Source organism: Amaranthus tricolor, chromosome 3 (genome assembly GCF_026212465.1).
Source record: "Amaranthus tricolor cultivar Red isolate AtriRed21 chromosome 3, ASM2621246v1, whole genome shotgun sequence".
Lineage (NCBI taxonomy): Eukaryota > Viridiplantae > Streptophyta > Magnoliopsida > Caryophyllales > Amaranthaceae > Amaranthus > Amaranthus tricolor.
The window spans coordinates 23,422,287-23,494,375 of NC_080049.1; the positions used below are offsets into that span (position 1 = coordinate 23,422,287).

Genomic DNA, 72,089 nt, shown 5'->3' on the forward strand with positions numbered 1-72,089 from the left:
CGTCATATCGTCTAGTTAGATACGAGTATCCAACAAGGATACAGCTATAACCTACCAAAATTCTGGACCTAAACCATCCAAATGTCTAGACTTTTCATGATATTCGTTAATGATTATCTGGAAACTCAAAATAAATAACGATTATTTATAAAGTTGATAAATCACCATTATGTATTTAAATGTGATAGGGTGAGAGATTTTGTTGTTTTAATTTATTTTTTTTATTTTTTAATTTTAATATTATTCTTTTTGTCTTTTTGTGGTGATTTACAAATCACGATTGTTGATTAGAAATGTTTGAATGAGTATTTAAGCCTTGCTATTAAATTTAATTTATAATTTAGCAGTGTTCGTTAATGATTATTAGTTGGAGTTATTATTTGTGACTACTTACTATATTAGTTTAATCTATGGTTATCAGAATTTCGATTTTAATTTACGATTCTACAACTCTGCAATTTAAAAGGTGAGTGACCTAAATCCTAGGTAGGATCTTAATACGATTCTACAAGGTTAATAATATGGGTGATAGGATCATAAAAAGATTCTACGATCCTACGATCTAACTCTTTAATCCTACAAGCATAGTCTCAATCGTAATTTTTTTCATATTCTAGCTTTTAGTACATGTAAATATAAATTAAAAATATATTGTCATTACAATTATAAAATTCATGTACTTACTAATTCACCTTTTATAAATAATCACTTAAAGGATGTAGAGTCATATAAACCTTTGTTTACAGCTCAAAACTTTTATAATAAACTAAAATGAACAAAAATAACTGATAATCAACTATCCTATGACATATCAAAACATATTTGTATGATCATACAATTATATGATTCGATTTTTGTGATTTTGATCTTATCCTCTTGTCTATGATAGGTAGGATTCCAATTCTAACAATTTTGGTTTGACCGGCCAATTGAAAATATTTACTAGTATGAATTTTTTAGGCTATTAAACGAACTATTAACATTAACATATAAACATTGAGGACCTGATCAGAAATAGGGGTAGATGGAAACGTCTTATTCATATCTTAGACTATTGATACTTTGTTGTTCTTGTTCTTTGCTTTTCATATATCAATTTTTTTTGTTCTTCTTTACCTAGTTTGTTAGTTTTATTTATATGTTTTTTAGATTTATTATTTAATTATTGTTTAGGGTCAAATTTATGATGTAAAATGCAGGTTTACGGTTACTTGCAAGAAGCTCATTTTCTGATACAAATTGATAAGCTAGGTTTACAATGGGTATAGATTTATGCTGTGACATTTTCAAATACTCCACTACAAAAAAAATACAACTTACCGACTAAAACCCACCGAATAACCTAAAAAAGTCGAAAATTTTCGACTGTTTTTCCAACTGAGAGGCGTTAGTCGGTTTTCCGACTAAATACTATTGAATTAGTTTTTGGTCAGAATTTTGAATTAGAAAAAAAAATCTACTATTAATTATTTTCCGACTAACTTCTGACTAAAAGTCGGTCGATAATTTAGTCAATGATAAATTTTTTTTTTCATTTATTTAGTTGCCTAAATGTAAATACAAAACTTTAGACGTAGAATACAAATGGTGTAGCGGTTACCACTTTAGTCTTGCACACCAAAAGTTCTTAGTTCAATCCAAGCCAACGACATATTTTGTTATTTTATTAAAATTTTGTTATGCTCATTAGTTTGGGGAAGCGCACGTGACTTACTAATAGTCTTGCATTATTAATTTATTTTGTCTTACTAGTTTAATTTGTCGGTACTCGAAAAGTTTAATTTGCATTGTCCGAGTACTAATACTGTATGACAACTAATAATACATTAATACGATGAATAATGCACCAATACGATACAACTAAAAATATACCAACATTACAATAATACGACTAATTACACAAATACGACTAATATTATGCTAATACGACTAATAATATATTTGTACTATACTAATACGACTAATAATATACAAAAACTACACTGATGCAACTAATAATATACTAATAATGCACTAAAATACAAGTAATTATATATTAATACAACTAATAATATAATATTAATACACTAATACAATAATTAATAATAAACTAATGCGACTAATTATAATACTAATACAACTAATAATACACTAATAAGAGTAACACTACACGACGACTAATAATACATTAATACGACTAATAAATACTAATACGAGTAATAATATATTAATAGGACTAATTATAATACTAATACAACTAATAATACACTAATAAGAGTAATACTATACGACGACTAATAATACATTAATACGACTAATGATGCACCAATACGATACGATCAATAATAATATAATAATACAACTATAATATACTAATATTACTCTAATACAACTAATACGAGTAATAATATACTAATACAACTTATACAAGTATAATATACTAATACTAATAAAACTAATAATATATTAATACGATTAATTGCATACTAATAATATATTAGTACCACACTAATAATAATAATAATAATAATAATAATAATAATAATAATAATAATAATAATAATACATGAAGTGGTAAGAGTATTATATTATAAGTATACTAACATTGTTAAGATTATCACTAAGTAACTTTTGGCCTAGTGGTTGGAGTCTTGGCATTTTAACTTGGAGGTCTTAAGTTCAAATTCTACCTAAATATTAGTACCACACTAAAAATAATAATAAAAAAGAAGGAATGTTACTGTTGCTGACTTGGCAGGTGTGTGAGGTGGTGATCCATGTGGGCGTTGTGGACATGATATTTCTATGATGTGGCAATGCATCCAAAAAAAAAAATTCCTTTTAAAAATCTTTTTCTTATGATTTTGGGTTGAATTCTAAAATAGTGCTTACCGACTAACACAGTAGTCAGAAATTGCGACTGTTATCCTACTAAAATGAATTTCCGACCATTCTGATCCGACTACCCCAAAATAGTTGGAATTCAGTTGGTATAGAGCTATACCGACTAATTTCCTACAGTTTTGGGTAGTCGAAAATTTGTCTTTTTTTGTAGTGCTCTCTCATTTAATATTATTGATCACTTTTAATTTGTATTTTATATTTAATCTATAAGTTAAATAATAATTAAGTAGACACTTGTTTGTTTCATCTTAATGTAAAATTTATTTATATGAATTTTGATAATTTTTATTAAATACAATTTAAAATATTCAGAATTGAAAACGTCCAAAAATTAAATTAGACAAAAATAATAAATAAGAGTATTAAAAGTTTATGATTTTTTCCATTTTTGGTCGTTATACTTATAGCTTGTGTCATCCACATCTTATAATCCTTTTTTTTATTTCCATAAATAAGATGTTGGCCTCGATTTCTAGGCTGCAATCCCTTTCCTCGGCTAACTCTCTAGTCAAACACAAATTTATAAATGAGACAGTTCTATGCTGAGATTATTTTTATTGTACTGAACCATATACACATTTACAAATTTTTATATGAGACGGTCTCAACATGACTCCGTGAGATATGTCCAATATTTAGATTATATAACTTAATAATAGAAATTTTTAACTTAGAAATTATGAAGTGATTAATTAAAAAATATAACCTCTATTTTCAGGACTTTGTTTAATTTTAAGATGAGACGGTCCCGCAATTTCATACTCAACATAACAAAAATAATGAAACACACTTAATTGGAATAAATAGCAAGTTAGTGGGATGAAGGAGTATATAAGTAGTTTTGATTCTCTTTAACGTTCTGCTCTTCTTCCATTACCCATTTGCATCTCCTCCACAAATTTGAACCCCCAACCAATCATATCTCCTTCATTCATTTCTCTAACGAACAACACACAAAACCCACATTTCCATTAAATAAATTCAACTACAAGTGGAAAACCAAAAAAAAAAAAAAAAAAAAAAAAGAATCAAGGAGAGAGACCAATCCTTTCATTGCTCACCTTCAATTGGTTTCTAAATCGAATAATTTTGCAGAAATGGCTGTAATTATTGATCAGCACATTGTAGGTATTTTTGTAGTCTCTCTCCTAGGATTTGTTCTTTTATTTTCTCTTTTCCGTGATGTTAAATCTAAAAGCAAGAATAAGGACCGTCAGAACTTCGCCGGAATTCAATCGGAAATTGTACAGAATTCAGATGATGGTGCAGGAATTTCAGATAAACCTGAAGTTATAATTGTTGGTGCTGGCGTTGCTGGTGCTGCTCTTGCGTATACCCTTGGCAAGGTGATGCTTATACTACAACCTTGCATTTAATTTTTTTGTTTCGTTGTTACGTTTTGTGATTACGGAATTGTTGTGGTTTCTTTAATTTTATCCTGAAAAGTGCTGATTGAACTACCTTCTTTAATTTTGATGAATTTAATTTACATTTGTTACGTATACGAATCATCATTTTGCTGGTATTACATAGCATTGATAATAACGTTGGCTAAATCTACAGAGACTCAAAACCTTAATGCATCGTCATTTTTGTTATATGTATAGATATTGATTCTGTGCAAGATAGTGTTGGACAACGACGTTTTGAATTCTTATATGATTTGTTTGTGTAGTTCTTGGTTTCGATTGATTAGTTTATTTATACTCCATGTCCTTTTACCTTTGTTAATAGGGCATATCCAAATGAGAGATTTTTGTAGGTTCTGTAGCAATTGTGTAATTATAGTTTGTGATAGAAGTTTGATTTTGCACCATAAGTTCTCTCCTCTTTGTGTGTAGGGAATTTACTAGTCTTTTTCCTAAATCAAAGCCATGTAATTGCAGTTTGGGTTTGGATTGATTATGGGTCAATTATCAAGTCAAATTCTTTTTTCAGCAGTTTTGGTTGTTAAACATGAGTTTTTTTCATGTTGAAATATTGTGTTAAAGCTATATTCAACAACATTACTGAGATCATGTGGCTCTGATTTTGTTCATATGGGATTAGTGGGAGTGATGTGATATCTTCATCAAAGTACAGCTGCGTTTATAATTAACTCCTCTGTACTTCTTGAATTGCTATGTGGTCCTAGCTTTATTGATTGTATTAGGTGAATATTCAGAGAGATTTATGGACACTGAACAATTGTTTTGGTATATTGGGTTTGAAGATAGTATACAAATTTAGGGGAAAACAAGGTTTGGATGACATTTTCTTACTTTTCTTGTCAATTGTGTACTTGATTATGTCTTGTGAGTTGATAACATCAAATCATTATATCTTTTCTTTGCTATCTTTATTTTTGCTTTGGATTTTTAAACAAAAAAAGATACATAATAGAGGTATTAATAGAGTTGAGGTAATCTTAAATAAGATTTGAATATTCATATGTATGCAAATATTTATATATTTTATAAATTCGAAAACTCAATTATGTTCTTAGTTCTTACTGACATTTTCCGGTCTATCACTTACCATCACAAAATATCGTCATTGTGACCTTGTAACATTGAGAAACGATGTAGTTCTTGCACTTCAACTTTCAGAGATATATAATGGAGGTAAACTACTATCATTCAGAAATTGACTTTACCATGTACCAATATATAAGCACCCTCGTCATCAGCCTCATGCCAGTGACAAATGACAGGTTCCTCGTTTCTCAACTTTAGTATGTTTGAGGTTATTAGACTTATTCAGAATTCAAGGTAAATTGGTTTTTAAAAGCATCAAGATTATAGAAGTTAGCTATTATCATGGAAGAAAATTGTTTTGAGTAGGTTTCAAACTAGCTTTCACTTCATTGACAAACTTTCATTTCTCCGAAGGTATGATATTATATCGACTAATTGGATGTAAACTAAAGTTGGTGTAGATTGAAGTTATTTAAGCTATATTAGCATACTTCAAATGTTCCTTTAAATACTCGTTTTACCAATTGGGCTTTTATTCCATGGTCACCAGTGCTTTTTATAAGTGAATTTGGAAGACCTTGCTTTGTTTCTTTTTGTCATTGTCAAAGTTTGCTAATAGTTTGTGTAATAATGACATTTTAAGGTTTAAAACCGCAGAATTTCTTGATTCACGTCTGTGGGCTTGTAAGTCCAATTGAAGTCAGGGATCATCAATTATATCTTTCTTCTCTTAGATTAGCTCTCATTTTACTATTGAAGTCAAAGTTTGCTATAGTTGATAAATAGTTTGTCAAATAAAACTTATATTAAGTTACACTATGATTTTTTTGATAAAATCATCGGTAAAAATATAGCAAACTTTGTTGTAACATACCTTTTCTTCTCTATCTTGATCTGGGCTTTTGCAGTGACTGCAGGAAGGTCGACGTGTTCATGTGATTGAAAGAGACTTGAGCGAACCGGACAGAATTGTTGGTGAACTTCTACAGCCAGGAGGATACTTGAAATTGATTGAATTGGGCCTTGAGGGTATGGATAAATTAAAATGATATTCTTAAGAGCTTTGCACTAAAGTTAATCTATTAGAGTATTATCATCAATCATTTTATGTTAAAACTTGAAACTCTTCGTAATGATTATTTATCTCTATTGGAGTTTCAGACTGTGTTGGAAACATTGATGCTCAGAGGGTGATTGGCTATGGTCTTTTTAAAGATGGGAAGAACATAAGACTGTCTTATCCCTTGGAACAGTTCCATTCAGATGTGGCTGGGAGGAGCTTTCACAATGGACGTTTTATTCAGAGGATGAGAGAAAAGGCTTCTTCTCTTCCCAAGTATGTTTAGTTTCTCGTCTCTGCTAGTTTGAAAATTTGCATTGTGGAAAATTTTATGTAGCATTAGTCCATGTATTATTAATTTACTGAACCCTCTTAATTTTGATTTTCTTGTAGTGTACGGATGGAGCAGGGTACAGTCACATCCTTGCTTGAGGAAAATGGAATAGTTAAGGGTGTTCACTATAAGACTAAGAATGGCGAGGAGTTGAAGGCTTATGCACCTCTTACAATTGTCTGTGATGGTTGCTTTTCAAACTTGAGACGTTCTCTTTGTTCACCAAAGGTGGCAGTTCTTTCTTAGCTATAGGCAATGTTTTGTTTTTTCTGTCGTTCATTCAATTTCATCAACTAAATGTCTTGTTATTTTCGCTTTTCCCTGTTTGAGGAGGTTTGTTCTCTTGCTTACCATGTTGTCTCAATTCTTAGGTTGATGTGCCATCGCATTTTGTGGGTTTGGTGCTTGAAAACTGTCAATTGCCGTACGCGAATCATGGACATGTAATCTTAGCAGATCCCTCACCTGTTTTGTTTTATCCGATTAGTAGTACAGAAGTCCGTTGTTTGGTTGACGTACCAGCTGGAGATAAGTTGCCTTCTATTGCTAATGGCGAAATGGCAAAGTATTTGAAAACTGTGGTGGCTCCTCAGGTGTGATAGACCTTTGAAAATCTATATTTACATTTTTTCTGTCTTATTACCTAGATTTTTGTTTGTATATAATGTGAATTCTTCTGGCATTATGAGTCCAACAAGTCTATATTGCTTCAGGTTCCTGCTGAAATCAGAGAAGCCTTTATAGCAGCAGTTGACAAGGGCAATATAAGAACAATGCCTAATAGAAGCATGCCAGCTACTCCTCAGCCTACTCCTGGTGCGTTGCTTATGGGTGATGCTTTCAACATGCGTCATCCTTTAACCGGAGGTGGGATGACAGTAGCATTGTCAGACATTGTTGTGCTTCGAGATCTTCTGAAGCCTTTGAAGAATTTAAATGATGCTGCCTCATTATGCAGTTATTTGGAGTCTTTTTATACCCTGCGCAAGGTAATCAGCATCTTGTGAAATCATTCAATCCTGTCTCTCTACTTTGGAGTTACAATTATAGTGATGTGTATTATATACACTACCTTAATTGAATTTATGTTCATATTTGTTACTCTTTTCATACAACCATCTCTATTAGTTCATATAATACTCTGTCTCCCTGGGATTGCACCTTAGGGGTATGGCACAAAGTTAAGAAAAATGGGAAGGTGGGTGTTTAAGTGGAGTACTATAGGTCAAGCCATGTCCTTTATTGGGGTCATTTTAGGTTTTAATGTTGGAAAGAGATATTAATTCCAGGTTTTAGTGGGTAAATTATAGGTAGGATCATGTCCAAATATAGTTATGAGGCCAACTAATCGGGATGGACTAAAATATTATATGGGGCGGGGGGAGTACTCTCCTAGACTTATTCGTCAGCTGATTTTTTGCTGCTTGACATTCAGATTTATGGTTAAACAAGGCTAATCTAGTTTGTCGGTATTACTATGCCTACTTGGTTAATTTCTTACAATTATCATTCTTGCAGCCTGTGGCATCCACAATCAACACTTTGGCAGGTGCTCTCTACAAGGTGTTTTGTGCCTCACCTGATGAAGCCCATAAAGAAATGCGTGAGGCCTGCTTTGACTATTTAAGTCTTGGAGGAGTATTCTCAAATGGCCCAATATCTTTACTCTCGGGTCTAAATCCGAGGCCTCTGAGCTTAGTCGCTCACTTCTTTGCTGTGGCTGTATACGGTGTTGGTCGCCTAATGATTCCTTTTCCTTCAATAAAGCGTCTTTGGCTTGGCATAAGATTGATATCGGTATTGCATTTCTTGTCCCTAATAGTTGCAAAGATTTAGTTTCTTTCTTATTATTTGCATTTTCCTTCAAATTGAATATCAAGTTAACGACAAACACCATGAAACTTGTTTGCAGGGTGCAGCAGGGATTATCTTCCCAATAATGAAAGCGGAGGGACTAAGGCAAATGTTTTTCCCTGCAACTGTTCCTGCATATTATAGGGTACTTCATTGAAGCTCATTATTTGGTTAATAATAATAAAGATAGATCACAAGTTTGAGATTGCCAAAACGAGTATACCACGGATATCAAGCTAGTATCTTTTTTTTGGGTCTGCATTTATTTAGCTTAAATATCATTGCAATGTATGTACTCTCATTGAACAAGCTTCATTTGAGACCTGTATTTGTGTGCTTATAAATAACTTCGAAGAAACGCTAATTTATGTGATTTCTTCCTGTTTAGATGCTTGATATGGTCTTTAGTTAGAAAGCTGATTTTACCAAGACGAGAAGTACTATTTTTCTTAGGCATATAACTTGAATGTTGCCAGTTATACGTTATGTTTACCACTGCCCAATTGTACTGACGCTCGTCTGTGTTCCTCACATATATAAGATGTTTCCAGTAATGGAGAACAGCAGCAAAACAAAGCGGTTCCTGTTAAGTAGTGCAAAGAACGACTAGCTCAATGCGTTGTCGCTCAATCAATCATTTAGTGTTTTCATGGCTTGATCCAACTGCATCCAGGTTGCTTTATAACCCTAACTGTCTTCATCATTTCCCTGATTCGAGCTGCATCTTCCCATTGTCCAGCAGTTGCATGAATATTCGACAGCAAAACATAAACTGCTGGGTCATGTTTCTCGATTCGAAGAAGCATTGCAGCAGCAATTCTTGCCAGTCTTACATTACCACAGCATGCACATGCACTAAGTAAATTCCACCAAACCTTGGGATCAGCCCAATAGTTTTTACTCTCGATCAGTTTCTCCATCTCATCAGTGTACCCAGCTCGCCCTATAAGATCCACAAAGCAAGAAAACTGATCTATACCAGGCTCCGTGCCATAATCATTGATCATGGAGTTAAATATGTGAATGCCATCACAAACTAGACCAGTACGGCAGCAAGCAGACAGAACAGCAGTGAATGTCGCAAGATCAGGTTCAAGTCCGACCTCACGCTGCATCGATGTAAAGTACGTTACAGCTCGTTTCCCGTCTCCATATTGAGCAAATGCAGAGATTATGGCATTCCAACTTATAATGTCCTTTTTGTTCATGCTTTCAAATACCTTGATGGACCAATTTATAAGCCCGCATTTTGCATACATGGTGATCAAGCCATTTCCTAAGGATGACTCGTTTAGAAACAAATGTCTCAGAATGTAGCAATGGATCTGTTTTCCATGTCTTAAGGCTGAAATGTTAGAACAAATAGTCAATATAATAGCCAGAGTATATACATTCGGTCTGAGTTTTGACGTTTGCATCTGAAGAAACAGTTCTAGAGCGTGCAACGGGTATCCATTTGACAAGAACCCAGACATAATTGCATTCCATGTGATTATATTTTTGGTTTGGATGTCGCAGAAAATTTCATGGGCAAGATTAAGGTCGCCTAGCTTAGAGAATGCAGAAACCAAAGCATTCACAACTTCGCTTGATAGACTAAGTCCACTTTTTAGCACAAGAGCATAGAGCATCTGAACATTTTCTAAGCTTTCGGAGCCAGCTAAGAGGGCTCCGATTGTATATGCGTCGGGAAGAAACCCTGTCCTCCGCATATCTATGAAAGCCGATCCTGCTAATTGCATTTCATTGTTATGAACACATCCGGCTATCATAGTATTCCAAGAAACAACATCCTTCAGTTCCAATTCCTCGAATATTTTTCTGACTAAGTCTATTAGACCATGCTCAGCATACATGGCCATGGCAGCATTGCTCACAGCTGTACTAGGCCAATAACCTGCCTTTATAGCCTGCGCATGCAACTGAAAGCACATGCTTAGAACCAAACCCGAGCTCATTAGGCTAAGGAAAGTTAACTCAGTTGGCCTTCGACAAGCCTCTAACATATTCCTGAACATTACCAATGCATTTTCCTTCCTGTCAACACTTACTAACCCATTAATCATGGCATTATAGGTAATCTCGTCGTGCACCATGTCACCTGCTTGTTCAAAAACTTTACAAGCATCAATCACATTCCTGCAATCAAAATACATCGATATAAGAGAATTTACAACTGGGCTCCAACCCAGAAACCCACTTTTACAAATCAAAGAGTACACCTGCATCCCAAATCCATAAAACTCATCAACAGAACACAAGTTAAGAACACAAGCAAAAGTGTAGTTGTCATGCCTAACACCCAACAAATGCATTTTCTTAAACAAATAAAATGCAATATCCTCAGAACAACCCGTGATTACAGCATTCCAAGGCTCAACATCTGTAAGAGACATTTCATCAAGCAGTTGGCAGGCATGATAAAGTTTACCCAACTTAGTGTATGCTGATAACAAATTAGTCCAAGAATAAGAATCAGGACTACCCAATTCAGAAAATACCATTTCAACAGAACCCAAGTCGTTTGATTTGGCATAAAGAGAAAGGAGAGTGTTTGATACATGTGTGAAGGTTTTACGTCCAGTATAAATAGCAAGGGCATGAAGCTGGTTTCCAAATCTGATGTTGAATGAATTTGCAGAGGAAGTAATAGCAGTCGAGATAGAATAATGGTCTGGTTTCGGTTTACCATATGAATGGATTTGCAGGAAGAGAGAAAGACAGTCATAGTGACGATTTGAGCGGGCAAGTTTTGTGAGTTGTGTGTTGAGTTTAAAGAGTTGATTTGCTGCGTCCTTAACAACAAGCTTGGTTCTTTGCGTGTAGCATCGCAAATTCATCAACATTTATTACATCATTATTTGAACAACACATTAATCCCAGATTCCCAAGCTTATGTTTTAAGTCTTCATGAGGAAATGCAATAGGCTTACAAATTATGAACTAGGGAGGCAAATTGGTGTACGAAACGATATCAAACTAATGCCAAAAAGGAGGGATGGCCCAAAATATAATTCATCCGTTCTGAAATACTCGTTATACTCGTTACATAACGAATTTTGACATTATTTATCGTTCAAGTTTATTTTATATTTTACGGCTAATGTGTTAGAAAAAATATAGACAAGTGGGATTTTTTTTGAATCATCTAATCACATGTTTTCATAATTTTACGTTATTATAATTTTTAAACGTATATAGTTCAATATATAAATGATCAAAATAACACATTAAATTGCGTAAAAAGTCAAATCTAGCAAGTATAGTGGAATGAAGGAAGTATTTCATTGTTGTAAAGGGAGACATTGAAATTAGAAAGGAAAAGAGGATGCATCCCTTGTGTTTTTTTTTGACTTTATCTTATAATTTTATCTTATCTTCTGAAATTTTATTTTACAATCTTATCTTATCTTGTAAAACTTTATCTTAGAATCTTATCTTATCTTGTGAAATTTTATTTACAAACTTATCTCAAAATATCTATAATATGAAACTTACTAAGAGCCAATTTTGTATAACATCATTCATTTTACATCAAGCACCACATCTCTTAACCCTTGCTATACAAAAAATCTAATGAATTCCAATTACACTTCTACAAGTTCTTCTATTTCTTCAGGTGACGATAATTACTTTAATAAAGCATTGACCAATATAATACTTATGAACTAGAGTATTTAAACAAGAGGGTCACATAATTCAACATTTTTATCCATACGTGTGTTGAACCCATGTCTAGATCACCACCTACTCAAAGAAAAATGGCTATTCATTTATCGTAAACGTGGTGAAGCTGAGGAGAGACTCATGAGCGACTACTTTATTGAGCGTCCACTACATTTGGAAGCTATGTTTCGACATTGATTTGGCATGAGTCGACCCTTGTTCCTTTAAATTATAGAAGGCGTTGTAAATATGGATTCATTCTTTCAAAAACGTCCAAATTCACTAAGAGAATTAGATGCTTCTCCAATTTAAAAATGTGTTGCCGCATTAAGAATGCTAGCATATTGAACATATGTAGATGCAGTGGAAGAGCACATAAAAATTGAAGAAAGCATGACAAGAAGTTGCCTTCTTCTTGTCCAAACAATTAGACAAACGTACCTAAAAGTCTACTTAAGGAGGCCAATTGTCATTGATTTACAAGAATAACATGTAAATATGACAAACAATTAAAGTTAGTGCATAATTGATATTTACTTGTAAAGATTGGTAAAGCTCAATTGTCAAGTATGCCAGTATCAACCAATTTTGCTCCTCTATTTAACAAACTTTGTGAATATGACGTTTGAAATTTTCTAATATTTTTATTAAACTATATGATTTTAGACTTATTCTATATTGATTTGAATTTATTAGATGAAAATACAATCAATAGGTCATTGGGGGTACTTATTCTGCAAAGACAAATTATTTTTAGAGCAATTTGACCCTATACTCATTAAATTCGAGAGATTTGAGTACAAGTGCTTTAAATAAATCCAATAACTCCGATCTTATAACCGAACTTAATTTAACTTAATTTAAAATATGACATATGATCCAATTTTAAACCAGCTCGAATTCGTAATCCACATGATAACAACTCTAGGCTCTAGATAAGAGGTTAGGTTTAAAATAATAAAATCTTATGATGCGTGCAGAATGAGAACTTTCATTAAATGGTAATCAAGTACTGCTACATGTTTGAGTTAAAGGAAGCAATATTTGGCGACTAGAGGAAGAAGAAGCTGGATTTTGCTTGTAAGTTGTAGTTGTAAGTGCCATCAAACTTCATCAATCAAAATCCAGAAGACAAGAAATCATACAAAAAATGAGACGATAACAATGATAAACAACAATCAATTAGCAGTAAGAGGGATTTCCCTCTTACGATCACACCTCAAACAACTACAAGCTTCACTCCTTCAATCCCATTACTGCATATCGCTCAAAATCCAATGCTCACCCTTCACTCACACCCCATCTTTGTGTAGAAACTCCATTGAGGAAGACTTGAATCGGGGTCCGCCCAAACTTTTGGTGGTTCAACCACGTGTTCGACCAAATGCCCATTACAAAGCCAAGCTTAAGGAGGCTATTAACTTGGCTAATTCTCTGGATGGACAAAGAGATGGGTATTTTTCTACTGATTTGAGTCATAAAGATGCACCACCTCATCTTGTTGTTCAAAATCCACTTTCTAGCCCTGGAAAAAGCCGCTCGGGTACTGTTTCTTATTTCTCTTGATTCAATTTTGTTTCTCATTCAAATTACCCTATTCGGGTGGTCGGTAGGATTTTTCTTACACGGAAACTGCTTAGCTACCATGTCGATTTCATTTTGTGTTCAATTTTGCCCAATCTTTGTAGCTGTGTATTGCTATGTAATTTTTGTTTTTTTTTCGCAAACTTAAATAAATAAAATAAGATAAGCAGTCATGAACGAGCAGCAATATATTCTTACCTGATGTATGGTACCTATGGGTGGACTTAGGATTTGAAAATTGGGGTTGCATAATTTTATGAATTGAGTGGTGGACTTTGGATATGAAAATTAGGGTTGCATAATTTTATGAATTGAGCGGATAAGCAAAGCTAGGTAAATAAGAAGTGTTTTTGTTGTCAAATAAGGATTTCATAAGCAGAGGTTGGCGAAGCCCAATACAATCATCGGGTAACTGAGCTACCTAGATGAACTAATGGCCGGTGCCAACATGCCAAAACGAACAACAGCAAGAGAGAACAAAGATTACACAGTGAGGATAGCCTTTAAGCTATCTTAGCAACCGAAGGAGAGGTGCTAGAACGGCCATCAAAGTGAGATTGGTTGCACCGTCTCCAGATGCTATAAATGAGCTCAGTCCAACACGCACAGAGCAACTTGGCCATTGGAGTAGTCTTTCTGTTCATCTTTGCCATGTAGATGGTTTCCTCTTAGAAGCTTACAGAGAGTACAGAGGAAGGAGAAAACCCTTGATCGGATGTTTGAGGCATTTTCACATGTGGAAAAGATGAGTTCAACTGCTTCCATCCACTTATGATTTGCAGAATTTATCACTAGCTACCCAGTGCTTAAATCTCTCCATAGTTTCCATGACAGAGAGTTTTTGACCATAGACCCCCAAGGTTTAGTATCTCATGGACCAAGGATCAAATCCTGATCTTTGCTGATTGAAAACTGCCCTTGATAATCAAGCACACAATGCCAGCCTCTCCAATTAATCACAAGGTGGCTCAACTTCAAGATCTTCTTGATTGACCATGAGGCATAAATAGGAGGGGGGGAGTGAGAGGATGACCTTACCTTTTATGTGGTAGCAGTTAACCCATTTGACCCATAAAGTATCCTATTTTGTAGTGAAGTTCCACATATGCTTTAGAATTTGCTGCTTGATTCCAGTTGAGTATATTTCTCAAGCTTAAGCCTCCATTATATGCGATACAGGAAGACATAATTCTTTTGAAACATGGTCTTTACCGGTCCAAATGAAGGATCTAATATTGCCTAAACAATTAATTTAAGTATAGAATAATGCAATAAACAAAGAACACAAAATTTACAAGTTCAACCAATTTGGCTATGTCTTCCCTCAAGGTAATGTGCTATATTTAACATGTGTTTAAAGGATATAAAGCTACTCAATCAACAACGATGAAGGATTTATGTAAGGGGCCCTTAAACATTAAAGTCTGGAAGAAAGTAGAGAGAGAATACATGACCGAGGGTATTGTCACACTTGCAAATCACACGAAGCATACAATTGTGTATCACAAGCACAAGAAGTGAGCTGGCATTTTCATAACAGAAATCAGTTGAGGATATAGGGAATATTCTAGAATGAGAATCTTTTTGTAACTTAGCTAGCAACAAGTTTATTTAGGCTTGTTTAGCTATAAATAAGGTTTTTCGTCCTTAACTTGGTAACAAGGTTTTGAAAATTTGCATGTGGCATTTCAGTCGATGCTCCTTACGAGATTATTTCTATTCTAAATTGTCACGACAGTCTTTTATATGGATTTCAATAAACGTATGAACATCATGAAAACTATTTTTGGATGGGGGAAGTGCATACATAGACTTTGTAATAATAGGCCTCCTGTATTTGAGTTTGACATTGATACTTAAGTTAGTGGAATATGGTTTTAAGATGTTTAACGATGTAAAATTTTGTCAATGCACTCCATATAGTTCTGTGGATTCCTTCTTTGACTAGATAAAATGCGCAGATACATACTTTGGACCAGGGACAGTGGAAAACATAAAGTGCCATATACACGCCATCGAATTGAAGGCAAGAAACGTTTATGATGCCTGCACAAGTTCCATCTTTACTGCTTCATATGTTAGATTGATAACTTTTGATGTATTCTTGTTATGGTGGTGTAGGATGGTGAATTGGATGCTGTATTTGTCAATGCTATACTCTCCGCTATTCAGCAGAGAAATCTAGAAGTAAGTAACTGAAATTTTAAGAGTATGCTTTTTTGAATAAAAAATTGCACCTAGTGTTCCACTATGGATAACTTAGAGTTTATTATGTATGAGTGATGGGTGAGAATCTACTGTGTGTTGCAGAGGGCTTGGGACAAACCTGTTTTAGATCGTGTGGGGCTTATTATAGAGATATTCAATGCTCATGCTTATACTAAGGAAGCAAAACTGCAGGTAGAATTATTACAGATTAAGGGACCTTTGATTTGCAATACTCTCTTTCATGTATAAACTGTTTTGTCAATAGTGGATTATTTATGATCAATCTAAGACTTTCAGGCTGAGTTGGCAGCTATAATGTATAAGAAGAGCAGGCTTGTTCGTGTACGGAGTTCTGATGGGCGTTACACTTTTGGAACAAGAGGTGAAGCTGAAGTTGTGAGTGGTCGAGGGTGAGTTTCGACTCATTATATGACATAAGAAAATGAATTTATGAATTTAAGCCTGCATGAAATTTGAGAAATACAGTGTACACTGTAGGGCAAGTGGGCAACTATTTACTTTGTGTTATGACTATATAAGTGAGACTTTGGATATTTTGTTTGGGCTTCAAATTTTCATGACTATGTGAATCTGAATTAGCATGTAGTAGAGGGTGATTTTCCATTCTTATGCAATAAGAAGATGACTACCATTTTAAACCTGCAAGAAATTTGAGAAATATAATTTACACTGTTATACCACTCTTTATCCTGTCGTCTGTACATCATTGACTAGATTACTGACCTTTACATAATTTGGTTTGGGCTCTGATGTTTTTATGACTTTATAAAGCCAGATGTTTATAGGAAACTAAGTTGATATATGGTTTTCAAAATGCTGTGTGATGCTATAGTGAGAGAGAGTAAAACTCATGAGACTCCACAATAACAATTTGCTCAATTTGATTAGGACAGTGAGACTTTTTTTCTTCATAAGTAGACTCATTTGAGTTGAATTTGGATTATTAATCTTACTATCTTAATCTGCATAGGATCATTGATAATCAGATTAAAAGACAATCTTCATGAGGTAGTCTGATGATTAGAGCTCTCTTGAACATTTTTATGTCTTATTGATGAACATTTCCCCCCGCATATTCCATTTTCTTAGGCATTGTGAGCATATTTGAAGGCTGCCCCTTCAATAGCTATTTTGTTACAGATGTTATTGAGCACTAAGCTTCAGTTGATCATCTTAGTGAAATACATCTGAGTTCACTTGTTACACTACTTTCAACATAATTTAAGTGTAATTGGTGGTCTGTTCTTGAATACATTTTCTGATCTGCATGACTACCCATTACAGACGAGGAAGTGGTGGACGAGGTTTTATTAGTGGTGCTGGAGAAACTGAGCTGGAGCTTCAACGCCGAAGGTTTCCTTCTGAATTCACTGTTTCATGACTTTTCAACTGTTACTTTTTTGTTGCACAGCTGTTGTATACTTGCATTTGTCAATGAAGAATGCAGTAGGCATCTTGCCTTTATTTAATATTGACAAATCATACATGTTGAATTGTTTTAAACAAAATCATTTTGCTTCAACACAATAGTTTACAGAAAATGGTTTAAAAGGCTATTTCTTGTTGGATTGTCGGTTTTGTTTTAGTTCCTATGGTCCATGTTAATTGTCGAAAGCAGCGTTGTAGCTGAAAATGGAAACTTCGTTAATTTAGATTCTTAATTAGTAAGGACTAATGGTCCGTTTTGTAGGTATAATAAACGGTGGTAATGGGAATGAAAAACTAGTGTAATTTTAGTTGAAAAATCTCTTGGATACCTTGATGGCTATGCTTGTTTAACTCCAATCATCTCATTTTCTTCATAAAATTTATTCCAATGCATTTCCATTGGGAGACGTGGTATTAGGTGGTAATGGAAATTTGTAAACAAAAAAACTTTTTTGTGATCAAAGTTTCATTACCATGGGAATGATATGGAACTTTTGATGAAATTTTACACTATAAATCTTTCTCATTACCACCATTTAGTACCATTAACCAAACGGGCCGTAAGGGTACTATTGGCTTCTTAGTGAACTAGTCTGTCAAAACTTGGATTTACTTTAGTATAGTACTTGTTTCTACCATACTGGTGTGATCAAGGTATGTTGCTAGAGTGACTTGGCCATCCATGGACTCTTGTAGATTATCATGAAGTTGTATTATTGCTCCTGGGTAGAAGGGCTTCATGCTTCCCTCAGCTGTAGATAATCATTAATATGTATTATTGCTCCTGAGTCCTAGGGTTGTTGTGTGGTTTTTTTCACATGCTTGTGCTTGAGTAGTACTCTACAAATGGTTGTGTAGATAAAATGGTCAATTTTGGTCAGATAAAATTCTGACCATGTTGTTGATTTTATGCAATAAATGTAATTAGACTTCTAATGGCAGAATCTCAGAAAGAAGGAAGCGCCTTCTGGCTGAAATTGAAGATGTCCGTAGAACACGTGCAGTACAACGTGCTGGTAGGAGAAAGCAGGGAATTTTAGATGCGCCAGGGCTTGCTACTGTTGCTGTTGTTGGGTACACTAATGCTGTCAGTGCTCTACGTCTCTTGCAAATAAATTTCGCTTTCTTTCTTTTTCATCTCCAAAATAAATTTTCACGGTTCTAACTGGATAGGTCTTCAACTTCAGGGAAAGTCTACACTAGTTAGCACTCTCTCGAACAGTGATCTGTATCGAGATGACAGGTATACTTAAATTGAAAGATCTTTCCGTTATTATATTTGATGGTGCAATTTTCTATATCCATGATATTCCAATGTGTGCAGATTGTTTGCGACAGTCGACCCAAGAGTAAGAGGCGTGACACTGCCATCAGGGTAATATATGCTGCATATGGTGTTCCAAAATTATGTACATTAATTGCTTGTGGAGTATATGATGAATTAATATTACTTGAGTGCTAACCTATTGAAGTATTCAGGATGAAGGTTCTACTTAGCGATACAGTGGGATTTATATCAGATTTGCCTGTTCAAGTGAGTTGACAAGGCAGACAACATATACTTTTTTGAATGCCTGCTACTACCATTTTTACTCAAATTATAATGTTCATACTTCTGCAGCTAGTTGAAGCCTTCCATGCTACCTTGGAAGAAGTTGTTGAAGCAGATTTACTTGTGGTGTGTATTTTTCTCAGAACCATGTTCTGCAGTGTCATCTGTATTGTTATTCTAATATTCCCTCCTTCCCATTTTCAATATCTTACTTTCCTTTCCCACATGTTCCATAAAAAAAAAATCACTTTTTAGGTTCACTTTCTCTCAGCAAGATCACTTTTTTTTTCTCATTTAAAATAGGAAAAAATGGTATTAATAGTCCAACCTTTCACCCATCTTTAGTAAATAATCTCACTTTTGGATTATTTTGTAATAATCAAACCTTTGCTCTTATTTTGCTGTTAGCATACCCTTTTATTTTTAATAATTCAATCGTTGCCCTTAGTTTTCCTATCAACATACCCAATTAGTATGCTGACAGCAAACTAAACGCAATGGTTGATTTATTAAAAGATAATCTAAAGATGGAATTATTCATAGCAGATGTGTGAAAGGTTGGATTATTAATGTCAATTTTTCCATTAAAATATTCCATGCTCTTCTTTCCAATTCCCTTCCCTCCATTTACCTCTGCTTCACTTAGAAGTGGGAAGTGAAACATGGGACAGATTGCAAACTGAAATTGTTTGTTTCACTTAAAACAATTATGAAATTGTATGATGATATGCAAACTATACAGCATGTGCTAGATTCAAGTGCACCAAACCTGGAGGAGCAACGGCAAGCTGTATTAGACGTGCTGCAACAAATTGGTGTTTCAGACAAAAAAATTCAAGACATGATTGAGGTTTGGAACAAGGTATTTCCATCCCTTAATATGCCCACTATTATTCTTCGTTTTTTTTTTCTTCTTTTTGAAATTTGAATGATTAAGATCATCATATCTTGTACTTCCTAACTTAATTTTCAACTCAGATTGATCTTCAAGAAGACACAGACGCTGGATTGGAAAATTTCAATGATGAAAATGATTTCAAGTTAGAAGAGGATGAAGATGAAATCGCGGGTGAACAAGTGCAAGAAGATACAATACAGAAACAAAATGACCACTCGATTAACTGGCTTATACCAGAAGTTAGCAAGAAAGAAGAGGGTGAGCAGCTTTCTGCCTCTATGGTTCCAATGGAATTGGATAATCAGAAAAGCAAACCAATCTCAGATTCTCATCCCGAAAGTAAAAACATTCCCGATGTGAAAACATCAGCAGTAACAGGGGTAGGATTGCAGGAGCTGCTTCAGCTCATTGATGAGAAGCTGATGCAGAACGACAAGGTACAGCAGTCGCAGAGAGTGATGGAGAGAAGTGAATTTGATCGTAAATGGCGGCCTACTAGTCCTGAGAAGATGGGAATTGCCATGGAATAGTGAAGCGCGTAGTTTTTACCTCATTTTAGGACACGATTAGCGTGCATAGGAATAATGTTGTGTGATGTTGAGCTGCTTTGTTGTAGTGAAAAATTTGAATCGAATACGTCAATGTAGTCTGCTATGAATTGTTCCGGCACACCTGCGACATGGAGGAGATCCTAGCCATCTCTTCCTGGAGATGGATCAGCAATTCTTGAACTCAGACGACTCCAATCACCTACAAATAAGAGAAGTTACAGGTTTTTGTTGCAATAAAATGCAAAATTTACCACTTTTTTCTTCCTCATTTGGGTTGTTTTCTTCTCTATCTACGGCAATAAATCACCATATTTCCTAAAAACAAAGAAAAAACTATGTTGTATAAGTTTTTGTTAATTTTTTTTACAATAATATTAGTTTTTGATTAATCATAATAATGCCAACTTTCTAAAATAATACAAACTTTTGTTTAACTATTGATTTACCTTTGTTTTTTTTATTAAATAACCTATTATAAAAAAATGTTAACGTTATTCTAGGCAAATATCTTTTAAGTTGATAATATTCATGGTTAATAAAAACTTAGTGCTATTGTACAAAAATCTATAAAAATTTGCATTATTTAGAGTATTTTTTTAAAGAACAAATTTCAATGCACATCTTAATATACCGCAAAATTAGATAAAAATACCCTACCTTGAGCTTGTCTAAGGCTCAACTTGTTCTTCCACCAAAAAAACCCCACTAATCCTCAACAATAAAATCATTCTAATAATGTCCAATTCTAATTCGTTCCAAAGTACTTCAAGAACTAGTCCTCGTAATTACATTGATATCCTTAGTAGTACAAGACCTTAACAATTGTCAAACTCCTATTGATGAGACAAGGACATAAGTGCCCCTTCAATCTTTTTTTTCTAATAAGTTAACCTTTGTCGTACAATTTTCAACAACATGCCATATTACTTAATAATTGATAATAATAGGGTATATTTAATGTGAAAAAAGACAAATATTAAATTATTCACAGCAAAAAATAGACAAATATTGAAATATTACAAAAACAATGTCAATTTTTTCTTTATTTTACAGAGACTTATGAATTAATATATAAAGTAGGATCGTGAAAATAAAAGAATTAATAAATTTATAAATAAAATTAAAAGAAAATTAAAAAGACATACTATTAAAAAAAAATATAAAACTTCAAAACAACCTAAATAATTCAAAATAAAAATTAAGTACAATGAGGAATAACAAATAATTTTAACAATTAGGAAGAAAGTGGTCCAACGCCGACACTAATCTTCATAAATACAGCTTGAACAGCAAAATGGACATTGGACAGTAAGACAGTAAGTGAGTTAGTGAGAACTGAGAAGTACACACTCTGTCATTATAACATCTCTTTTTTCCCTCTTCTTCACTCACCCACATCTTTGTTTCCACATTATCAAATTAGGAATTATAAGTAGATCTGGATCATACTGCATGCAAACTAATTTTTCCATTCTTGGGTTTGATTAATGTTGTGTCATATTCACTGATCTTATAGGTAATTTTTACCCTTTTTCTTGTAATTACTGGTATTTCTTTGTAATTAACAATTGTTTATACCTTGTTACTCCAATAATTATGTGATTGATTGTTGATTTTATTCTTTTTTGGATCTGACTCTGCTCTAATTTTATTCTAAAATGATTTTTTTTATGTTCAAATAGTTAGTAGTAAATCTATTAAAAATCGTATCTTTGTTGTTTAATTTTCTTATTTGATAAGATCTGTGATGCTGTATTTGATTTCAAAGCATTCAATTTTCTGCTTGCTGAGAAACGACTTATTGACTGGTCAAGTGAATCGGGTCTTGTCTCATCTCAGCATGTACCATTTACCTCGGATAAAGTCCTACCTGTTTGTCCCTGTTCATCTCTTAGCCTACCCCATATGGCTACACAATTTCTTATATGAGACAATCTAATGGTCTGGTAGTGAGATATCTCAATTGGGCTAACCCATTTACATTTACATTTAGTATTTTTAATCGATCACTTAAAAAAAGGCTATTGATCGGTGAAGGATTGCGTTTCTGATTCTAAGATACATTATGGGGTGTTTGGCAAAACGGCTAGTCTCTTGAGAGATCGTCTATTTGAGAGATATATCAATATCTTAAATGTCTACTTACATCATTCTTAATGCCTACTTATAATATTTTAAAAAAAATATATAATGGACTGGTCTAATTAGAGATGGTCTCTCTCACAAGAATTTGTGTTGGCAAAATAAGTTATTGGGCAATTCTATCTTATTTTGATACAAAGAACGACCTTCAACAAAAGGGTACCTGTACCCGAAACCGACACAGGTAGGTAGAGAATACCTAGGGGCGCGAGACAACTCTGTTAAATTAGGCTGGACTTATTGTTAATGCCAGCATATTAACGGGGGGACACAAGTGCACACACTTCATAAGCCAAGGAGATATATACCATCCCAAAACCATATGGCAATGGGAAGAAGGTCTCTAATAGCTTATAAAGCGTGCACACCATTTTCAATTTATCGATGTGGGATAACTCATCCCAACACCCCCCTCACATGCGAATCCCCGTCAAGTTCGCATGTGGGAGTAATCGGTAGGAACGCCATTATTTTTGAACCTACCATTTTTTTAAATTATTGATCGAATCATCGGCTCTGATACCATGTTAAATTAGGCTGGACTTACTGTTAATGCCAGCATATTAACGGGGGGACACAAGTGCACACACTTCATAAGCCAATAAGCCAAGGAGATATATACCATTCCAAAACCATATGGCAATGGGAAGAAGGTCTCTAATAGCTTATAAAGCGTGCACACCCTTTTCAATTTATCGATGTGGGATAACTCATCCCAACAAACTCTCTCTAAGGAACTCGGCAAAATAGCCCCGTAACTTTGGGAGAAGGGGTGCCCCTCACAAAGGGGTTCGAAGTGACCGGGCCCGGGTGACTGTTTACCGAAAACACAGGTCTCCGTAAAGTCGTAAGACCATGTATGGGGGCTGACGCCTGCCCAGTGCCGGAAGGTCAAGGAAGTTGGTGACCTGATGACAGGGGAGCCGGCGACCGAAGCCCCGGTGAACAGTGGCAGGAACTATAACGGTTCTAAGGTAGCGAAATTCCTTGTCGGGTAAGTTCCGACCCACACGAAAGGCGTAATAGGGTATAGTGGCCAAACAATCCAATGCTGGTGTTTGGTAAAATTATTATTATTATGGATAAACTGTTAAACAAGTTGCTTATAACACTGGGTTTAAAATCAATTGGTCAAACCAATCAATAAAATTAGCTAGTTAGGTGTCAGTCATTTGCCAAACACCCCATATCCATTTATAACTACTAGTGATTGTAGGAAGTAAACTTTTGGGCTTGTTTTAGTAGAATAATGTATGCAAATTATCTATGTATTGATTTGTTTTTATTTATATATTCTTCTTTTAATGGGAAATCAGAAAATAATTAGAACATCATCTAAAGCAATTGGATGTCATAGAAATAGTTTGTAATTCATTTGAGCTATGATTATCTTTCTTTGAATCAAAGATCTTGTCTTTCATATGATTTAATTACATATTGTGTTTGCATCTAATCATAGTTCATTCCTAGATGTGTTTAGCTTAGTTTCTACCTATCCCATGCTGAGTTTTTCTTTTTTCATCTTTTTTTCAGTAGCAGGTATATTGGTTTCAGTTCCATACAAATACATTTGATATTTTACAATAAACAAGAAATCATGTCAAGGAGACCTGTAAATCTTACTCGCCGTCTGGTAGGCAATGGAGGGTTTCCTCTTGTAGGAGCATTTCCATCGAAGACACGCTCGTCTCCCTTGGTGTCGATTACCCTTGTGGCGCTGGTATAAAACAGCCCTTTATTCCTTGCTTCAATGTATTAGTTTTGGTTTTGAACATGATTTTTTCCATGATGTTTGATATATTTATCGACTAAACTTTAAATTTACTTCTACATATTTGTTAAGATGAAATGAAACATGTTTATTTGAATTTCCTTAATATTTGTGTGTATTTTTTCTGTTTGCAGGGTGTAATTCTTATTCTTGGGTATCTATACAGTGGCTCAGGTGCGTTTCGCATTTGCCCTAATTTACTTTATAACAGTATATTCCTATTCCTGTGACATGATCACGGTAATCAAATATCCAATTGTCCTCGTGTCTCTAGTCTGGTTTAGTCCTGAATTTAAACACTGCAATTTCAGTTTCTATCTTTTAGCCCTTTTGGTCTGGTGAATACGTTCAATTGACGTATTTCAGTATTTCCTTTTTCTTGATGTTGTTCCTTGTAGATTGGTTCACATGTATGTTGCATTCCCTTCATTTCCATTAATGATTATGTCATGATCATATTGAAGCAAATATCCGATTGCCCATTATTCTTTTAGCTTCTGTTTGCCCATTTAAAAAAGCTCATTATTTTTAGTGCTTTGATGGAGTGAACATGTTTCATAGGCCCATATTTGTTTCCTTGTGCAAATGAAATCTTCTAATGTCTTTCTTCTCGAACTGTTGGCCAGTTAGAAGTAAAAATTGATGTACGACTCCAAATTACCGTTTTACTGTTGGCCAGTTAAATCTCTTTACTGCCAGCAAGCTGCTTGTTTATCCTCTAGCTCATCTGTATCTTCTACTAGTCTTGTAAGTAAGCTCACAGATATCCAGTCTTCTTATCCAAATAAGCAAATACAAAGTGTAAATACTTCCGCGCGTTTCTTCTTTTTTCCGCTATCGGATTGATTGGTGAGTAAGTGATATAAGCCTGTTATTGGCTCATTGATTGTATGATATTGTTTCTTGTATTTCCGACAACTTTCATGTCTCCTTTCCTCCTCCCTAATTCCGCTACCTTATCGATTGCTTTGTAGTCAGTCTTCAACCAAGCCACACTCCTCTTTTCCTTAAATGGTTCTTGTATGACTAATTATTGACTAAATTGCTTGTGTGTTGCAGGTAAAAAAGAGATTGTTAGCAGAATTGAAGGTAGATTTCCTTACTTATCTGTAGCTGGTTTTCCATTTTTGTCCTGTTGGTAACCTTGATTAATGTGCTTTAACGCTTGAGAAATATAGAGGCTGTGTTAAGAAAAATGCTAGAGACCATTTTAGAAAGGAAGCCTGCAGTAATCTTGAGTTTTTGACTTTTCCACGTAGTAGACAAACTTTTTTTGTAATCCACATGGTGACCCCGAGCTTTCAACTTTTTCATATAGTCGACAAAAGGTTAAATTCTTTGTTTACTCTATTCGAACAAATTTTCAAAAAATATGTCCATAAGTGATCGTGACGTCCGCTTTATGAAAAAAAATCGTCATGATGGTTGATAATAACGTAAGTTTAACAATAACCTTAACCTTTTGCCTATTGAGTGGAAAAGTTAAAAGCTTAGGGTCACCACGGCAATTAAAAAAAAACGTTTGGCTACCACGTGGAAAAGCCAAAATCTTAGGGTCACCATATGAAATTTCCCAAAATCTTTTTGAGTTTCTTCAGTTAAATTTATGTTATATAATTTGAACTTTCTAGCATTTTTAACTTCTTTTAATCCCACAAAAATTCAATAGTATACCTAAGAAATTTATAAGTGGAAGCTTAAGATTTGTGTTTAAATATACTTTTTTGATGATTTTTCTTGAAAATCATGAATTTTTCTGGATCTTGTTTGATTTGACAAAACGGTAACTCAATCCCTTTCCCAATCATAACCATTATTCCTCATTGTTACTACTCAAATTTGAGTGGAAATAAATTACATTTCCCTTAGCAATTTCCATTCCATTATATGTACAATCACCGTACCAAGCGACCCCATAACATGCAGGCTTGCAGCCATGGTTGGATCTAGTATGTAGTTATTGTAGTCAGTTGACATCCCTTAAATTCAAAGTAAAATCAAGTTGTACATGTGAATATACCCTAAATAAATTTGTTAGTGTATTGTCTTTCAAATGAATGACTAGGGTTCAAAACGTATGAACCGTGTTTTGCCTTAATTTATTCTATTGTGATTGTAATTTTTTTTAACTTATTTGACATCACTTCTTTTTATCCTGGATCTGCCACTGATTCCAGCCTAGATAGCAAGACTGGTACTTTATAGAGTAATCCCTTTTTTAACTGTATTTTCCTATTACTGTCTACTGTGCCTATTTTGCACCTTTCTTGTGAATGAAGTAATATGTTCCAAATGTTTTTTCTTTGCTCTTGAACAGGTGAATTTTCTGGAACCCTAGAACTTCAGAATGCGATACCTCTTCTGAAGAAAGCTTATGGTGATGGCATGCACAAGGTCTTGCACGTTGGGCCAGACACCTGTTCAGTAGTCTCTAAGCTGTTAAAAGAAGAGGATACTGAAGCTTGGGGCGTCGAACCATACGACCTAGAGGATCCAGATTCGAACTGCAAAAATCTTGTGCGGAAAGCCATTGTGCGTGTTGCTGATATCAAATTCCCATTGCCATATAGATCCGATTCATTTTCTTTGGTTATTGTCTCAGACGCATTAGATTACCTCTCACCAAAGTATCTAAATAAAACTCTTCCCGAGTTGGCAAGAGTGGCTTCTGATGGTCTAGTCATATTTACTGGTTCGTCGACATTCTTTTTTCTCCTTTTGTTTGAATCTTTTGATGGATTTTAACAAATGGCCCAAGTATCGAATATCTTAATTTGTTGATAGTCTATTTTTCTGTATGTTTACTTGTGTAGGTTATCCTGGACAGCAGAGAGCTAGAGTTACAGAGCTATCTAAGTTTGGACGCCCGGTGAGTGTTCGATGATTCTGCTTCTGTGATGGGTGATTTATTTTATGTTTTGACTTTTGTTTACATCAAAAACAAAATATATACTTAAATTTGATTAGGAATCATCTCAAATAAAGTAATCGCATCTTTTTTAAACGCTGCTTGGCGGAAATCACTTGGCCTTAGAGTATTGGCATGTCATTGACGTATTTTCGGTTAGGTGCAATTATATGTAATTTTCCGACAGGCCGAACAGTTGGAAGTGCATTTTTGAACTAATGTTTCGTCAGCTACTCTTGTGAGAGACCGTCTCTCAAAGAGACGACCTCAAAGCCCACATTCTTATTTTCTCTTTAATTTTCATTAATTGGGCTATCTAGCCATAAATCTAATGTGTCTTTCGGAGAGATTGTCTCTCACAATTTGTGACGTTTCATGGGCTTTTGATATTCCTTTTTTTGTCTGAGTCTTTTGCTTATAAAATTAGGTCGAGGTCTAAGTTTTATTCTTGCTAATATAGGATAGCCGTTGATGCTTTATTTCAGTGAGATGCGGAATATCAAGTAATTCTTCAGAGTGACAGTTATATATATCTTAACTGTTTTTGCCACAGGCTAAAATGCGCAGTCAGTCCTGGTGGGTGCGTTTCTTCGTTCAGATTGGGTTGGAGGTGAACGAAGCTGCTGCGGAGAAGTTTGAGCAGGCTTGCACCAAATTGTCATACAAGCCAAGCTGCCAAGTTTTCCACCTCAATTCATTTCATTGACGAACAAACATAGAGAGACAATACACCTTTTGTTGTGTAGTACTTTTAGTTGGTGTAGTTTAATGTTGATTCAAATCGCCTTTTGTTGTTTTATTTATCCATGATATTATACATTCATACATTCAATATTTATTAACTAAGGTATGATATTTATTAATTCCATAGTCAAAACGATTAATCCATATTGCTTTCTAGTCTTTTTCCCATTATTATATGTCATGGGTGGTGGGTATGCGGTTTATATGAAAATTTTAGGTGGATATGGATATGAAGAGTTTATATCGCACATGTCCGCCTATTTTGGCATCCCCACATAGACATCAGGTTATTTTTTTAGTTGTGAGTAGGGGTGTTTAATGGGCTGGATAAGGGCTGGACCGGGCTTGAGTAAATATGAGCCGGTCCGGATAAGGTTCCTTTATAATTAAAATGGGCTGAGCTTCAGCCCGGTCGGCCCAACCCCGCCCATATTTACTACTAAAAATTATTTTAATCCCCATTATCAATTTAGAACAATTAAACTGTCATTTATAATAATTAAATTGAAAAAATATTAATAATTCAATTGACATTGTCATTTATAATATTTAAATTATACGTTAATTATGTATTTAGAAAGGTACGTTTTCGGCCTTTATTAAGTCTTTTTATAACCCGTTTCATTTTAATTATAGTATAACTCGTTTTTGGCCTGACCTTTATAAAACCATTCTAAAAACTAGCTAGATAAGGGCTCAAAATGTAGCCGGGTCCATTAAACACCGTACCCCTGGTTGCGAGGCTAATAACCTAGCTTAATATTGGAGATATCCACTATTTGTAAACCAAATCTGTAATAGTGCAACATATCTCCTATGGACATAGCAATTGTAAGACAAAACTAATGCAAATATTTAATCTCAAAAGGGAATTGGAGATGCTATACATGAAGAAGTCCAAAATTTGAAACAATTAAGCAATTTTAATAAAAACAATAAATAAAAAAAATTTGGGTAAACTTAATTCTAAAAATAAGCGTTTTTATATCCGAGCTTAAGGTTAGATATATTTGCAGTTATTAACTGCGAGCAAAAAAATTGGTCAAAAAAGTCAAAATTGTTTGTTCGCAGTCAATTCTGCGAACAAATTAAGGAAGACAATGTTATAACTTTAGAAGGGACGGAAAAAAAAAACACAAAAACATTGTCCACAACTTTCACTTTTTCCGTTCCTTCTAACGTTATGACATTGTCTCCTTTTGTTCGCAGTTACTACAAATAATTTTGACGTTTTTTGACCAATTATTTTGTTCGTTGTTAATAATTGCGAACATTCTTGACCTTAGGCTCAGACATGAAGACGTTTATTTTAGAATTAAATTTACCTAAAACTCATTTTTTTATTTTTTTAGTTAAAATTGATTATTTGTTTCAATCTTTCCAAGAAATCTGATAGTGTCAAAGAACATGGGAGTCGGATGATGTCCGTTATTATTAACCAAATTAAGCTCGGTGGAGATGTATGAAACGAAGATATCATCTCTTGAGGATTCAAAAGATATTCCACCTTAACATTTATAAAATATTAGGGGAAAAAAGAGAGGATAAATGCCATAAGTTCGTTACTTGCATTCATATATTAATTTCAAGTGTAATGTCAGTTCATATAGAAATAGAAAGCATTGAAATCTAGGTAGCTAAACAAATGGAAACATGATCTCAACTATCCTACGAATATGGCACTACATGCCCATTACTTTAAACATTATTAAAGGGTAAAATAGAAATCCTAAACCACTATACTAATTCAAAAGAAATTTTAGAACTCACCAATGATGAAGAACAAGAAAAGAAACAAAAGAAAAACATAGGATAACAAAAATGGAGGCAAAACACAATACAAACAAGTTTAATGAGGTCTTAGATACGTTTCCCTCAAACTAAGTTGTATGTCATTAATCAATCAAGATTACCTTATTGATTCAGCCCCCCACACAAGCTCTCAAGATAAAGATCCCACCTTTAATGGAGATCACCAACAAATACACTAATAGAATGTAGAAGTAACTCTCTTGGTACTATCATGCAATTAGGATATGATAATTTGTCATCTAAGGTAGTATCAGTATATTAAGTTCCCTATTTCCTAATCAAAATTTCAAAACTCTGATTCCATTAGGTGACTCCCACCTATGGAGTGTTAGTTGGGGTTCAGTAAAACAGTCAGTATGACATCAACCTTCATTTTCATCAGTTTTATTATTCCATGAAGTAATAGATCATATGGGTTGTCAGGTTCAACTGTTGAAGACATCATATGACCCACATTCATATATACACTTGTGGTTCTTCAGTATTACAAATAGATTTTTCCTCAGACTGTAATTCAAGATTGCTCACTAAGCACTTGCTAAATTTAGCAGCTTCCAAAATTTTACCACTTATGTAATGTTCTTCTAATTTTATGATTAAGGGGCAAGCTTGTATCGTAAGATGTAAACTGACGGATTCAGTTTTGCTCACTCTGTTTCATTGTAGGAACCTATCATTCTGAGGATCAATCTAGAGTCGAGGGACTTTTTGACTGCATTCTGGGCGTGGATTGTCACTATTCTTCCCTCCCTGGACCTTGATCATAGCTTTCTATGGGTGGGATAAACTGGGTACGATGATAATGACGACATTTCAACCTTTCACCAATCTAGCCACTGTGAATATTCTAACATTTACCTTACATTTGCTACAACATATCATCATATTAGTAATAATGGATAATAATAAGGTATGCTGCCAGCAAGCTAAGACATTCACAATGAAGTAAGGGCAAATGTTGAATTATTATAATTTAAATGTGAAATTATTTACGGTAGGCGAACAAAGGTTGGATTATTAATTTTTAATTTTCCTATTCTTTATAATTACATAAATTTTCATTTAAAATGGTTTCACCATGATACAATCTTTTAACTAGACTAATAAACCTAGTTAAATTATGCATTAATTAAACACAACAAACAAACAATAAGTTCTAGTATTAGTACCATTACATGGCATGTGATGAAAACTTGGTCAAGATGCAAATAGGACCACCCGGATCTTATTGAGGCTGGGTCATCCTAGACCAGCTGCATTACCCAATTATTAAAACCAATGATAAAACAAACCACCCTAATAATGCACATCATCTTCTTACATGCTCCCACTCTATCATTTATGTAGTTGAACCACTTAAATGAAGCTTTTTTAAATAATTAGGGTGATCAAATCTTATTATGATCTAATTGCGTCATTTTAGTAACAAATGATTATTGAGTTTAAAAATATTTTTAAATAACTAATAACGTGATTAGTTTCTTCAATAATTCATGATTAAGAAAAAGGTCTTATACAAGTCTATAGAATGATTATATTATAAATTAAACACAAGAAATTCTCATAATGTTATGACATAATTTGATAATGGTTCATCAATAACAATAATAATAATAATAATAATAATAATAATAATAATATAATAATGTTATCATAATGTATGATAATAATCCGACTGTCTCATTTGATTTGCACTCTTTTCTAATATGTGTAAATATTTAGTTGATATATTTAGTTGGGTTAACAATGACATTAAAATGTGAATGAGTTGTAGGTGATATCAAAAGAACGTTGTGGGAATCAATATCAAAAGAGAAAAAAAAAAAGCACAAAGTAAATTAAACAACTCAAAACAAAAATCAAGTACAAATTAAAAGAAATTGATGGTAGAGTAATAATATAGTTATGATAATTTAAAATCTAGATAATAATGATTGTCAAATAAAGGAACATATTCCTTGATTGCATTCAAAAAATTTCTCCCAAAAGATATGGCATGGATTTGCAATAGTGTTTGGAAAATAAGCTACTCCTCATGATCAATTGTTTCTATTGATATAGTAGTATATATAATGGAGTTGATTACTTCTCATTAATCATTCCCCACATATTTGTTCATAATCTTTAGTAATTTGTAAATATTACATTAGCATACCAATGAGACCCCACATGTTTGGCTAAGGAGGATTTCATATTTCATTGAAAAGAGAATTTAGTAGGAGTATATGTTAGAGCGGAAGGGATGAGGGGTTTAGGCCCTACTTCAATTAAGAGAATAAGAACCAAAATCAAGCATGGTTTTGTCCCCTTCTATAAGAGAATGGCATCTACAACTTCTAGGTGTTTTATGGTCTCTTATTTTTTGGTTTTAGATACAAAATACTAATTTACTTGTAACATCTGAAATTATATATATATATATATATATATATATATATATATATATATATATATATATATATATATATATATATTAATTAAATTGAATTTACATCAAATTGTAGTTTTAAGGAAATGTCTTTTTTTAAATGGATTGATTTCAAAGTAAAATTCATTATTAGATGTTTATGAAGTATTAATTTGTGTTTGTTTTTCAAAGTTAAGCAAGAAAATGCTCAATGCTTTAGATGTTTGCTTTCAACTTAGATGTCCCCTTCCACAAAATAAGAGCATAACATCACAGATATTGAGGGGTTTTATGGTCTCTCACATTGTGTTCAAGATAGTTCATTTTCATGCACAAAAATAATAGCAAAATTGTCACATCTTAACTTTTCTAATATGTATATAGGTAGGTTAGGTTATTTATGGTCAATACTTTAAATTTTGTGTTAAATTCATATTGACTTTAAATAAAAAATAATTTGGATATATAGTGCTCCTTATTAATTTTAGAATTTTACTTTTTTCTAGTTGCATTTTTGGAGGATTTTAGAAATATAATTTAGATGTTGCATTTAAGAGTATTGAGATTTAAAATGATATGTGATAGATACTCGTATCATGCACGGTTTATATAATTTATATATTGTAATATTATATTTTTTATATTATATTTATTTCAAATTGAGATTTAATATGATTCTAAATAAATACCTGTGTCATGCACGATTTATATAATTTATATATTGTAATATATTTTTTTATATTATAATATGTTATATCTATCTATATCTATCTATTTATTTACAAAGAAGTCCAATACAGAACCAACATCGGACACGTGGCATCTTAGCACCTAAATTTATTTTAATTCATTTGTCAAATTAGATATTGGAAAACAGGTTTTCAGGAAAGTTTTTTTTTTTTTTTCAAAATTCAACACCCTATAGTTATTTGAGTCAAAAAATAAAGTTATTTTAGAAAAATACTAGACAGATTTTCGTGTAAAACACGGATGCTATAAATATTTACTGATATGAATAATGATATTATTTTATAAAATTAATTCATTTACAACATAAACTTAATTATTAAATCTTTGTATTTGTTATGGTATTATCATTATCAAAGTAAACATACAAACACCTATGACGTGCACACATTTCACAAAACACTTACTATAGCTTTTAGTACGTATTTTGTATATTGAAGTAAACATATAAACACCTACAACATGTAACATAAATTCCTACATCAAATAACCTAAACACGCCTACAAGCTACAACACATAGCATAAACTCCTACAACATATTACATAAGTACCTACAACAAATAACCTAAACACCTACAACATATAACAAAAATACCTACAACACATAAGAAAAACACCTACAGCAAATAAACTAATCGCCTACAACACATAACCTAACCCCTACAACAAATAACCTAAATACCTACAACACATAACACTTAATTGACAACTTTAATGTGTTTAAATTACAAGAATTCTCTAGCAATTTAGATGATGTAATTTATTTTTACATTTCATAAATTTTGTAAACAAGGACCATTTTTTCATTTCTCTAGAACTCATAAATGTTAAGATAGACACTCACATTACACACATACACACATAAAAATTGGACTTGTTACATTATAGAACTCTTATAGTAGCGCTCAATTTGGTAGAAAGGTTCAAGTAGTAATTACTCAAACCTCTTATTTATTTCCAATACAATATAATCTTGAAGGATACTTCCCATGTAGCTTCCTTTAAGGCTCAAGCAACCCTTTTGAATTTTGTTGGTCCAAAAAAGTTAGTCTGAGATTACCAACTGTCCCACATTTACTAAACCTTGAAGAATTTGAGAGATGTGCTCGACATTATATAAACTTCGACGGTACACGAATGCCAAAAAGAAAGGAACATATATCGAACCATCGGTTTCAAAAGATCTTAGTTTTCTCTTTTTGCATCACCAAATTGTCAATGAAATCTATAAAGTTAACATCACAATCTCTAATTGTTGTGACTAATATTTTCAAATATCCTTTTAAATTTGTTATTGAGTTAAAGTGACATATTATACAGAGAACAATGTCGTTTCTGGCATTAGATGACCCTAGGTAAATTGAAAGAAATTAGCCATTTCTGTGGAGGGGAGATTCCGAACTTAAAACGGGTGTTTGGAAAAATAACAAATACGAAGCCTATATATTATAATTAGCATAAAAAATATAGACTGTCATATAATTCTTAAATGATAAAAGAACTACTCATAAATTGCAAATTTTTAAGTGTCTACTTCATTAACTGGCATTTTCTAATTTTAGGGCTCATTCTAACTCTGAGTCTTAGGCAAATGCCTATTTTGCCTATGATCAGAAACGGCCCTAACAGAAAAATATCACATTCAGTTTTAATCTCACAAATAGAGACATAGAGTAATCTTGTGTCACTTTTAATTACAAATATAAATGGGGAATAGTATTGTATATTTGATAGTCAATGTTTAAAAGAGTATAGTGATGTTTTGATTCAACTTTCTATGTAGGAGTTTGACTAACCCAATCCTTAAATTTCGTCACCTTTTTTATTTTATTATCACCCCTATTTAAATGAAAAGACGAAAATGCCCCTGGACATAAAATTTGTATAAAACACTTTAATCTCACTCAATAACACTTTTATCACTCTAAAAACACTAAATCAAAACTTAAAATTTGTAGAGCTAATGCTAAGAAAATTAAATCCCGAACAACAATTTAAGGTAATTTCTAATCGAATTTCATTCAAAAATTCAAAAAAAAAAATTAAAACAAAAAAATTATTCAATCCCAGTCACGTGCGACCCAACCGCGGATTAGTCGCGCAAAACGCGCGACTGGACCGCGGATCATTCGCGTGATCCGCGGTTGGGTCGCGCGCGACTGGGCTTCGAAGAATTTTTGTTTTATTTTTTTTTGAATTTTTTCGTTTTATGTTATTAATTGATAATAATTAATATTTATGTTAATAAATTATATTTTTTAATAATAATTAATTTAATATTATTATTATTATTATTTTTTTGAAAATTAATTATATTAATATTAATAATAATATTAAATTAATAACTCTTAACTATTATAATATATTAATTAAATATTTATTAATTTAACTTATTAATTTAATAATTATAATTTTGAAATGTTTAATATGTATGAATTATATTATTTGTTAATAATTTATATTATTAAATGTTTATTAAATTAATATTATTAATGTAATTAAAACTAACTTAATAGCCTTTTTAGTGACGGGAATTTATTATTGTTAATTAAGTAATCGTTTCCAATCATGAATTAATATGTTAATTAATTATTATTTTTTATTCATGTAATTAACTTAACGTAATATTTTATTATTTTAATTTATTATTAATAGTTAATTAAATTATCAAAATTGTAGTAAATGATTGATAATCAAGGAAGAGGAAAGGGTTTTTTAAGAGGCTTGCTGGTGGATAAGACTAGAGTTGTGATGCGACCTCACCCTATACTTACTGTGAATGCCGATCAGGATGAGATTGCTTAGGGTGCATTGACTATGGCGAATTTGTATCGCCAACTAGGTATGGCATCTAGGACTGGGTGCTAGACTATTACTGGTTATCTTATATTGTTACAGACATGGATCTACGAGTACTTCCCGACCTTCCACCCCCATCCTCGTCATGCTGATATGCCTAATAAGACGAGGGCGGAGATGTGGTCCATGCAGAAGCCAGTTCGTTAGCTCAGCAGGCTGAGAGACTATAGGAGTATATTAGACTCCATGACAGAGACACAGGTTTTGTACATGACATCACACATTGTTATACTGTATATTTTAATTTTAGATTATTTTAAGTTAATTTTGCTTGTAAGCAGGTGGAATGGACTCCATACATTACTTCTCCTTGGGAATAATTAAATGAGCACCCCACGCACCGCCTTCATTGGGGGTATCACCTGTTTTGATATCGTCGAGGTGTATTTGCCTGAGAGGACAGCCAAACAGTTGGATTTTGTACATGCTATTCCCCCCTCCTATGAGACTTACCCAAGCTACTCGACCAGAATAGGGTACCTATTCTGTGACCTTTGCTTATCCGTTTATTTACACGGAGGCATGGAGTAGGTTCCCCTATTGTGCCTGCGTTGGGGATCAGACACTTTTTCGGGCATCTGTTCCATCAGAGGCTATTCCTGAGTATGTTGATTGGTTTAGAGTGTCCTCCCACCCATTTTTTCTCCCCGACGAAGGACCGAGTGCTGGTTTTGGTGCTGCTGATAGCAGAGTTGAATACGTAAGTGTTTCTATTTATTTGTTTTCATTTATCTGTTTTCATTACTTAAATGCTGTTTATTATTTTGTTTTACATTTTGCAAATGAATTTCTGAGTCGAATCGCGCCACTGTTCAGGATGCCTGCTATCGTGGATATGAACCCCCGGCAAAGACAGACTGCTGATCTTTATATGGAAGAAGTTAGAGATTTATTCGCCGAATGGCAAGGGCCTTGATAGACATTTGTGTTTGTAATTATAAACTATTTGTTGATGTTGTGTAGTATTTCTAAACTACTCGAATTTTTTCTATCAATGCTTTTTACATTTTTTATTAACATATTTTTTTATACATATTATATTGAATGCTATCTGGAAATAAAGGTAACATAAATAATTATACAATAAGATAGTACTTGAAAGACGAGTGTTGGCTTTCAACTCAGCTGGTAGTCTGGTTACCCATGTGCAAACAGTTATTCGTCCATGCACGCACAAATTTCTCTTTATGTGGAATCCATGTTCCAGCCAAATATCGAACGACACTTTTATTCCTAGTTGAATAAGTAGCCACAATCGATTCCCATTTGTTTTCAAATTCAGCGAGCGTAGAACTGTTAACCAACGGATTCCATCTAGTTTGCCTGAATATCTGCTCTTGTTGATTTCTTTTCCCACCACACAATTTGTCCACCATGTTCTCTACATCATTGGCAATATGTCAAATGCATAATAAATGTCGCACATCTACACTAAATAGAAGAATGAATATAATTAAGATATATTTAATAAATAGAACAAAAATAATTAATCAATATAAGCTTTCTAACTGCAAAGACATAACGAATAATTGCAGATAAATCCTCGTCTCGATTAGTTACGATTATGTTGGGAGTTTGAGCTCTGCCAAAAATAACTCTCAATCTCTCCAACACCCACGAATATGACACAGACGCCGCATCTCGCATCTCGCATCAAACAAAACGCAACCAAGAAGTTGTGACTGGTTGGCGTCATTCCAATTATTTCACAAAGTGGCCACTTTTGTTTGTTTGTATTATACGTTGTATCTATCCATACAACATAGGGCCACGTACATATCCTCTGGATGGATGTAGTATTTGCAATTAATAATCTACTCAATTGCCTTTCACTATCCAAACCACGTAATTATGCTCTATGGCCATATAAAGACAGTTTTGAAGCGGAGTCCTACCCTCCATCTCTTCTCTCCTAATTTATTGTCTTACATTATAAATTTGATTCATACTAGCAAAAAAACCAGGAAAATTTTGTCTAATTGAGGTCATGATAAACGCAGGTTGCATGCCGGTTGTACTAAGCTCTCGTATGTGCTGCCGAATATCTACAGTCAACCTATTTGCCCTTACATGACCATCTTTGTACACTAAGAACGGGTGGTTATGTCTTCCTTTCTCACCAGGACACACCGTCACCGTCCAAGATCTTTCTCCTAGTTTACGACTACTTCCTACAATCATAAATTTACACCCACATGTTCTACTTTTAGAACCGGGTCGGGCAGCATTATCTAGGTTATGCAAATCACCCCTAATATTACCATAGCAGTAACATTTTAAGTACAAACTAATTCTAGAACGTCCGTATTTTTGTTTATATGAAGCACGTGTAAATTGAAAATCAATTTCTATTGCTATCTTATCGACCCAAGCATGTAATTCAACTACAGAATGAAATTTCCTATCTGTAGCAAATCTATCAGAGTAATCTGTATCGTCCCCTAAGTTTTCAAAGTCCTGCAAATGTAAAATAATTTTTCAAACATTAATAAATAGTATGTAAATTATAATAATCAGTATAAATATTACGTTACTTTAAAATATAAAATAAAACATAGATTAAGTTAATACAATGTTTAATAAATAACATTAATAATAAAAATTTTAAATAAATAATAATTAGGTTTAATAATTAAAAAATAAAATATTAAATATTAAATAAATAATAATTTAGTTTAATAAGTAAAATTTCAAATAAATTAACAATAACAATACAAAATATTAAATAAATAATAATTAGGTAAATATAATATATATAAATTATAAAATAAAATAATTTAATACAACATATATTAAATAATAATAAAATAAAAAATAATTTAAATAAATAAGAGAAATAAAATTTAAAAAAATATAAAGGGGAGGAGTCGCGCGCGATTAGTCTGTGGGTGGGTCGCGTGAAAATCGCGATTGGACCGCAGTTGAGTCGCGCGCAACTGGTGTTCTTTTTTTTTATTTTTTTTGAAAAAATTCAAATCAATTAAATTATTTACCGAATTGTATTCATACTCATTTTGGTTAATTTGCCATTGTGATTCGATTTTAAGTTTTAGCTTGTTTTAGTTTAGAGAGTGTTTTCAGAGAGTTTTTAGAGAGATATTAGAGTTTTTGAGTTCGAAAATTATGCAGGGGCAATCTTGAAAATTCATTATATAAAAGCTAACGATAAAATAAAAAGGGTGAGAAAGTTTAATAATGTTATACAGCTAAAACATGCGCGTAATCGTAGTCTACGTTCCAATAGCATGCAGGACGGCTGACTGATTTCCACGTCATAGATCATAAGTAGGTTAAACTAACAAAATAACATTATAAAAGTATTTGCCAAATACTTCCAATCAATGCCTAGGTAACATGCAAAATATCGAAGGCAAATAATCTTAAGCATGTATAGGGTGTTCCGAATGCTTAAATATGAAAAATTACATTATTTTTCATTTTTATGGATTATATGTTGCAATTTTTATATAAAGTTTTGATTTTTGGAAATTATTTTCTTTATTAAATTTTTAAAAATTTATTAAATTGCTAATTTGACACTCAAATCATTTCAATAGCATAGAAATTCTAAATAAGCAAAGGGTGGGTAAGATAAGTGAATTTTTACAAAGTTTAGGAAGTAACATTTCTTAGGAATTCAGGATTTATATGGTTTTTGATCATTTTGTTAAATAAAAGAAACGCAAAATATTAATTTTCCAAGAATTTAGAATTCATATGAGTAATCTTTGTGAGAGTGAAAAGAGGAGAATTCTTTATTTTCTTTTATTCATTATTACTTGTAACAATCTAATTAACGTTTATATAAAATAATACTCCTCAATCGAATTCTTAAAAATTTAGAGTTTTTTTTTTAGTAAACTAATCAAATTTAACAACTGATTATATTCCCTAACAAAGTATTATAAATTGTTAGTTAAAGGAGATCACATCATATGCTTCAATAGTAATTTTGCGGTCATAATATTATAATAAAGTTTTTAGTCCGCAAAATATTATTTGAGATTGTGAATCTTCAATTTAATTAGTGGTATCTTTGCATCGTGTATCTGGCCCTACCTATGAATAACAATAACAATGTAGTAGCTGTGTACAAAATATAAGCAAACATTAGATGAGTATCTCTTGTAATATTCTATTGTTTCTTACAACTCTTTATATTGTTAAAATATATATAATTTGGATAAATAATTTTGAAAATACCTTAATGGCAATTATGATTATAGACTTTGTTTTAGTTATTTGAATTCTATATTTTTGAAAGAATCTAAATCAAATTTTTCTATAATACAACCATTAATTGTACTACAAAAATATGCATTTAAAATAGTTCAAAAATATATGTTTTTTTATATGAATGTAGATGTGTACATTCAATCTTTAAACTCTACTTACGTAAAAAAAATAAAATAAAAACATAAAACATTTATATAAGAACATATTTTTTTTTATCTCACTTTCTTGTATTCACATACTACCATACAAATTTTGACTAATTACTCTTTGTGAAGGACTGAATACAATTAACCTGCACTAAACTTGTTAGTCTTACGATTTGTCTCAAGAGAGATTATTGGTTGAGAGGCTTGTCCTTACTTTCTATTCTTCCTTGCAAAATACCGCTCTAATTAATGATCGTATTGTAACAAGGGTTAGGAGCGTCCATATATGTACTCCGAGGGCATAATCTCCGTCGCTCAAGTCAGTAATAATATGAGACGAGTACCTAGTAAGTGTCATCTCAAGTGCACAATGACTCTTAACTTGAAGGAACTCTACTAAGATTTGTTTATGCCGTGAGGCCTAAGTATTTATCTTGTCTCACAAGAGTAAATGAAGTTTTTCAACACAAAGGAGATTGAATGCAATAAATGTTGTTCCTTCTCAATGACTGCAATTTAGAGAGAACCTAAGTTCAATAGCAAGTTAGTCAGAATGTCGATACGACCTTGAGATTGGTGTATAAGAGAGTAATATATCTCATCATTTAACTAGGAGTTCAAAGGTCCCAACGACCCGTTTGGTAGGTGGTAATAAACGGTAGTAATAGAAATGAAAAACAAGTGTAATTTTGGTTGAAAAATCTCTTGGTTATCTTGATGGCCATGCTTGTGCAACTTCAATCATCTCATTTTCTTCATAAAATTTATTCCAATGCATTAACATTAGGAGAAGTAGTATTAGGTTGTAATGAAAATTTGTAAACAAAAAAACTTTTTTGTGGTCAAAGTTTCATTACCATGAGAATGATATGGAACTTTTGATGAAATTTTACACTATAAATTATTCCCATTACCGCCATTTAATACCACTAACCAAACAGGCCGTAAAGGTATTAAGAAATGTCTCATTTGGCCTTGGAATGTTGTTGTTTTTAATTCCGAGGTGGTTTTTCTTAGTTTTTCCTTGTAGAGTCAGCTACAACCTTATACATGATAGTTCTTCGTGTCCTATGCTGAAGGGCATTATATACAAAGTTTCTCATCTTTGGGGAGACCTCTGCGTATTATCAGCAAAAGTACTTCTCAGTCCACTCATTAAGTGGACGAGGTACCAAGCCACCATGTTCTTCTGCGGCTTTTATTTAATTGTTCGTCCTTTGAAAGATTTGAACGAGATCTTTCTAGTTTATTATTAAGAGATCTAGATCTCGCTTCAAGGACTCAAATCCAGACACACACATTATTAAAGTCATATTCAACTTTAGTAAAAGCTCTATACTTTAAAAGTAAATTATAATTAGAAACTTCTTTGATAAAACTTATAATCAAAGAACAATTAAAAAAAAGTTAGAATAAGGTGAAATCTAGGAGCCCCTAGAGTTACATTTCCGGCCTAAACTTTATCAAATTATGATGTTTTGGCGTTGAAAAGTGAATATAAATATATAATCACTTCTAACAACTACTAAATCTAGTTAGTTCACGATATCCTTATTAATAATAATAATATTATTATTATTATTGCTTTTATTGTTATTAACTTGTTACTAACTAAATAATTTCTTCATTCATAAATCTAAGTGAGTTTGACCAATCATGAACCCTTTGAAATGGGTCCCTCACTTTTCAGGTAGCTAAGAAAACCAACGGCTCCTTTCATTGGTTTGTAGTTTGTTGAAAATGTAGTCTAGAATTAATAATTATTATTCATAAATAATCGATTAGTTCACACAGCTTATATTAAATCGTTAAATATTACTAATTATGAACATGTATTGACATCCAATTCAGTTGAATTTACTAAAAACTTACGTTTTAATATTCAATTAGATCTTTCAATTGCCGACCAACCTAATTGCAGGTGTATTATAAGTAGTATGCATAATATTATCAATTTAATTGATAATTGAGTGTATTATAAACTAATAATGCAAAAATATAATTATAATTGGAAATTTGTATTTTCTTTATGTTGATGGCTAAATAAAAGTTACAAAATATACTAAGAATTAACTTGAAGATTATCTTTGTAACGACAACCGTTACCCGGAAACTTGATACTTGTTGTAAGCGTGTAATCACTTTCCTTTTGTGATATTTCCCTCACAAAGGTACTTGGGTTTTAAATTGGAAATTCACAACGAGATACAAACAACACAACACACTTTTAGTACTTAGGGTATGTCACTTAGCAACAAGTGTTTGATGAATTATAAGTTTTGAAAGTTTTAACAAAAGTTAATTACTTGCTTGAAAGAACACAAGTGTAAGAGAAAGAGCAAGAATGAGAATTCAGAAATAAGGTGCAGTGAATAACCTTCCCCAAGCCTCTATTTATACTACTGCAAGTATAGCTAAGGGTCATGGTACATTCAATCACCCATTGATTACCAATCTTAATGGCCTCCAATCAATACCATTAACTAAGGTATTCATGAGCCTTTTTTCTCCCAATTACTCCTTTGTAACATCAGAAATGATTTAGAATAAGTGAAGGAATTCAATGCAGTTAACTCAAAGGAAACGTAAAGACACAACGGTCAGATCAGAGGAAAAAGTTGAGTCGACTTTACCTGCTGGACAAAATAATTTTTCCAGAACCCAAAGCCGATTCGACTTTTACTACTGACTTGGTTTTCCAATTTCGTTTTGTCCTATCCTTTGACCTTGTATTTTAATACATATTATCCCACTACTATTTGTAATACTTGGTGATTATATATTTAGGATTATTAGACACTGAATATTCAACAAAATCTAATAAATTTGTATTTCAACCAAAAGTTTAAAGTTAATAGTTTTAGTCGCGGGATGTCATATACTTCATTTTTGGGTTAGAAATATATTACTTCATTATCCTATCATAGTGAATTATAGCGAGAAGATACTAATTCAAAGTATGGCTTCAAAATAACAATTTACACAATTATCATGTACAGCAAGTTCATACAACTAACATAGATACACGATAAATTAGTTTAATTTAATGCACTTTAAATTTATTAGGATAATATTCCAAAAATTTCATTTAGTGCGAGTTAAAATTTGGTCAACTTATTGGGGAAACATTAGGCCTTTTTAAATGGTTGTATCGTTATTTGAGATTTTATGTTTTCGCGGTCGTAGTTGTACCAAACTTAAAATTTTAGAATGTTTATTTCGTGGGAAAATTATCAAAAATTGAGTACTAATCAATGTTGGTGCTTCTTATAATGATTTGACTCCATATTGTCTTCTCTTTCACTAGACTCGACATTTCTTATTGAAAGAGAATGGCTCGAACCCAACAATGGTAGAATAATGGTTTGAAGTTGAGTAGAAAAATAGAGAATGAATAAGAAACACAACAAACAAGCAACACAATGTGTTTATGAGGTATCTAATGATACCTTCCTCTCAAAAGATGATTACTTTTATTAATCTATTCAACAATACATTAATGACTAACGAAACACACTTGAGAACAACCTCTCAACATAGTGAATCCGTTCAACAATGGATATCACCACAAACTAACACAATGAAGAAGAAAACTCTCATGGTTTCAAACCCGAGCTTTCTATCTTGTGTAGCCTCACTCTCCTTTCTTCTAGTGATGTTCTAAGCCCTCTTATATAGCCTAGCACATATTAGAAGCCCTAGGACCAAACCCTTGAGCCAGAGGAAATCCCGCAACAAAAAATAGAATACGCGATATTTGCCTCGAACCCACTCGCTCGACCAAGCCTACTATGCTTGACCAGTCGAGCAAGCCTACTGGACCTACTGATCTTCCTCTGATGAGCTGCTGCATCTTGCTCGATCGAGCCACCTATGCTCGACCAGTCGAGCGGCTATGCCAGTGCTCTGCTGCTTTGTGCTGAGCCCATCAAACCAACACCTTCACTCAAGGTTGATTTGGCACTTGCTCTAACACTTATACTGTTAAACAGATGTGCTATTGATGCATGATACGAAAGTAGAACATATATGGTTGCCGAGCATAGAACTATTTGTTACATTCAAGGAACTATTGATTATTGTCTATATTTATAATCTTATCTTACTTTTTTACTATCTTATGTTGATGTAGATTATAAAAGATGCCTCAACACACGTCGTTATGCTTCAAGTTATTGTGTTTTTCTTGATGATGATTTGGAGATTTTAATATTTTGGTTCTCCAAAAGGCATCCAACATTATCTAAATTTAAGGTTGAAGCTGAATACAATGGATATCAAATGTGATCTCTAAGTCCTATTGGATCCACACCTAATTACGTGAGACACATTGTCCCCTTTAATAAAACAATTTCTCTATAGTGTATTTTGATAATGTCAGTGTAATTTATTTATTTGAAAATACATTTTATCATCAGTGCACTAATACATATTGAACTTGATGTAAAATTTATTTGTGAGAATGTTAAATGCAATGAGGTCTATGTTCTTTATGTTTCTTCTTAATACCAGATAACTTACATAGTGATAGAGTTTATAACATATTCTTGGAATTCAACCATCAGTTTAAAATTTCGGTTAATTTCATTCCTTATAATGATATCTCAATGCGATTTGTTGTTGGACTTTACAACTTAGCATTTGATCAAACTACTAGTAATGGGCCTTTAACTAGATGATCACCTAATGAAGTTTGTAACCCTTTCGGAAGGCTGAATTCTAAGGACACTGACACGTGAGATGGAATATTAAAGCGTTCAGTTTTGTTTATATGTAAGTTGTTCCAAAGCGGAGAGAAAAACAGGGTATACCCCTTTATAAACATGGCAACATTGGGAGTATCCTCTACTAATACGAATGGGGTTTAATAGTAAACCTCTTTTGGGTTTGATGTCGTATGTAACTCAGGGTTTGAATTCCATAAAGCGCATTTTACTTAAATTTATGGAAAAATTACTCTGAATAATACGAACTTTCACTGATTTTCCTACAATAATACGAACTTTCAATTAACCACGAATAATACGAACTTTAATACATATTTCCCGCTAGCATACCTGACCAGTTCTTTACCTGAAGAAACGGTAAATTCCCCATTTCTTCATTATGCTAGCGGGAAATATGTATCAAAGTTCGTATTTTATTCATAGTTAATTGAAAGTTCGTATTATTGTAGGAAAATCAGTGAAAGTTCGTATTATTCAGGGTAATTTTTCTTACTTAGTTTTATCAGCCAAAAAAAGAAATTTAAAGGAATGAGTAAGTTTACCGGTATCAGGTAAAATGGTATGCCAGCGGGAAATATGTATCAAAGTTCGTATTATTCATGGTTAATTGAAAGTTCGTATTATTGTAGGAAAATCAGTGAAAATTCGTATTATTCAAGATAATTTTTCCTAAATTTTTTATATTACTTTTTTTTATCCTGATCCGCCACTGAGATGTGATAAAATATAATAAAAAATTTGTTCTCACTAGGTACTAACGTTGACTTTGATTACTTTTCTTAGGGGAAAAATTGGGTTAAAGGTTGCTTAATGAAGAACCAAGGAACAAAAGTTGCGAAGAAAAACAGCAGCTAATGGAAAGTTTTATTATAAAGAGAAAGTGGCAGACAAAGCTTAGAAAGTGGGGCAACCCAGCAGATGGACAACGTCACTATTTGGGGTCCAACCTTGTATAGTTGTATGGGCCTTGTGGGTCAAGTTTAACCCTTGTCGCTCAGATATGCTGTCGGTATGGCTTTCTCAAACTTTGTCTTGAATTTAATCTCAATCTTTAAATTTCGCCATCCTTTTCATATTATCACCAGCCCTATTTAAATGAAATAATGAAAATGCCCCTGAACTTAAAATTTTTATAAAACACCTCAATCTCACTTTTATCATTCTAAAAACACTAAATTAAAACTTAAAATTTGTAATGTCGAACCATGGACCGGCATGTAAAATCCTGGCGCCCGTGTTGGCTGACACGTAAAATGCGGTGTAAGACAGGGAGTTAGCTACCTATCCTAAAGAGCTCGAGCATAAATTGTATTGAAAGGGTGACGACGCCTACCACGGTTAGGGTTTAGGACTACGGTCCTCACCTAACCAGACCATTACATATATCAGGTGTCATATTGATGTGCTTGTTGATCAGTGATAAAATTAATTAGTGTTGATGCTATGATGCATGGTACGGTTATGAGTATTAACCAAAAAAACTTACTTAAGTGTTATCATTACCAAATTGTGTAAGTGGCAGTAATGTACTTCTGTCAGGATCGAGAATGGTATCTTAATGAATTAAAAGTAAGTAACAGAAAAAGAATATGGTAAAAGTATACTTTGGTGTCAATTAATTATAAGTTCGTACTTAAATTATTTTGTAAATGCTGTGTATAATTTTCGTATTTTGAGCTGGATAGGAAGTTATGCTCGACGTTAAGCGCTGACCGATTCAATCGGCTGTCATCCGTATCATGGATGACATATTATCGGCTGTCATCCGTATCATGGATGACACATTTTCCAGGATTTAGTTCAGGTTCCGATCCAAGCCGCAACAATTACTATTTATCGAGAACTTAGCTGCATTTTGTATCTTTATTGGTGACTTGATGATGATGTATTTTTTTTCATTTTGAGCAAACAATATTCTTATCAGATCTAATATTTTACTTTTGTTTCAAACAGTTTCAGTTTTTATGATTTAATATTTTTAACAGTTTGACATTTTGAGACTTTCGCAATATTTTTGTGTTAAACATTATTATTATATGTTAATTATGTATCGAGATTGTCGCTCCTGTTACAAAAACGAGATTGTCGAAAGAAAGCAAAAACATATACTAGAAACAGCAAGATCTTTGCTCTTTCAGTCCAATCTACCAATAAAGTTTGGGGGAGACTGCATACAATGTGTTGTCCACTTAATAAACAAAATGCCGCTTACTATTTTTAAGGGTAAAACAGCCTATGAGTCTTGTTTTGGAAAATCTCCTAAATATGAATATCTCAAAGTTTTTGGTAACCTATGTTTTGTAAGCACCCTAAATAAAGGGGGACACAAATTCCATCCCATAGCTCAGAAATGTGTCTTTATAGGATGCTCTCCTAACAAAAAAAAATACAAAGTCTAGAATTTGGAAACCCACACAGTCATTATCAGCAAAGATGTGGTTTTCCATGAAAAATTCTTCCCTTATCATTACTCCACTGATAAGGACAACAAGATGAATCAACAAATATTCCTTGCTGCCGCTATAAATGATATCCAGATTCAAGAGTACATTGACATGTTCCCTGATCATTCTTATGACACACCAGTAGAGGACATGATCAATAACCAACAAACTGATAACTCAGATCTGCACAATGTTGCAAGACCAAGCACACCCTATCCTACTCACCCTATTGCTCTCAGAAGATCAGAAAGGGTTCATAAACCCCCTGCATATCTAACAGGTTATAATTGCAATAATACCCATGATCATTGGTGTGGCATTGTCCATAGTAACACAGTGAACACATTATACAACAAAAACATAGCCCAACACCTTCACATTGAACCACGTAGCTATAAAGAGGCTCTTCTTAACCCTATGGAAAGAGGCTGTGGATAAAGAATTCAAGCTCTGTCTAAAAATAACACATAGCAAATGGTAGACCTTCCAAAAGTTAAGAAGCCCATAGGTTGCAAATGGGTGTTTAAAGTGAAAACAAGCAAATGGTGAACTTGAGAGGTACAAAGCCCGTTTAGTAGAAAAAAGCTATAATCAAAAACATGGGATTGATTACGATGAGACCTTCACACTAGTGGTCAAAATGACCACCATAAAGTGCCTTCTTTCAGTTGTTGCATCCAAGAAATGGCCTTTAAAGCAATTAAATATCAATAAAGATGTTTTGCATGGGGAGCTTAAAGAGGAAGTTTACATGAGACCCCCTCCAGGATATCCAAATCCAGCCAACAAATTATGCAAACTCACAAAATTCCTATATGGCTTGAAACAAGTCTCTAGGTAATGGTTTGCCAAACTAACACATGAATTAGTCAAACAAGGATATACCCAATCCAAAAATGACTACTCATTATTCATCAAGAATAATATCAACAAACTTATTATCCTTGCTATATATGTCGATGACATAATTTTAACTGAAAATAATTCTTTTAAAATACAAAGAATAAAAACACACTTGCATAATATTTTCAGTATAAAGAACCTAGGCAAGTTACATTTCTTTCTAGGCATTGAAGTAGCATATTTACAAGAAAAAATAGTCTTAACTCAACTAAAGTTTACAAAGGAATTGCTCAAACAAAGTGGAATACAAAATTTCAAAAGAACAATCACTCCATTTTCAACAAACCTAAAACTATTTGCACTAGAAGGAACTCTTCTACCTAAACTTTCTAACCACCACGAGGCCAGATCTTTTTTATACAACACAAATTCTAGTCAGTTTATGCAAACCCCTACAGACTCCCATTGGAATGCTTTAATGCATACAATGCAATATGTTCACGCAACTTGTGGTCAAGGTATTGCTCTTATGGGTGCTGACAAACTGACTTTGCAAGCTTTCTGTGATAGTGACTGGGGAGCTTATGTAGACTCCAGGAGGTCTGTTACTGGTTATATGCTTAGTATAGCTGACTCCCTCCCAATCTCTCTCTATATTTATAGCTCATTCTTGTAATCAATATAATGTATGTGAAATTCAGTTATCAAATGAAACAATTTTTCTCTTTCGGTTCTTGTGCATTTCTTGAATTAGTTTCTAGTTTCAACATGATTTACTTTAACTATTAGACGATCAATGCAACCAAGAAATGTAAAATTTGATTTGATATTTTTACCATAAGTGAAAATGTTTTCAAGGGAGTGATAATTATAATGTCATTTGTTTATATGAAGTAAATTAACATCAAAAGTATTGATTTCAATTTTAGGAATTTATTTTTATTAAATATTTAGAAATTTAATAAAGTTGTAATTTGTTTGACGTTAAAGAATTTTTAATATACTAAATAATCTTATATTGGTGTGTTTATTAAGTGAATTTCTAAATATTATAGGAGTAGAATGTAGAAATTTACTCTTAACGAAAATTATTAAATTTCAATGATTTTTAATTATTTTGTCAAACTCTCAAAAATCTAAATACGAACTTTGTAGGAATTCAATATATATATATATATATATATATATATATATATATATATATATATATATATATATATATATATATATATATATATATATATATATATATATATATATATATATATATATATATATATATATATATATAAAGAAGCCTCACTTTTTGAAAATTAAATAATATATTTTAGAATATTTTCTAGAAGAAAATTTTTTTCTAGCATACAATATGAGTTTTCAATTATGAAGGAGAACTTTATTAATATATATAAATTTGCTTAATTAATTAGAATGAAATTCTTTTTGTTGGAGGTATTTATGGTTAATTATCAATTAATATTATTTATATTTAAATTAGTAGTTTTATAATAAATGCAATATTTGGATATATTCATTTATTTTTTGTAGTTGGATAAATTGATGTTCTTAATTCTTATTAAAGTTTGTTGATATTTTCATATATTAAGAAAGAGAAGATGACCTTCACATTGAAGAGTACTAAAACATCTTTTCTTCTTCACTATCTTTGTGTCTCTTGATTATAAGTTTTTCACCTACCACCTTTTTGCAAGTCCGCCAATGTGTAAAACAAAAGGAAATAACTTTTGACGTTTATATTTTTACATCATTTAATCACGTATAATATATATATAATGAAGTTCTTACAGTTTGAATACATTAAAAATATTGATCGATCAAGCAAATTTAATTCGCAAACAAAGAATCAATATGTCAAACAGAAGTAACATAATTGCTAACATGATATGTGATCACCAATTTGCCACCAATATTAAATTACAAGGAAATATTTTAGATTCTAAATCAATTATGTCTTATTACCAACCAAATCAATAAAATGGAATCTATATATCTATACAATAGATTAATCTATACGATCAATATAAAGGTTATACTAATAAAGAAGCAATTTATGATACTTATCAATGGTACGATTAAAATTTTCCGCTCTTTTTCTTTTCTAAATAAGCAATGTTTATTAGCCTATAATAAAATATCATTCTGAACATTTGTTGGCCTATGATAAAAATTTTTCTTTATATTGATTAATTTACAAAATATTATTAGATAACACATTGATTACTTAGGTAAAAAATATTTTTATTGACGCATCATTCATAAATTATCATAAAACATATCATTGTAATGAATTAAAGCAAAATAATTATTATTAAAACAATCATTTGATGGATAATCTATTACCTAAATAACTACTACACATTTTAAGAAATTATGAAAAAAGAAATAGAATGTTCTTTTTTTGGTAATAATTTTTTCATAGATAGTTCATTTGGCTATTTTTGAGTTAATTGATTACAATAGTAATAATTATTTTATATTTCTTTTACGACTTTTGTGTAAATTAAATAGTTTAATTCAAAAATATTGTTTATTAAATAATGTTCATGGAGAATCCCTTTTTAAAAATCTATTTTCAACAAAAGCATTATCACTTAGTTTACATTTTTTTCAAAATATATAATAATACACCACTTACCTTAAAGATTAAATTTTTATTAATGTGTGATTAACCAATAATTTACAAAAATAATAGAATAAAAGATACATATAAAAGTAATACATAATTTTCATAATCCAACAGTAGTTTAAACCTTATTAAATAAATACTTTAATTGTTTTCAAATAAAATTGAATCATCAATGTTTTGGATTTAAAAATTCCTTATTAATAACTTAGTGTATATAATTAGTAAATTATATCAAAAAGCATTCATTAATCGTGTTTGACAATGTAGTATTTATTGATCTGATAAAAAAGTTGTGGAGCTCCGTAGCTTTCGGATAAGAACAAGTCAAATACTTAATTGAGTAGATATAGTCTGATTACATATAAGTTATATGAATCCAAAAAAACATTAATAATTCATTTTTTTCTTGCTCTCTATCTCCCATGTAGGCAACATATATTTCAACTTTATTGTTTTTACCCTTTTTAATTATATTCACACCTATGAATATGATTTATCATTTACTTATAATATCAACAAAAATAGAAATAATAATAAGAATTTAAAAAAGATTTTGTCTTTAGTTTTTGTATCTGTCGAAATCAAAAGTGTCTATCCTGAGGTGGCAAAGTTCATTTCCTATATATATATATACCTACACTCTTACTTGTTTCCATCATCTCTCAAATAATCAGTCTTTTCCCTCTCTTCTCTTTCTCTCTCTAACTACACCACATTCAATTCAACTCTCTATACAACACATTATATTCTCCAACTCAAATTAAACAATTTAATTTCCTACATTTCTAATAATAAACTTTCTAAAAATGACGATGTTGTCATCATTAGCAGCTAACAATGGACATGGTCAGGACTCATCATACTTCCTTGGTTGGGAAGAATATGAGAAAAATCCATACCATGAATCCGATAACCCGGATGGTATGATCCAAATGGGTTTAGCTGAAAACCAACTTTGTTTTGATCTTCTTGAATCATGGCTTTCCAATAACCCTGAACCTGCTTCTTTTAAACACAATGGTCATTCTATGTTTAAACACCTTGCTCTCTTCCAAGATTATCATGGCCTTCCTGAATTCAAAAAAGTAAGTATATATAACTCAATTAAAAATATAAACTGATACTCAGATAAAATATATATAACATATCTTAACATTCAACAATCACTGGGTTGAATTTTTGACGTGTTATAAATTCTATTAATTTTCAATATTAGCTAGTTTGAAAAAAATCTTAATTAAAGTAAAAGTTATTGACCATATAGCTTTGCTTGTAACAGGCTTTTGTAAACTACATGTCAATGCTTAGGGGGAATAAAGTATCATTTGACCCAAACAAGCTTGTTCTCACAGCTGGCGCAACCTCAGCAAATGAGACACTCATTTTTTGCCTGGCTAACCCTGGCGAAGCTCTTCTCTTACCCACACCATACTACCCTGGGTAAGTATTCTTGTTACATAATTTAATTATTTTGAAATATATACTCCCTTTATTTCAATGACTTTATCCCATTTGATTTGGGCACATTTTTTAAAGTAATTACTGAAGCGTTAATACTTTCAAACAGATTTCAAATAAAATCTCACTGTACTATATTGTCAAAAAAATTAAATGGGACAAAGTCATTAAACGTTGATAATAGTATACTCTTAATTTTGTGATCATTTATTGTAAATATTGTAGAACAAAAATTGAACGAAATTTTTTATGATTAATTTCAGGTTTGATAGAGATCTAAAATGGAGAACAGGAGCAGAAATAGTACCAATCAAGTGTACAAGCTCAAACAATTACAAAATTACGAAATCAGCCTTAGAAGAAGCTTATAACACAGCCAAAAAGCAGGGTTTAAAAGTAAAAGGAGTATTGGTAACTAACCCATCAAACCCACTTGGAATAACCTTATCAAAAGATGAAATCACCCTTTTACTTACCTTCATATCATCCAACAAAATCCATCTCATCAGTGATGAAATCTACGCCGGAACCGTTTTTAACGGGTCGGGTTTTCTAAGCGTCATGGAAGTCCTTACAGACAAGAAATGGGCCAACAACAAAGATTTAATCGAACGTGTTCATATTGTATCAAGTTTATCCAAAGACTTGGGCCTTCCCGGTTTCCGGGTCGGGGCTATTTACTCAAACGACCCACTAGTAGTCTCTGCCGCTACAAAAATGTCTAGTTTCGGGCTCATCTCAGCCCAAACCCAATACCTCTTAGCTAAACTCTTATCAGACACAAAATTCATGGAATCATACATAACCCAAAATCAACGTCGCCTTAAAGCCCGACACTCGATGATCGTGTCGGGCCTTAAACAAGCCGGAATAAACTGTTTAGACAGTAACAGCGGTTTGTTTTGCTGGGTAGATTTAAGGCATTTGTTAAAATCCCCAACATTTGAAGAAGAAATGGAGTTATGGAAAGAAATAGTGTACAATGTTAAGCTAAATGTTTCACCCGGATCATCTTGTCATTGTGCAGAACCGGGATGGTTCCGGGTCTGTTTTGCGAATATGTCGGATGAAACCATGGATCTAGCTCTATTACGGGTCAAAGATTTTATTGATATGAAATTAAACAGAAACAGTCATCATGCAAGGAAGAATTCTAGAAGAATCAGATCACTCAGTAAGTGGGTTTTTCGACTGTCATTTGACGGCGATAAGGTGCCGGAAGAACGATAGGTTCGGTCATTATTTGACCCATCCACGATCTGGGCTGTGAAGAATATCATACGATCTCGGTAAAAAATAAAAAAATAATAATAAAAAAAAGAAAATATATTTTTTTTTCTGATGAGGATTATTGACTAAATAATTAGTTAGTGTGAAAAGTAAGCACATGTGTCCGTGTAATTTGTTTTTTTTTATTTTTAATTTTTTTTCCCGCCGCTGCTGTTTTTAGTTGCTTGATAGGCAGGGTACTATTTTTCTGTTTTTGGAAGGGTCGGTCTTATTTTTTAAGGGATTGATTTAATTAAGTGATCAATTCCTTTTTAGAAGTGAGATTAAGAAAGGATTATAAAAAAATTATTGTAGCTGCACTCGGTCCATGTTGGACACGAAGTGGCTTTAATTTCATTTATACTATATATATTTATATACTTGTATTAATTAATTTCAATGTTACAATATTATTTCTTTCAAATATTACACTCTTGTAATTATACTTGTAATTTACTTGCATCAATAGTTTGATAATTAAGCATTTAGAAAACTTACAAATGTTTGTCCTAATTTGATAAAAATGAGCTCATATTTTAACTTTTTAAAATAAAAAATAATTTATATAATAATAATAATAATAATAATAATAATAATAATAATAGTTGTATAGCCTTTTTCTGGTGAATGAAGAATCTTTATTTGCCAAAAAAAAAATAGGAAAAATTGTTATAAACAATTCAACCTATTTTCAATCACCTGCCAATAATTCTATCTTTTGAAATTTTTTTAATAATCCAACTTTTATTTTCAGTTTGTTGTTTATAGACCCTTTAAAAAATGAGCTACTATATCAGGTTACCTCTCATCTTTTTCATTCTTTATAATAATCCAATCTATTTTCCATTACCTGCCAATAATCCCACCTTTAGTATTTTTTTTAATAATCCAACCTTTTTTTTCATTTTGTTGCCAATGGACCGTTCTAAAAGCTAAAAAAATTGCTATTATTTGTCAAGATCATCAAGTTGAACATTGCATAAATAGTAATTGTCTTTACATACATATCCCACCAACTAAGGGTATTCAAAAAATCCAACCTGCTTGACCCGACCCTCGACCCACATCCTAAATGGTAGGTAAAGTTTTTTAAAAAATAATATAATCCGGGTCAGGTACTCGACCCGCCTTAACCAGGTTGGGTCATGGGCTACAAAAATACATTGAGTCGAGTGCCCACCGACCCATTATGTATAATCTTTATCAAGTTGAAATTTAAAGGTTAAAATTTTATACTCAATATAATTATAAAAATTAAAAATATTCTTATGTTTTTTACTTCTATTCAAAGTATACTACCCCTTCAAATCAGTGGCAAAGAGAAATTGAGTATTTTAAAAATTATGGATTTAAAGAAATTAAAAGACTTAACATGTATGGATGAGATATATTGAATTATTATAAACTAGTGGCAAAGAGAAATTGAGTATTAGCTTCTTAAAGGGTTCATTGGCAACAAAATGAAAACAAAAGTTGAATTATTAAACAAAAACTCAAAAGGTGGGATGATTGGTAGGCAATGGAAAATAGGTTAGATTAATATAAAAAATGAAAAGATGAGAGATAACCTGATATAGTAGGTCATTTTCAGGCTGTATATTTAGCAACATATATGAGGTGAGCATCATGTGTTGCATACACAATTCTACCATAGGGGCTCTTGTGTGAATCTTAAAGCTAAGGGTTCCAATATATTAATATAACAATGAGTTTTTTCGTTAAGTTGGTTTCTTAACTGAATGTTATTCATCCTTTATGTCAAGTGAATATTTAGCGTTATGTTAGTTTTAGGTAAAGGTGTTCATTCCGATCATTTTTAAGTTGAGTCAAATTGGGTTCAGTTATAAAATTTGGTGAATATCAAATCGTCGGATATATTTTGAACAGTTTTTAGAGTCTTTGACTTATATAATAAAGCATTGTGGGGGATAAAGTTGGGTAATATGTCTAATAAGGTATTCCAACAAGAAATATTTTGAGTTCAAAAATATTCATTTGTCAAACTATAGACTAGACTATAAGTATATGTTAAAGACTACTTAACGCCTTGTAATTCTCAAATACTTAAATAAAAATAATATAGTAGAGATTCTACCGTTGATGTTCTAGTTTGTTAGTTAAGATCCCGTTGAAAAAAGCCGGTATTGTAGTTATTGATAATAATTTCACATGTAATATTACGAATCCCATAATTGGTTTGGTGGGTTATATTTATATACGAATACTCCATAAATACATATTCAAGTATTAATTTATTCTATATCATTATTCATTTCAATTTTCTGGTAAGGATAATAAATAATATCAATAAATCAAACACCAACCAAATAATGCCACGTGGCCAGATATATTGTGGATCACATTATGTTGCTTAAAACAGCACAAACAAGTAGTAGTAAATGATTATTACTACCAACGGCGAGATTAACGGCAAGTTTGGCCGGCTTTACTTCCTCTTACCCTTGAACCGACCACCACTGTATTTCATGGAGTATGTCTCTTGAACTAACGTTATTTGAGCCGTTATCGTAGGCTAAAATGGGTTTTATTTTCATGGAAAACTTTTAATATATGATTAGTCAAGAAAATTAGTAATACTTTTTATTAGGGATAAGTATAATTGGAAGAAAATAAAGTAGTGCTAGTTGCAACCATGGTTTGTGCATGGGAGTAAAAAAAGGGGGTTATTGTTCGTTGGATCTTTGGGGAAATTGGGTCGGAGAATCTCCTAATTGTAAGATAAAATCTTTGTGTAAGCTAACTTTGTGATGAATTTGTATTGATTTTCATAGAGTGCATTGTATTTGAATACATGGAATGAAATGATGTATTATATTACTCCTATATGAGTTCTTGATAAAACGAAGAAATGACCGCTCTCTATTGAGGAATGATTCTGAATTTTAATGAATGCTTGGAAAAATAATAGAGACATACTTTTATATATTATAATTACTAATATATGTAGACGTGTTATGTGATTTTTAATTGATAAAAACATTAACCAATAATTACAAATTTTAATAAGTGTCTGTTTTTAGAAAATATATCATGAAATTTGAAAAGTTCATTTGAAAAGAGTTTGGTGGGATATGTAATTAAGCTTTTTTTAAAAGTAGTAAGTTTTTTATTCAGAAATTATTAATGGTATTCTTAAATTTTTTGCACTTTATCAATGGTACCCCTAAGTTTTTTCGATTATCAATGGTACTCTCGTGTTTTTAAGCGTCTTACAACCGTAACCGTTTTTTTTCGTCGAAAATCATCCAAAACCGTTAACTTTTTTCTTTTTTCCTTTATTTTTTAAATTGAAAAATAAAGGAAAAAAGAAAAAAGTTAATGATTTTTGACGGTTTTGGACGGAAAAAATTCAAAAAGGTTACGGTTGTAAGACGCTCAATAACACAAGGGTACCATTGATAATCGAAAAACTTAGGGATATCATTGATAAAGTGCAAAAACTTAGGAATACCATTGATGATTTCTTTTTTTTATTTTAATTGATGATAAATTGACTCAAGATTTTTGACAAGAGTGACCTCAAAATTTAAGTTGAATCAACTATATAGCTTTTGCTTAGTTAGATCCAACTGATGAAGCGGAGTTATGAAGTTAATTTTTACACCTAATTAAATACGCATGCTAGTTATTTGTATTTGAGGACATTAACATTTGTAATTTTAGGGTTAAAGTAAAGCTACAATTTTATAAACGGTAGCCTATGTCCTACATAACATAACAATATTAATGAGTTGAGGTACGGTACGATGTTTTAACTTTAGGCCCTTGGCAAATGCCTACCTTACCTATGACCAAAAATGGCCATGTATGTTATGTAAGTATGTATACCACAGCCATTACACGTACTACTCCTATAACTTAAGGGTACCTTGTTTGCTTTGAAGTGTCTATTGTTGCTCATATGTGAGTTGTCTAACATTGAAAAGAGAAAATGAAAAAGATGTTATTTTATAAACTTGAGGAGAATCTCCTAGATTTACCAATTAGTTTGTATTAGTGAATCTTCTTAGGTCTTGTTAGGGTTACCTTAGCTCCTTCTTGTTTGGTTGCTTAATTCATTTAAAAAAAAAATTATCATGGTACTGGAGCTCGGTTTATTCTTGGTTCTTTATAACTATACATTTAATCAAACTAATGGTTTAGGAGCCTTTCATTGCATATTAATTCCCAATGAGGTTTGCAACCCATCTAGAGGGCTAAAAAATTCTAAGGTCACTCACATGTGAGGTAGAGTATTGAAGTGCACATTGTTGCCCTATACGAGTTTTTCCGCATTAGAGAAAAGACCTTAAAGTGATCAATTATATATAAAGTAATCAATTAAATAATCAGTTATAATTTTTAAAATAAATTCAATTTTGACCTTTAAGTGATCAATTTTAACATTGAAGTGATGAATTTATACTTACAAGTTTATAACTTGTAATTGATTAATTATTTTAAATTCTTTAATTTCAACGTTAAAATGATCAATCATTACAACATAATATACTTTTAATGGGATATATATATAGTGGGATTTAATTTAAATATCACTACTTTAAATTTCTAATGGTATATATAGTGCATTTAGTGACATTTATTAGACTTTTTTACAGTGTAGTAAAAAATCATATTAAAACTTTTTGCGACATAGTTACTAGTGACATTTCTCAAAAATGCCACTATAGACTACAGTAATAATTACATTTCAAATAAAGTGTCACCAAATCACTTTATAGTGGAATTTAAAATAAAAACTAAAAATAATTACAATAAAAATATAAAGGAAAAATTACCCTCAATAATCCAAGCTTTCACTGATTTTCCTACAATAATTTAAACTATCGAATAACCATGAATAATCTCACCTTTAGACACCCAACAAAGATCATGTTGCTCCAACAAAGGTAAAGCTTCATTCACTCCATTATATTTCCCCATCTCAATGAAAGTTTACTTATACTACCTAAGTTTGCGTAAATTTTTGCACATTCAATATCAAATTCCAAAATATTCACTATAGGATTTATCTCAAATTTCTAAACTAAAATATATAAACAACACAACATTTTACTTTTAATTGAAAGATTTATAAAATTCATGTTACCCACCAAAATAAATTAATGACTTTAGCTCAAGAACATCATAATTCAAATGGAAAAACTGAAACAATCAGTTAATTTAATAAAAAGTTAATAATTTTTTATTCAGCTAATTGCAATAATCTGAAGTCAAATTAAAAAATCTGATCGATGAGGAAAGCCAATTGCAACGAAAGAAAGAAGCTTTGAAGAAAGAAAATGAGAGAAAGTGTAAAAGAAAAATACAAACTATGAATATAGGGCTTGAATCCCCTCTGACAGTTGGGGAGTAGAAGGGAGAAGGGAGAAGGGATGGGGTGGAGGGGTGGTAGTGGGGGAGGGATTTGAGTGACTAATTTTTTTTTAGTGTTTTCACTTTTTTGTTTTTTGATTTTATTTTAATTTAACTTTTTTTGTAAAAATTACTTGCTAAAGCAGTTACCAGTTACTATAATATATTTTTTTTAGTGTTTTCACTTTTTTGTTTTTTGATTATTGTATGAAAATCAACTAAAAATTGAATTATTCTGGATATTTTTTCTAAATATAAATAAGTGATATTTATTTTAATATCACTAAATCATATATCGTGAAAAGTTAACTTTTTATAGTGAATTTAAATCTTAAAGGAATAAATAATGACCTTAAATTTATCAATTTCTAATCATATATTGTAAAAAATAATAATTAAACCGATTAAATTACTATTTTTTCAAATGGATAGTGGGGTATTATTTACGATTTAAATTAGTCAAAATGATGTCAGAATTCCAAATAGAACCATAATCACATAAATCTCATCATAAGCATTAGCAACTGCCTACGTTTACATTTTACTATACTTCCTCCGTTCTTCGTTATTGCACTTAACCATTTTTGTTTATAGCTAGAGTTATAAATAACTAAAAATTATAAAAATTTAATTTTATGAAAATATAAGACAAGATGAATAAAATAAGATTCCAAATAACTATATTTTTGTCTCGTATGATAGTAGCAATATATACAAAACACTTAAAATAAATAATGCAAAATTTTGTTTGGTGCAAGTAAAAAAGAACGGAGGAAGTATTAGTAAAACACAAATTCTTGTATGAGACGGTCTCATCGTGAGACATGTGTCATACTTGGGTTGAATGGCCCAATAATAAAATTTTTTAGGTTACAATCTTCTTGTTTTAAGGTCGTCTCACTGTGAGACGGTCTCATATAAGACAGGTTGTTAGTAAAATGGTATAATGAATTTGTAAGTAATTGTTATGCCTTTTTTTCTATTTTATGATACATGATGAAAGTATAATTTTATTATGCATAAAAGAATAAGTTACCAATCAAATTAGGTTAGATTTAGATTTAATTTATAATAATATAGATTAAATTTATATGAATTGTGTATAGAAAACTTGAGTTTTTTCGAAATAAAATAATTCAATTTAATTTAAAATGTATCTAGCAAAATATGGTTAGAATTGAAAAATTATTTAAAATATATCCTTATTATATTTAAAGAGAGGGAAGAAAACATAATAATATTTGCATTGGAAAGTTGATTGAATATATAACATATATTGGCATTTTGATTTTCAAGTTAAATTTTTGATTAAGGTGATTATTTAACACGATCTCAAACGACAATAGCAAAAATTTACAGGTTTAAATCTCGTCCACACTCATGTTTAGGCTAAAAGCGTGATAAGAAAACAAATTATAAAAAAATTAAATTATATTAAAAGGGAATCCGAAGCCAACCACAAACCAACCTGATCTGACGTTGGCGGTGGGTGTTGCAAAAATTCATAATCAATCACCGTGATTTGTAAATCACCATAAAATGACAAAAAAAATAATAATAATAGAATAAATAAAATTAAAAAAAGATAAATTAAAATAACAAAACTCTCACTGTATCAAATTCTACCACATAAGGGTGATTTACTGCTCACTTACTCAGGGTTTATTAAAACAATATTTGTCAAAAAACTTTTTGTAAAATGAATTTTTTATTGAAAACTATCTAAATTGTTACTATCTATGAATATTGACTTTTTTCTAGAAAAAACCTAAAACTAATTTTTTTTATATCAAAAATTATCTAAATTCTTTTTAATCAAATTCTAATTAATTACTAATAATTTAAGTTATTCAACTTTCCGTTAATATGAATATGTACAAGTCATGACTTATGTGCTCGTCTTTTGATTCAACACAACCATGTTAACACTCTTTTTCTATTTTCAATCAAGAAATTCAATTAACAGGTAGCGCTTTGTTTGTTCTCTTAAGTTTTAATGATGACTATAGTTTACATAAATAAATGTATTTTAAAGATTGTATACAGGTCGATATCCAGTCTTGATAGAGATCGTTGATAGTGCCTATGACTTAGTCTATGAACGATATACTTGTCAAATGTATCCAAAGAAGTTAGATAAGGTAAATTGCTTAGGATGTCAAATGTAGACAGGAGGTCTGCTGTTCCCAAGTTTGATGATCTGACGTTATTGAAAAATGAAGACAGTGCTTTGTTCCCATACTGGAGTCTGGAGAATTTACGTCAGCTGAAATTTCTGATAATTTTATTTTCTGATTTTTTAGTTGATGTATTAGTTAAAATTAATTTGTTGCATTATTTAATAAATAAGTTAATTGGAAAAATATTTCTCTCCTTATTTTTCTCCTTAAAAATAGGCTTGTGTTTTGGATCTAATTAAGTAAAAAACTACTTTGCCTATTCTTAGGAAAAATAAACTGTGGCTTTTTATTTGAAAATCAAACTTCCACCTATTTATCTTTTAATAAGGAATTAACCGTGGGTTTTTAATCTTTAGATCTAAGATCCACTTAATTCTCTTAATCTTATTCGAAGTAATGGGTAGTTATTCCCTTTTTATTAGCTAGTTGAACTCCTATATAAAGGGAACTTGATTCAACGCAAGTAAGCCAAAAGAAGCCTAAAAGTCCATACATGAGATTGATATTAACATGAAATATTTTTGTTCCAAAATTGCCAATTAATTTATAAATATTTCTTGTGCAACTCCTTAATTTTATCTTTAGAAATTTATCTTTTATAAAGAGTTTTTGAAATAATTGTTATAACTAGACTTAGGTAAGTTTAGGGGAGAATTAGAAAGCTTCGAGTGAAGGTAGAGAGTTAGAAAGCTTCGAGTGAAGCAAGAGAAAGAGAAAGAGAAGTTGACCTAGTTAGAGAAGCTTCGAGTGAAGCAAGTTGTATTTATTTTATATAATTGTAACTAATTGCCTAAAACATATTGGAGAGTTTTGAAATCCCAAGGGGTCGTGGTTTTTCCTTCTATTTAGGCCTAGAAGGTTTCCACATAAAATTGTGTTGTCTCTTTTACTTTTTCGTTTTAAATTTAAGTTTTAATTCCGCAATCTAATTCCGCGAAAACAGCGCTAAAAACACTTATACTTATTACAACAATTCACCCCCTTCTAATAATTGTTTACTATCTCTAACAGTTTCTACATACTTGCTACTTTAATTTATATGCAGCCTTAATACTTAAATTTTAAAGTTTTAAATTTTATATATGATGAACTTAAAATATTAATCTCACCTTAAAACTTGGTCCCACAATTACTATATGGTGTTACTAAATATGTACGCAAGTGCTCGTGGTTGAGCTCCATTCTGTCGATTGACGGCACAAATCTTCCCACTCCATATAATTACCCTATCATTACTAAGATATGATCCTCCAATGCATTATTTTTATTTATTTATAAAATTAATAACTAATGAGTGTTTTAAATAATTAAAAATAATTATCTGATCTTATATTAGAAATTAAAAAAAGCTCCTCGAAACGCGGCTATTCGCATACGATTATGATCCCATGATACTTGCATGTGATTCAATTGGTAGTTAGTTTGGTAGCTTCCATACACAATTTTGCAAAAATAATAAGAAATATTCAAGAAATTATTAGTGATAAAGGGCCTAATTAAGCAATTTGTAAATTAAATATAATTGGGAATTTTGGTCGACTTCCATGTTATAGTTTGACTAAATAGCATGTGACCTTGATTTTTTCTTTATTAATGCATTCATACTATTGGCTTCGGCCGTATCATTTGATTTACACTTCTTTAAAAAAAATATAAAGTTTAATTTTTACATGATATATGAATCAAGATCAGGTATAAATTTGTGGGTGAAATTAAAAAAATTTAGTGACCACTACCTAAAAAGAAAAGAATACAAAGTATATACCTAACAATCCAACCTCTCAAATGAGATGGTCTCACGATGAGATCTCTATTGGGCTACCCAAACTACACTTATTAAAGCGATCACTTATAATCTTAAATTAATTACAAACTATTTAAATGATCACCTTTATAGTCTTGGAGTGATCATTTATAATCTTAAATAATCACTTATAATCTTAAAGCGATCAATTTAACAAATAAACTAATTATATGAATTTGTCTCATAGTATTACGATCTCATATAAGATTTAATGAATTATAATTAAGCGCAATGTAAGTGGGACGGAAGAGTACCTCATTATCTCGTGACACTTTTTTAATTAATGTTTTAGCGTAGTAATAAAATTGGGTACATACTTATAGATTCAATCATACTAAACTTGTACTCAACTCACTAATTATAGCGCATCATAGCGATGACCAAGCATATGCATATACCCCCCCACATACTAGCCAATTTTGGATTCATTAAATCGTAGATATTATTAGGAAATTTAAAATCACTATATTATATTTTGATTAAATCACCAATAATGGATAAATTAAACATCTATAGTACATGTAAATCTTATTGAAGGGATATCTTTCTATTATCATTTAATTGTTTGAAAACTATATAATTATGCAACTAGTTTGTAGTAGGATATCTTAACAATGATTTGAGACATTTTTAAATGATTTGGTATCATTATAGAGTTGAATAGTCAAAATAATAAGTAATTTCTTTTTTATTTTCGAAATTCATAATAAGTAATTTCTATTGTTTAGTATATATAGATTTCTATTTATATTTTGTGATTGATCCTATGTTATTCAGCATAATGCTTAAGCATAATTTTTTTTAATAGTCAATTCGAAAGATTAGTTTTGAAATAACATATTTCACTAGCTTCTAGAATGAAACTTAAATATTACTTTACATTCGAATGATAAATTATGTCCTAATTATTTCTCAATATCAATCCAAAAATTATGTTGTTTATGTTGGACCAAAGTCTAACGTTGGGCTTATATGTTGGTTGGAGGTGCTGTCACATGGAAGAGTGTCCTAATTATTTCAACATCTTTCATTATGGCAGCAGAATTCAATGCATGCTATGAGGCATCGAATCATAGGATATGGATGCAAAATTTCATCACGGGACTGCATGTAGTGGATTCTATTCAAAGACCACTTAAGTTATTTTGTGACAACGACTCCGCTGTGAAATTTTCTAATAACAATAAGAGTTTGAGGAAGTCAAAGTTTGTAGCTCTCAAATTCATGGTTGTAAAGGAAAGAGTTCATAGTAAAAAATTGTCATTTACACGTATTGGTACAAACTCTGTGATTGCGGATCCTCTTACCAAAGCATTACCACCCAAGCGGTTTCTTGAGCATGTGGCTCATATGGGTGTTGTTTCATCTATATAACTTATTCGGTTTTAGTGGGAGTTTGAAAATGCAATTTATGGAACATGTGTTAACATTTAGTTATAAAGTTATCTACATAAATAAAATTATGATAAAGTTTGGTTTTATACCCTAATTATGGTTTTTGGTAATAGTTTGATCTCACTATTAAAGTGGAGCAGTTGGACACGAATATGTTAAGATCATATTGCATGTTGTTTCCATACTACACATCTACATCATGATCTATGTCATTCTTTTGTGTTGGTATTATGATCATTGAGGTCTTGTTACAACAACTGTAATAAAGGAAGCTTTAAACTTTGGTCTATGCTAATATGATTAATTGACGAGATTGGTTTTTGGATATATTACAGTTTTGACTGTATGATTGAGCTCAAATTTAGTTTTATAATGATACAAGTTTATTGTAATAGCCCTATTTTTAAACCTCTTTTAATCTTAGCTTAAATAGCCTTGAGTAAGAATTAATGCTAGTAACTTACCTAGTTATTTATCCTTAAGTGCCAAACATAATAAGAGTTTAATTTTTAAAACTTGTAAGTTTGAATAAACTAAGTCTTGTTTTGTTAAATGGTATTATTATATTTAAAGTAAAGATTTCAATGTACTTAATTTTATCAAAGTTAATTTGATTTACTATAATAACATAAATTTCCTTCTAAATTTGGTTGATTTGATAAATATTTTAATTTGGTTTATTATTAGAAAACTTTATACTATTTGTAAATGACTTCACAAACTATATTGACAAAAGCTTATTTTAAGTTCTTTAATAAAAGTACTTATATTTGAATCTAAAGAAAATGTATTTATCTAAATAAAAAATATTATGAAAAAATCTTTTATAATGATATTATAGTCTTTTTGGTATTTAAAAATAAGTTTTGGTTATAGTTTTATATTAGTTTTAAAGAATATCTCTCATTTCCTAAAAATAAGGATTTCAGAATTTTGCTTGAAACTATTAGGTGACTTCTAAAATTATTTTAAAATAGTAAATGAGTATATTTTTACCTCATCTTTTACCATATCATCTACGTACATGTTATTGAAGATACCAAACCATTATATTGAGGTAGCTTGTGGTATAATTAAAGAAAAGAGTGTAGATTTGTACAAAGGTCAGGTTTAGTGATAGTTTTGCAGGGTCTGAAAGATACCCAAATTTACCTACGCTATACCCTATATAATTGAGTGCTACCACTTGAAAACTTTTATAACACTCTAAGCTTTCTATAGGTACCTTACACGACCTTATATCCCTCCAGAAATGAGAGATTCATCCCATCGTTCTACCCCTTCATCTCAATAGTTTCTGGCAGCTTATATACCTTCAAAAAATCATCCTTTTTCTCCAACATTCTCTTAATAAGTGCCTCATATTTTTATACTATAATATTATAGACATCCTAAGATTTCCATGGATACCTCACACGCACATATACAAGCTATATAAGCCCCTCATCTTCAAGCAAGCATTCATGACTTGTTCTTTTTTGGTCAGTTGTATACATGAAAACAATTTAAAGTGTTTACCCATATTCCTCCTCATGCATTTATAGATAAAAACTTATGGTGCTCTTGTACACAAAATTCCAAATATTTTAGACCCAAGAATTGCATTAATTGGAGCATGAAAGATTATGTTTTGCCCTCAAACATTCCTGACAACTAAGAGTAAGCCCATTTCGAGCACCTTCCATTTTGTGGATTTTTGACCATCATCTACTCATTTTTACTCATTTTAACACTATAGTTTGTTCTTAAGAAATATAAGTCTTGGAGTTGTGAGCAATTAGACACTTGAATTATTGGATTTGGAGTTCGGAGTTGGAGGTTATGAACATTTTAGTAAGACATGCCGAAAAGGGACTAATCATGGTGATAGAAAATAATCTTATTATTTCGTAAGCAAAAATCATCAACTTTTGTAAGGTTATAGTATTATTATTTTGGGAGCTTGGATTATTATTCTTGAAACTATGAAGATTTTTCTTGGAGCTTATTTTCTCGTATTTTGGAGTTCTTATTTCTTATCATTTCTCTTGCATCCTTGGTGTCTTATGGTACACACTTCTTAACTTTCTTACTGACATTTATATTATATTTACTTGAGTATGTGAAAGATATGACTATATGTTAGATTGATTAAATTATATCTTGCATGTTCACTTAAAGTAAGAATAACACATTTTTTGTGTTACAAGTAAAAATAAAGTGTTTATTATAAGTTTAAGTATATGCATGATATAATTTGAAAACTTATAATATTTTTATATATATTAATGTTAGAAATGTTATTTATATGTTTATATCATAAATTTTCAAGTACTGTGATTATTACCAGAAATCGGTATTAAATTAAAGTCACAAAAGAAAAATATATAAATCTGAAAAATTTTCATTTATATGATATTATTGAGGGATATATTTTTTATTATGTGTATTTTCACTTTAATTTCATGCATGTAAATTTTATGAATTTCTATTATGTAAAAACGGTGTTTTGTGATGTTTTTGAGAAGTTCTTGTTGTGAATAAATTTTGTATGAGCTTAGTAACTTTAGGAATGTGTTCTAATAAAAGTTTGAAAATCATTTAGGTTTATTTGCTTAAAGTTATTTCATTAAAATGGTTATTTATGGAATTTTAAATAACAAAGTATGTTCTAATATATAATAGGGGGTTAAATATAATATTAATGGATAAAACAATTTATAAAATCATCTTATTATGTTTCATACAAGTTTGGACCAGAATATAAACTTTTATTATTTTCTATGAATTTTTACCAAGTGTTTTACAACTTACCGATAAAACATACACTAGTGGAAAAAAACGTATTTGCTGCTCAACATTTGCTGCGGTTTTAGTATATTCGCAGCAATAAATGGGAAAAAGATTTGAAAAAAAAAAATACTAATTGCTGCGGTTTTTGTTTATTGACCGCAGCAAATACCCCATTCTACCGTTAACAATAGCAAAATTAAAAAAAAAAGCATTTATTGCTACGGTTGGCTAGGGCCCGCAGCAAATAACCTTAAATAGCCGTTAAATTTCATCAAAATTAAAAAAAAAAGCCTTAATTGCTGCGGTTGGCTAGGGCCCGCAGCAAATAACGTAATGCAACCGTTCAAATTCAGCAAAAATTAAAAAAGAAAGCCTTATTTGCTGCGGTTAGCTTGTGACCGCAGCAATAAACCGCATTGTACACTGCACGCTTCTTCAACTTCTCAAATTAATAAAGCCCGCCATTCTGATCTTTTCATTTCGCCATTCTTTTCTCACAAACCCATTGAAAATCCTCGACTCAAGCAATAAACGCACCATTTTCGCCATTCAACATTTCATTCTTCATCTTCATCTTCTTCTAAAAAACATAAAATCATTTCAAACCCACCATTATTGAAAAACACTCGAAAAAACTGAGTGATTGAGTGTTTCTTCAAACTTGTTCTTCATAATCTTCGAACACATAATCTTCACAAACGTTTGCTTGCTGTTTCATTCGTGCATTTGCTTGTTCATCTGCGTGTGTGTGCATTCTTCAAAAGCGTTTGAAACCAAAGGCATTTGCTTGTTCATCTTCAAAACTCACGAATTAAGGTAGTATTTCTCTTTTTAATTTCAATAAGCATTGAAATATCTCATTGTTGCTTACTGTTCTTGTTGCTGGTCGCATTGCTTTGTTCTTGTTGCTGGTCGCATTGTTTTGTACTTGTTGCTGGTCGCATTGCTTTGTTCTTGTTGCTGGTCGCATTGCTTTGTTCTTGTTGCTGGTCGCATTTAATGTCAAAACCCTTCTGTTCTTGTTGCTTTGTTCTAATGTAGATCATGATCAAAATAAAGAAATGAAAATATCGTTTAGAGATAGGTATGGTCTGTATGATATGTATGATATGGGCTAAATGATCTGTATGATATGGTCATCTTATTTTAGAGATAGGATTGCATATAAAATATCATTTATCCAATCTTGATGAAAAAAAAATATATATATACATATATATATATATATATATATATATACATATATATATATATATATATATATATATATATATATATATATATATATACGTATATATATATATATATATACATATATATATATATATATATATATATATATATATATATATATATATATATATATATATATATATACATATATATATATATATATATATATATATATATATATATATATATATATATATCTATATATATATATCTATATATATATATATATCTATATATATATATATATATATATATATATATATATATATATATATATATATATATATATATATATATATATGTATATGTATATATATATATATATATATATATATATATATATATATATATATATATATATGTATATATATATATATATATGTATATATATATATATATATGTATATATATATATATATATATATATATATATATATATATATATATATAGATATATATATGTATATATATATATATGTATATATATATATATATGTGTATATATATATATATATATATATATATATATATATATATATATATATATATATATATATATATATATATATATACATACATATATATATATATATACATACATATATATATATATATATATATATATATATATATATATATATATATATATATATATATATATATATATATATATATATATATATATATATATATATATATATATATATATATATATATATATATATATATATATATATATATATATATATATATATATATATATATATATATACATATATATATATATATATACATATATATATATATATATATATATATATATATATATATATATATATATATATATATATATATATATATATATATATATATACATATATATATATATATACATATATATATATATATATATATATATATATATATATATATATATATATATATATATATATATATATATATATATGGCATGTATTGTGAATTACGTTTAGATGATAGATACTACTTACTAGATAGACTATGGCATGTATTGTGAATTGGTTATAGTTGTGTTAGAGAACTACCCACTTGTGATCATCGTAGAATTAAAAGGGTCGAGGGAATGAACGATATATTAGTGCAACTTGAACTTTGTTAATGATAAGTAGACTATGAAATGTATTGTGATTTGTTTAAGGTTAAGTTAGTGAGCTTCTCACCATCTTGATTTTCACTTGGAAAAGTTAGAGTAAATATGTTTTTAGGAATGTGGTTTGTTGTTTATTATTTATATTGTGGTTTGTGGTTTGTTAATTAATTATTAGCATATTTAGTAAATATGTTTATTATAAATAAGTATATATGTTTAAAAGTTGTGTATTAATTTTGTTTTGAATCAATTAATCACACTAATTAGGAGGACAAACGATCGTTCTTGGATGTATGGAAGCATTGAATCGTCGGAATTTATTGATGGCGTATTAGAATTTTGTAGTATTGCGGTTGAACATCAAGTTAGGACGGGGGGAGTTGGTTTTTATTGCCCATGTGTCAGTTGTGGCAATGTATCAAAGGTAGATAGTGTTGATATCCTTAGGGAGCACATACTTCGACGTGGGTTTAGGCCTCAATATCATGTTTGGGTTTGGCATGGTGAGGAGGGAGTTTACAAAGAGAAAAGTGTTGTTGAGGACGTCAATAATGTGGCCGATGTCAATGAGGATGTAGTAGATCATGTTGATGGGTATGAGACAGATGAAGAGAATGTCGATGAGGATGTGGATCGTGTTGATGAGATGATGGAGGGAGTCGAGGATGAGTTAGGAAAACGTCCTCGTGTTTTTGACTTGTTGATAGAGGCTTCTCAAAAGCCTTTGTACCCTGGATGTACAAAGTTCACCAAACTAACAGCAGTGTTGACAATTTTCAACATTAAGTCAAAGTTCAATTGGAGTGACGCTAGTTTCACAATGTTATTAGAAGCGTTAGGTGAGTTGCTTCCTGAGGGAAATGAACTTCCAAAGTCGACATATTATGCCAAAAAGCTCATGTGTCCTTTCGGCTTAGAGTACCAGAAGATTCATGCGTGTCCGAATGATTGTGTGTTGTATCGGAATGAAAACAAGAACTTAGAAGAGTGTCCTAGGTGTGGGTTATCGCGCTACAAGCGTAAAGGGGCTCGGGATGCTAAAGGGCCCCCGGCTAAGGTATTGTGGTATCTTCCAATAATACCTAGATTCAAGCGCTTGTTTTCTATAAAGAAAGATGCGTTAAATTTGAGGTGGCATGCAGATAGGGTGAAGAAAGGTCACTTGCTCACACATCCATCTGATTCTCCGGAGTGGAAGAGTATTGATAGGTTGCATAAGACTTTTGGGGATGAGGTTCGTAATTTAAGGCTCGGACTGTGTACGGATGGAATGAACCCGTTCGGAAATCTTAGTTCTCAACATAGTACTTGGCCGGTACTTTTAGTGATCTATAATTTGCCACCTTGGTTGTGTATGAAGCGTAAGTACATAATGCTTTCGCTTCTTATCTCGGGTCCTAAACAACCTGGCAATGACATAGATGTGTATCTTGCACCTCTCGTTGAGGATTTGAGAAAGATGTGGGATGAAGGCGTTTCAGTGTTTGATGCATATGCTAATGAGGAGTTCACCTTGCGTGCAATGCTTTTATGCACCGTTAATGATTTTCCGGCATATGGCAACTTATCGGGGTATAAGAACAAAGGGAAGAAAGCATGCCCGATATGTATCGATGACATGGAATCCACGTGGATTCCTAAGTGCAAACACGTATTCATGCACCATCGAAAGTTCCTCCCACGAGACCACCAATATCGTAAGAAGAAGAAGTTGTTCAATGGGGAGGTTGAGGACCGTGTAGCTCGTCGACCGTTGACCGGTTATGAGGTTTATGAACAGGTTAAGGGAGTTGAGACTGTATTTGGTAAAACGGGGCACGTGCAAGGAGGTGAAGGCCGATTATGGAAAAAAGAATCAATCTTTTGGAAGCTTTCATATTGGAGAGATCTACAGGTTAGGCATTGTCTTGACGTTATGCATATAGAGAAAAATGTATGCGATGCCATACTCGGGACTCTCATGAACATTCCGGGTAAGACAAAAGATGTTAGGGCCGTGCGAGATTGGTTTGAATGTAAGGGTCTTCGTCCGGAGTTGTGGGCACATGTTAAGGTGAGTAAGAAAAGAAATAGAGCTGATGATGAAGTTGGTGACAATAAGAAGAAGATGCTTAATGACAAAGTTTATTTGCCTCCAGCTTGCTACACATTGTCCAAAGCAGAGAAGCGGACATTTTGTGAGTGTTTGTATGGCATTAAGGTTCCGTCTGGGTACTCATCCAACATGAAGAGATTTGTTAGCCTAAATGGTGAGCTGAAGTTGGGAAGCATGAAATCTCACGATTGCCATGTAATGATGCAAGTGTTCTTACCAATTGCAATCCGTGGAATACTGCCAAAACATGTGAGATATGCTATTACCGAACTATGTTCGTTCTTCAACACAATTTGTAGTAAAGTTCTTGATCCCTTTAAACTTGATGCACTTCAACTCGACGTGATTGTAACTTTATGCAAGTTTGAGATGTATTTTCCACCTTCTTTCTTTGACATAATGGTTCATCTTATTGTCCATCTCGTTCGTGAGATCAAACTTTTGGGTCC

At 31.5% G+C, this 72,089-nt stretch overlaps 5 protein-coding genes across 7 annotated transcripts; 4 read left to right on the plus strand and 1 right to left on the minus strand.

The window, feature by feature from the left end:
- The first annotated feature begins 3,643 nt into the window (after positions 1 to 3,643).
- LOC130807824 (squalene monooxygenase SE1-like) lies at positions 3,644 to 8,960 on the plus strand. The gene is made up of 8 exons (XM_057673170.1): positions 3,644 to 4,229; positions 6,257 to 6,368; positions 6,501 to 6,675; positions 6,793 to 6,961; positions 7,105 to 7,326; positions 7,447 to 7,722; positions 8,252 to 8,530; positions 8,646 to 8,960. Exons 1-8 carry the CDS (start codon positions 3,981 to 3,983, stop codon positions 8,742 to 8,744), a joined length of 1,581 nt encoding a protein of 526 aa, XP_057529153.1. The 5' UTR covers positions 3,644 to 3,980; the 3' UTR covers positions 8,745 to 8,960.
- A 150-nt stretch (positions 8,961 to 9,110) lies between these two features.
- LOC130807823 (pentatricopeptide repeat-containing protein At3g49740) lies at positions 9,111 to 11,551 on the minus strand. Its single transcript, XM_057673169.1, has one exon. The coding sequence runs from the start codon at positions 11,431 to 11,433 to the stop codon at positions 9,235 to 9,237; it is 2,199 nt and encodes a 732-aa protein (XP_057529152.1). The 5' UTR covers positions 11,434 to 11,551; the 3' UTR covers positions 9,111 to 9,234.
- Positions 11,552 to 13,048: 1,497 nt separating this feature from the next.
- LOC130808352 (GTP-binding protein At3g49725, chloroplastic) lies at positions 13,049 to 20,828 on the plus strand. Its single transcript, XM_057673830.1, has 13 exons — positions 13,049 to 13,796; positions 15,799 to 15,863; positions 15,959 to 16,024; positions 16,148 to 16,237; positions 16,343 to 16,455; positions 17,351 to 17,419; positions 18,437 to 18,581; positions 18,682 to 18,737; positions 18,819 to 18,869; positions 18,974 to 19,028; positions 19,116 to 19,172; positions 19,789 to 19,908; positions 20,025 to 20,828. The coding sequence occupies exons 1-13, from the start codon at positions 13,418 to 13,420 to the stop codon at positions 20,472 to 20,474; spliced, it is 1,716 nt and encodes a 571-aa protein (XP_057529813.1). The 5' UTR covers positions 13,049 to 13,417; the 3' UTR covers positions 20,475 to 20,828.
- Positions 20,829 to 21,786: 958 nt separating this feature from the next.
- Positions 21,787 to 28,204, plus strand: LOC130808734 (probable pectin methylesterase CGR2). 3 transcript variants are annotated; one of them, XM_057674210.1, is made up of 7 exons: positions 21,787 to 22,011; positions 24,174 to 24,357; positions 24,543 to 24,582; positions 25,468 to 25,497; positions 26,726 to 27,100; positions 27,222 to 27,277; positions 27,870 to 28,204. In XM_057674210.1, exons 2-7 carry the CDS (start codon positions 24,235 to 24,237, stop codon positions 28,020 to 28,022), a joined length of 777 nt encoding a protein of 258 aa, XP_057530193.1. In that variant the 5' UTR covers positions 21,787 to 22,011; positions 24,174 to 24,234; the 3' UTR covers positions 28,023 to 28,204. The 3 variants fall into 3 exon arrangements, with proteins under 3 accessions (XP_057530193.1, XP_057530194.1, XP_057530192.1); XM_057674211.1 differs by having other exon boundaries at positions 24,177 to 24,357; XM_057674209.1 differs by having other exon boundaries at positions 21,788 to 22,011; positions 24,171 to 24,357.
- Positions 28,205 to 51,599: 23,395 nt separating this feature from the next.
- Positions 51,600 to 54,073, plus strand: LOC130808166 (1-aminocyclopropane-1-carboxylate synthase 3). Its single transcript, XM_057673625.1, has 3 exons — positions 51,600 to 52,014; positions 52,209 to 52,369; positions 52,651 to 54,073. The coding sequence occupies exons 1-3, from the start codon at positions 51,736 to 51,738 to the stop codon at positions 53,615 to 53,617; spliced, it is 1,407 nt and encodes a 468-aa protein (XP_057529608.1). The 5' UTR covers positions 51,600 to 51,735; the 3' UTR covers positions 53,618 to 54,073.
- Positions 54,074 to 72,089: the final 18,016 nt, after the last annotated feature.

Excerpts from the sequence above, each read along its gene's own strand:
- LOC130807824 (XM_057673170.1), top strand. The coding sequence starts at position 3,981 with ATGGCTGTAATTATTGATCAGCACATTGTAGGTATTTTTGTAGTCTCT. Across the intron at positions 6,369-6,500 it reads GATTGAATTGGGCCTTGAGG|ACTGTGTTGGAAACATTGAT; the intron begins GTATGGATAAAT and ends TTGGAGTTTCAG. Across the intron at positions 6,676-6,792 it reads AAGGCTTCTTCTCTTCCCAA|TGTACGGATGGAGCAGGGTA; the intron begins GTATGTTTAGTT and ends ATTTTCTTGTAG.
- LOC130807823 (XM_057673169.1), bottom strand. The coding sequence starts at position 11,433 with ATGTTGATGAATTTGCGATGCTACACGCAAAGAACCAAGCTTGTTGTT.
- LOC130808352 (XM_057673830.1), top strand. The coding sequence starts at position 13,418 with ATGATAAACAACAATCAATTAGCAGTAAGAGGGATTTCCCTCTTACGA. Across the intron at positions 13,797-15,798 it reads CCCTGGAAAAAGCCGCTCGG|ATACATACTTTGGACCAGGG; the intron begins GTACTGTTTCTT and ends TAAAATGCGCAG. Across the intron at positions 17,420-18,436 it reads CTGGAGCTTCAACGCCGAAG|AATCTCAGAAAGAAGGAAGC; the intron begins GTTTCCTTCTGA and ends TTCTAATGGCAG.
- LOC130808734 (XM_057674210.1), top strand. The coding sequence starts at position 24,235 with ATGTCAAGGAGACCTGTAAATCTTACTCGCCGTCTGGTAGGCAATGGA. Across the intron at positions 27,101-27,221 it reads TGGTCTAGTCATATTTACTG|GTTATCCTGGACAGCAGAGA; the intron begins GTTCGTCGACAT and ends TTACTTGTGTAG. Across the intron at positions 27,278-27,869 it reads TATCTAAGTTTGGACGCCCG|GCTAAAATGCGCAGTCAGTC; the intron begins GTGAGTGTTCGA and ends TTTTTGCCACAG.
- LOC130808166 (XM_057673625.1), top strand. The coding sequence starts at position 51,736 with ATGACGATGTTGTCATCATTAGCAGCTAACAATGGACATGGTCAGGAC. Across the intron at positions 52,015-52,208 it reads GCCTTCCTGAATTCAAAAAA|GCTTTTGTAAACTACATGTC; the intron begins GTAAGTATATAT and ends TGCTTGTAACAG. Across the intron at positions 52,370-52,650 it reads CCCACACCATACTACCCTGG|GTTTGATAGAGATCTAAAAT; the intron begins GTAAGTATTCTT and ends GATTAATTTCAG.